The sequence below is a fragment of the Trifolium pratense genome, linkage group LG2, assembly GCF_020283565.1.
Source record: "Trifolium pratense cultivar HEN17-A07 linkage group LG2, ARS_RC_1.1, whole genome shotgun sequence".
Lineage (NCBI taxonomy): Eukaryota > Viridiplantae > Streptophyta > Magnoliopsida > Fabales > Fabaceae > Trifolium > Trifolium pratense.
This window is the reverse complement of record NC_060060.1, coordinates 41,226,039-41,291,417: the sequence shown is the minus strand read 5'-3', so window position 1 is coordinate 41,291,417 and position 65,379 is coordinate 41,226,039. Positions and strand designations below refer to the sequence as shown.

At 34.5% G+C, this 65,379-nt stretch overlaps 7 protein-coding genes across 8 annotated transcripts; 4 read left to right on the top strand and 3 right to left on the bottom strand.

Annotated features, from left to right (window-relative positions):
* Positions 1-13,076: 13,076 nt before the first annotated feature.
* On the bottom strand, positions 13,077-15,132 carry LOC123904712 (sugar carrier protein C-like). The gene is made up of 4 exons (XM_045954341.1): positions 14,774-15,132; positions 14,362-14,687; positions 13,602-14,231; positions 13,077-13,517 (listed from the first exon to the last, which is right to left on the bottom strand). The coding sequence occupies exons 1-4, from the start codon at positions 14,901-14,903 to the stop codon at positions 13,077-13,079; spliced, it is 1,527 nt and encodes a 508-aa protein (XP_045810297.1). The 5' UTR covers positions 14,904-15,132.
* Positions 15,133-25,239: 10,107 nt separating this feature from the next.
* Positions 25,240-27,118, bottom strand: LOC123909196 (sugar carrier protein C-like). The gene is made up of 4 exons (XM_045959981.1): positions 26,986-27,118; positions 26,574-26,899; positions 25,814-26,443; positions 25,240-25,729 (listed from the first exon to the last, which is right to left on the bottom strand). The coding sequence occupies exons 1-4, from the start codon at positions 27,113-27,115 to the stop codon at positions 25,289-25,291; spliced, it is 1,527 nt and encodes a 508-aa protein (XP_045815937.1). The 5' UTR covers positions 27,116-27,118; the 3' UTR covers positions 25,240-25,288.
* Positions 27,119-29,725: 2,607 nt separating this feature from the next.
* LOC123904711 (agamous-like MADS-box protein AGL80) lies at positions 29,726-30,181 on the bottom strand. Its single transcript, XM_045954340.1, has one exon. The coding sequence runs from the start codon at positions 30,179-30,181 to the stop codon at positions 29,726-29,728; it is 456 nt and encodes a 151-aa protein (XP_045810296.1).
* Positions 30,182-32,454: 2,273 nt separating this feature from the next.
* On the top strand, positions 32,455-33,396 carry LOC123908505 (dehydration-responsive element-binding protein 1E-like). The gene has a single exon (XM_045959161.1). It carries the CDS (start codon positions 32,517-32,519, stop codon positions 33,195-33,197), a length of 681 nt encoding a protein of 226 aa, XP_045815117.1. The 5' UTR covers positions 32,455-32,516; the 3' UTR covers positions 33,198-33,396.
* Positions 33,397-35,230: 1,834 nt separating this feature from the next.
* Positions 35,231-36,038, top strand: LOC123905878 (dehydration-responsive element-binding protein 1E-like). The gene has a single exon (XM_045955654.1). It carries the CDS (start codon positions 35,300-35,302, stop codon positions 35,948-35,950), a length of 651 nt encoding a protein of 216 aa, XP_045811610.1. The 5' UTR covers positions 35,231-35,299; the 3' UTR covers positions 35,951-36,038.
* A 1,238-nt stretch (positions 36,039-37,276) lies between these two features.
* LOC123905877 lies at positions 37,277-42,951 on the top strand. Its single transcript, XM_045955653.1, has 9 exons — positions 37,277-37,477; positions 38,452-38,603; positions 38,888-38,975; positions 39,386-39,878; positions 40,386-40,463; positions 41,086-41,183; positions 41,267-41,392; positions 41,529-41,618; positions 42,528-42,951. The coding sequence occupies exons 1-9, from the start codon at positions 37,412-37,414 to the stop codon at positions 42,654-42,656; spliced, it is 1,320 nt and encodes a 439-aa protein (XP_045811609.1). The 5' UTR covers positions 37,277-37,411; the 3' UTR covers positions 42,657-42,951.
* Positions 42,952-50,817: 7,866 nt separating this feature from the next.
* On the top strand, positions 50,818-65,098 carry LOC123905876 (DNA-directed RNA polymerase IV subunit 1-like). Of its 2 annotated transcripts, none has more exons than XM_045955651.1 (17): positions 50,818-51,104; positions 51,616-51,726; positions 52,397-52,529; positions 52,799-52,919; positions 53,016-53,140; positions 55,627-55,683; positions 55,789-56,004; positions 56,663-56,818; positions 56,930-57,025; positions 57,119-59,394; positions 59,509-59,681; positions 60,162-60,421; positions 60,520-60,693; positions 60,812-60,949; positions 61,399-61,646; positions 62,844-62,955; positions 64,110-65,098. In XM_045955651.1, exons 3-17 carry the CDS (start codon positions 52,413-52,415, stop codon positions 64,422-64,424), a joined length of 4,584 nt encoding a protein of 1,527 aa, XP_045811607.1. In that variant the 5' UTR covers positions 50,818-51,104; positions 51,616-51,726; positions 52,397-52,412; the 3' UTR covers positions 64,425-65,098. The 2 variants fall into 2 exon arrangements, with proteins under 2 accessions (XP_045811607.1, XP_045811608.1); XM_045955652.1 differs by having other exon boundaries at positions 50,819-51,104; positions 59,512-59,681.
* Positions 65,099-65,379: the final 281 nt, after the last annotated feature.

Genomic DNA, 65,379 nt, shown 5'->3' with positions numbered 1-65,379 from the left:
TGTAGATTTTTAGATTAGCTGGTGTGAGTAACTTTCTATTCTCCATGGACAACCTACCATGTTCATTCAAGTTTTCAAAAGTTACTCCCAACTCAACCAAATCCCACAACTCATGATCAATAGCAGTAATATTGCTATACAGTCTCTCTTTCCACCATTCAAATAATGAAGCATCACCATTGAATATAGGGGCTTTTCTATTGCCACTATGTTCATGTGATTCATTACTTAAGTAGTCATAACCAAAAGCATTTCTAGGACCACCACCAGCACCACTGGCCTCACCTTCACCAGTAGTTCTAGTACTACTATCATCTCCTCCAGACATAGTGTTCTCACAAGATCTTTACTGTCTCACTGTTAAGTGAAAGTAACAGACCAGGTGCTCTGATGCCAATTGAAGGTGTGAAAACACAAGAAGGGGGGGGTTGAATTGTGTTTTAGCTAAGTTAAAACTTTTTCAAGTTCTTAACTCAACTACGTTCGCAGCGGATAAATAACACAACTAATAACAAGAGAGAGAGAGAAAAACACACAAGCAGTTTATACTGGTTCCTCTCACAAAACGAGAGTAGTCCAGTCCCCTTTCACTTCCAAGGGAGTTCACTATAATCACACAAGATTACACCTGCTCAAGCACACAAGCAAGAGACTTCACAACTATGCTCAAGCACACAAGCTTAAGACTTCACACTTAAACACACAAGTTTAAGTTACACACTTAAGCACACAAGCTTAAGTTTCCTCAAGTAATGGTAAAGTATATAAAAATATACAAATGCTCTTAGATGAACCTAAAGAGAGCAAATACAAATATTACAGAGTATTTAGCTAAAGTGCAAAAACACTTGAGAAAGGTTCAGAGCTTGTATATCACAGAGTTCAGAGTTTGTTCAGCGCACGTTCAAATCTTGATAATTGTATGATATGTGTTGTAGCTGAATCTTCTAGTATATATACCACTAGAAAAGAGTCGTTGCAAAAAGATCCGTTGGAGTTGATAACCTTTTGTCTTCAAGCAGTCTGTCTTGATGCAGTTTGGTTGTATCCAAAACTAAGAAAGAGTTTCAGTTACTTTGACTACTGCAGAGAAGACTTTCCTTATTCAGCTAACAAAACTGAAGACCCACGTTCTCAAGATAGGACAGACAAAACAGAGGTAGCTGAGCTGATCAGACTTGAAAGGTCCTTTTCTCCATTGGTAGAAGAGTTGACTGGTGAAAGGAATCTTTCACAGCTTTCAAAGAGATCTTCAGAGGTTGATGAAGCTTGTAGACAGACAAGAAGTTCTGAAGTCTTCATCCTCTGAATGTTGAATCTTCTGAAGTCCAACATCTTCTGAGCGCTTGTGAACTTCTGAGTTCACATCCTCTGAACTTAACTCAGAGCTTATATGATGCTTATATCTGCGCACTTAAAAATAAATTTTTAGTCCTTCCAATTGTTTATTAATACTTTGTTATCATCAAAACCTTTATAGATTTAGGGGCAAACATTTTTAAATCAATTTTGTTCCAACACAATGGACCAAGGTGTCTTTTGTAAAATTAATTGTCCGAACAAATACTTAACCTATATTTTAAATGATGGGTTTGAAAGAAAAAAAATTGAGGCCCCAACTTTTTTGAGGCCCTGGGCTGGAGGCTTGGTTGCCTTGGCCCAAAACCGGGTCTGGGGAGGGTCATGCTAACCGGTGCCCTAAGACACTGGTTAAGGAAACCAAAAAAAGAAATATTTGAATCGAAAGTAATATTTTTTAAACTTTTGAGAAGTTGACTGCACAAGTTTCAATGTCATATGTGTCTTTAAATAGTGGATTTCATTATACTACAATATATAAGTTATGGATAATAGATTCACACATTAAACATCATTGATGGCTAGCCTAGTGGATACATTGCTTTTAGCTGTAATAAAATATGACAGGGAAATGAGAAAAATTCGATCCAAGTGCAATATAGGTGCAAAGTAAAAATGTGAGGGATTTAAAATAAAATAAAATAAATAAATAATAGAAATACAGGTGTAAAGTTATAAAATCTAGGGGGTGCATATATCAACACCACATCTCTAATAAGTGGCTTCGTGGCTAGCTACTTTTCAGCGTGCTAATTTTGTGATTACAAGCTCTAATCTTAACATCTATAGAAGCCATGAAGTTTCTGAGTTGATTCTCATCCATCTTATTAAAATGTGGATGCCATGTTGGATACTTGATGCTGATGATATCTTTATGCACTTTAGTAATCCCAGCTTTAACAATATTTTTCTTAATTCTAAAGTAGTCATTGACATCAAATACTTTAGGAGTTTTCTCAATCTTTTGATGCTCATATTCTTGAAGCATGGAGTTTACGGTTGCAAGATTTTCTGGCCATGTCATTGATCCTTCATTATTTTCATCATACATGACCAAACAAGCTTTTGCTCCGGACTTAGTTATTTGAGATATTTTTTATTTTAATCCTTTTTTTCTTTGACTAAAACATAATTTGCGAGGATTCTCATCTTGAATGTATTTCATAGCTGTTTTTGCACGACCCATTCTACAAATTAAAAAGGAAAAGGTTAAAAATATAGTCAAAATTTTGACATCATAATTATAATAATAATAATAAAAGATTTGATAAATGCATAAAATTAAAAACTATATTTAACCTAATATTATATTATTATTCTTTTATTATTATTTTTAATATAATATTAGGTTAAATATAGTTTTTAATTTTATGCATTTATCAAAATTTTAAAGGTTGTTTTAATTTTCAGATATGTTTAGAATATTATAATTTCTTTTACCAAACTTTAGAATTTTTTAAAAGGAGAGTAATTAAATCTGAAATTTTTAAACTAAAAAAAAATATAAAGCAACAGAAATCTCACTTATAAATCAAATTTTGAATTTTTTCTTATGAGCTTTTTATAGTATTCTAAACATGTATCTAAAGTAATTATTCCAAAATTCAAATTGATTTAACAGCAAGAGACTAAAACTATATGTGTAATAATTATAAAAAAATGATATATAATTAGTGTTGGGTTTTTGTATGATTGGCTACATTTTGCAAAAACATATTTTAGCCAAGTGTTGAGACAAGTGTGCTGACCCCAAGTGTTGTGACAAATGTTGTGACACTTTGGAATAACACCTGACTCTGTTCTGCGCGCGCCAGCTGGATGTTTTTATTTTCTACTCAATCTTTTGAAGATCTGTTTGAAGAATTTGTTCAAGGTTTCTTACAGAAGAAGGCGCACGTGTTTAATGTGTTTCATGAGGCAGCTAAACCCTAGTTTTATTTTCCAAAGGAATTATATTTTTGGAAAATATATTTTTGCGGTTTCAAAAATATAACTATTGTTTTCAAAAATATATCACTGCTGCCGCAATTCTAGAAGCCCTAATTTTGTCTTGAAGCCCAAGTCGTTCTACTACTATAAATACGAAGGCAAGCATATGGTTTCAAGCATCTAAAATCGAGTCTTACAAAGCGTGTGTTTTTAGGATTTTAGAGTGTTAATTGTGAGCCTATCTTGTGTCTCATTGATGCAAGCTTAGGACCTGAGTGTTATTTGCTCTGTTTATAGACAAGTGTTGGCGCACCGGTGACAACATCTGTCTACAACAGACAAGTGTTGCTACACCTTGAGCAACACCTGTCCACTGTGTGCCAGGAATTTCAATTGGCATCAGAGCAGGCACCCTGTTCTGAATTTTAGGGTGAGCTCCAGGGAAATCGTTTCTGGCAAGGATGGACAAAGAAGGAGGTTTTGTTACCAGACCACCTCTCTTGGTTGGCGCTTCAAACTATGACTATTGGAAGTCCCGCATGATGGCCTTCCTAAAACAAATTGATAGCAAGACATGGAAGGCAATTCTGAGAGGATGGACTCCACCTGTGAAGATGGACAAAGATGGTAAACCAACTCTTGAGTTGAAATCTGCTGAAGAATGGTCCAAAGAAGAAGATGAGCTTGCTCTTGCAAACTCAAAAGCATTGTATGCACTATATAATGGTGTTGACAAGCACATATTCAGACTCATCAAAAAGTGTGTCTGTGCTAAGGAAGCTTGGACAATTCTTGAGACTGTTCATGAAGGTACCTCTAAAGTGAAGCTGTCTAAACTACAACTCTTAACAACTAAGTTTGAGAATCTGAGAATGAATGATGATGAAACCATTCAGGATTTTCACATGACCATACTTGATTTTGACAATCAATTTGATGCCTTGGGTGAAAAGATACCTGAAGAAAAGCTGGTAAGAAAAATGCTCAGGTCTCTACCTAAGAAGTTTGACATGAAAGTCACAGCTATAGAAGAAGCAAAGGATATCACAGATATGAAGCTAGATGAACTGGTTGGTTCACTACAAACCTATGAGGTAGCCACAAATGAAAAGATGGATAAGAAAAACAAAAGTATTGCTTTTGTTTCAAATGCTGAGGAAGAAGATCAACTAAGTGACACAGAATCTGAACAAAGCATCTCTGATGCAATGGTTCTTTTGGGAAAACAATTTAATAAGGTACTAAAGAGAATGGACAAACGCTCTAAGACAGGTGCAGCTGACATTGGTCGCAACACTTACAGGAATTTCAGAAAACCTGTAACAGATGAGAAATCAGCTCCAAATAAAGGTGTTCAATGTCATGAATGTGAAGGGTTTGGACACATTAGAAGTGAATGTGGAACCTTTCTGAAGAAACAAAAGAAGGGGTTAACTGTAACTTGGTCAGATGAAGATTCTGAAGGAGAAGCCGATACTGCAAAAGCTATACATGTGTTGACAAGTGTTTGCACATCTGACACTGAATCATGTGAAGAAGAACTAACCTTTGATGAACTTGCTGAATCATATAAAAAGCTGTGTCTGAAGAGTGCAGAAGTCTGCAGAGTCTCTGAAGAGCAAAAAGAGACAATCACTAAGTTGCAAACTGAGAAAGCTGCTAATTTATCAAGAGTCTCTGAATTTAGTACTAAATGGGAAGATAGTTTAAAGATCATTGAGGAACAGAAGGCAACTATCATCAACTTAGAAGCTGACAAACAACTGACTGAGATAGCCCATCTGAATGAAGAGGTAACTGAATTAAACTCTCATCTTGAGAATTTAAAGAAGCATGTTCTTAGGCTATTCAAAGGAAGTGATCTAGATGAAATTCTGGAAACTTTGCCTGCTCCTAGTAGATCCAAAACAGGCATTGGGTATGAATACAAAAATGTCAATAGGATTATGGATTACAACAAGGAAGGGAAATTTTTGCCTGAGTTGAGTAAACAACCGTCTCCAAAAATGCATGACAGGATGTCGCCACACCTGTCTCTTAGACAGCAGAGACAAGTGTTGCCACATATGGCACCACATCAGCAAAGATGGCAGAGACCTAGGTTTATACCTAGACCAAGAAGCAGGTATCATTCATGGAGATGTCATCACTGTGGAAGAAAGGGGCACATAAGGCCTTATTGCTACAAACTGTATGGTTATCCAAGTGAAATTCCACAAGAACCTGATCAATCCATCACTAAAACAAAGATGGAATGGAAGCAAAAAGATGATGCAACCAATACCAAGGAGTATACAGCTGAAAGCAGTAAGAAAGGTTTGATTGCCCATACGTCTCTCAGAGCCTCATCAAAAGAAGATTGGTACTTTGATAGTGGTTGTTCTAGACACATGACTGGTGTTGAAAAATATTTAAAAGAAGTAAAATCCTATGCCACAAGTTTTGTGACATTTGGAGATGGAGCAAAGGGGGAAATCAGAGGTATTGGAAGACTGATTGATCATGGTCTACCAAAACTTGAAAATGTTCTCCTTGTAAAAGGACTAACTGCCAATCTAATCAGTATAAGCCAACTATGTGATCAAGGCATGAAAGTCAACTTTACAAAAAATGAATGTCTGGTCAGCAATGATGAAGGAGACATCCTTATGAGGGGTGTTAGATCAAAAGACAACTGCTACTTGTGGATCCCTCTTGAAGAAGGTAATGTATCTACATGTCTCTTAACTAAAAATGAAGAGGTTAAGCTATGGCATCAAAAATTAGGACACCTTAACCTGAAGAGCATGAAGAGAGTCATATCAGAGGAAGCTGTCAGAGGATTACCAATCTTACAGATACAGGAAGGCAATATCTGTGGTGAATGTCAGATTGGGAAGCAAACCAAAGTGTCGCACCAAAAGTTGCAACACTTGTCCACCTCTAGAGTTCTTGAGTTACTACATATGGATCTGATGGGGCCCATACAAGTTGAGAGTCTTGGAGGTAAGAAATATGTTCTTGTTATAGTTGATGACTTCTCTAGGTATACTTGGGTGAATTTCATTAGGGAAAAATCTGAGACTTTTGAAGAATTCAAAAATCTTTGTATACAACTTCAAAAAGAGAAAGACTGTGGTATTGTAAGAATCAGAAGTGACCATGGTAAGGAATTTGAAAACTCTAAATGTGCTGATTTTTGTGCTGCTGAAGGAATAATTCATGAATTCTCTTCACCAATTACACCTCAACAAAATGGTGTGGTTGAAAGAAAGAATAGAACCTTACAAGAATCTGCTAGAGTAATGTTGCATGCCAAAAATGTTCCTTACAAGTTCTGGGTTGAAGCCATGAATACAGCATGTTACATTCACAATAGAGTAACATTAAGGAAAGGTACTGCTACAACATTGTATGAACTATGGAAGAATAGGAAGCCAACTGTGAAGTACTTCCATGTGTTTGGGTCAAAATGTTATATTTTGGCAGATAGAGAACCTAGGAGAAAATTGGATCCCAAAAGTGATGAGGGGATATTTTTAGGTTACTCAACCAATAGCAGAGCGTATAGGGTTTTTAACTCCAGAACAAGAACTATGATGGAATCAATTAATGTTGTTGTTGATGACAGTGATACAACAAGTGCAGATCCAGCTGAAGAGACAGATGTCATAACACCTGTCCCAACACCTGATGATGATCAAACTGAACCTGAACCTGATCAACATTCTGAGTCTACTACAGAGGTTCCTAGACCAAACAAGGGACCATCCACTAGAACACAGAAGAATCATCCTCTGGAACTTGTCATTGGAAATCCAAATCAAGGAATTGCAACAAGAAGATCAAAAGAAGCAATCTCCAATTCATGTTTCATATCAAAGATTGAACCAAAGAATGTTAAAGAAGCTTTGACTGATGAATACTGGATCAATGCTATGCAGGAGGAACTAACTCAGTTCAAAAGAAGTGAGGTATGGGATCTAGTACCTAGACCAGATGGTATAAATGTTATTGGTACAAAATGGGTGTACAAGAACAAAACTGATGAAAATGGTGATATTACTAGAAATAAAGCCAGACTTGTAGCACAAGGATACACCCAGATAGAAGGAGTAGATTTTGATGAGACTTTTGCTCCAGTTGCTCGCTTGGAGTCCATAAGATTACTCTTGGCTGTGGCATGCATTTTGAAATTCAAGCTATATCAAATGGATGTAAAAAGTGCATTCCTAAATGGCTATCTAAATGAAGAGGCATATGTTGAGCAACCAAAAGGGTTTGTAGATCCAAGCTTTCCTAACCATGTTTACAAACTAAAGAAAGCACTTTATGGATTGAAACAAGCCCCTAGAGCATGGTATGAAAGGTTGACTGAATTTCTTGTCAGCCATGGATACAAGAAGGGTGGTAATGATAAAACCCTGTTTGTAAGAGAAGAAAAAGGGAAGCTAATGATAGCTCAGATCTATGTGGATGATATTGTATTTGGTGGAATGTCGCGACAAATGGTGGAACACTTTGTGCATCAAATGCAATCTGAATTTGAAATGAGTCTTGTAGGTGAGCTAACTTATTTTTTAGGTCTTCAGGTCAAACAAATGGAAGACACTATATTTATCTCTCAAGAAAAATATGCAAGAAACATTGTGAAGAAATTTGGTATGGAAGGTGGTAGTCACAAAAGGACACCTGCACCTACACACTTGAAGCTCACCAAAGATGAGAAAGGGGTTGATGTGGATCAAAGTCTCTATAGAAGTATGATTGGGAGCTTACTATATCTCACAGCTAGCAGGCCTGATATCATGTTTGCAGTTGGTGTTTGTGCTAGATACCAATCTGAACCCAAGATGAGTCATCTGACTCAAGTAAAGAGGATCTTCAAATATGTCAATGGCACATGTGGCTATGGAATTCTATACACTCATGGCAATGATTCTACCTTAATTGGATTTTGTGATGCAGATTGGGCTGGAAGTGCTGATGATAGAAAGAGCACCTCTGGTGCATGTTTCTTCTTGGGAAACAATCTAGTATCTTGGTTTAGTAAGAAGCAAAATAGTGTGTCTCTATCAACAGCTGAGGCAGAATATATAGCAGCTGGGAGTAGTTGCTCTCAATTGTTATGGATGAGACAAATGTTGAAGGAGTATAGTGTGGAGCAAGATGTCATGACACTTTACTGTGACAATCTGAGTGCTATAAACATCTCTAAAAATCCTATTCAACATAGTAGGACTAAGCACATTGATATACGTCATCATTTTATAAGGGAGCTTGTAGAAGAAAAAATTGTTACACTTGAGCACATTGCATCTGAAGAACAGTTAGCAGACATTTTTACTAAGGCGTTAGATGCAAGTCAATTTGAAAATTTAAGAGGCAAACTTGGAATTTGCCTTTTTGAAGACAAATAGCAGTTACAGCAGGCAATGCGTGTAACTACCTCTCATCACTTTAAGTTACACGCAAATCAAGGAAGTTCTCATTCAACTTCCCTCAACCTCCATCAACCACAATCATTATTTTTCATCTATTCTCTCTCTCACGAACTCTCTATCTTCCTCATCAACATCTCTCTGACTTCTCCTTTTCTCAGAAAACCTCAAATCCAAATCATGTCGAACTCTGTCAAATCTTCACCAACAAAGTCAGATGCTACTCCATCACTACAAAAGGTGGTAATCGATGCTGTTCCTCTCACCACCATACCTTCCACAAGTCCAACGATGAGGAGAAAATCAGTTGCGAAAAAGGAAAAATTATCACGAACGAGCATAAATCCTTCATCTCCCTCCTCTTCAATTAAGAAAGCGAAGAAGAAGAGCAAGAAATCGCGAACTGAATCGAGAAGAAGTTTTACAATGTCTGAACTGCATGTTGATCCACTTCCATCGAGTGGTGTTGCTACTCCTGTCGTAAAAGCTGCAGAGGTTAATGTTGACACATCTGGTAAGAACTCACTTAATCAAAACTCTGATACTCCAAACTCTGTTGAAAACCTAGGTTTAGAGAAACCTACTGTGTCTGAAAATTTGGGGAAAAGTGTTCCTAACTCCCCTGTTGCTGATGATGATAATGTTGGTGCTTCTACTGAGACCAATAATCCTGTTGCTGATGAGTCCATTAAGAAAACTGCTCCTGAGACTCATGTTGCGCCAAGTGTTGCAACACATGGCGCTGCGCCAAATGTGGTGCCAGATGTTACCACATCTTTGGCACAAGAGAACCTTGTGGACTATTCTGAGTCTGATGAGAGTCCCCCACCTAAGGATACTGATAAAGAAGCGGGTTCTGATAAAGTTGTGAATGAAACTCCTGAGGTAATCATTGTTAATGAAAATGAAACTACAGCTAGTGATAAGGCTATTCCTGCACATTCTGAAGCTAGTGTAGCTAGGAGGACTAGAAGTAGGGCTGGTAAAACTGTAGAGGCTACTAACACACCTGCCCAAACACCCAAACCCTCTAAGGCTGGAAAGGCTACTGGTAAAAAGTCTGTGTATGGACCTCCAAAACCTGTCAGTAAAGTGGTCCCTAGGTCAGAGACCAAGAAAAGAAAGGCTCCTCCAACTAGTGATTCTGATTTTGAACCTGAGACAGATGTTGCTGCATCTGGTAGCACATCTAGGAAGAGTATAGGAAGGAAAAAGATCCCTCAAACAGTTCCATCTGCTCCATTAGATAATGTTTCATTTCATCTGGAAAATGGGTCTGCAAGGTGGAAGTTTGTGTATCATAGAAGGTTAGCTCTGGAAAGAAATTTGAAAGCTGATATCCTTGAATGCCCTAGTGTTGTAGAAACTCTTGAGTATGCAGGTTTGATGAAAACTGTGGTTGGTTTGGACAAGTGCTATGACAGGCTTGTCAAGGAATTTTTGATTAATGTGGCTGCAGACTGTAATGATCCAAAAAGCCCTGAATATAGGCAAGTTTTTGTACGAGGAAAGTGTGTTCAATTCTCTCCAACTGTGATCAACCAATATTTGCAAAGGGATTCTGAAGAAGTGGCTCCTCTGAAAGCCACAGATAATGAAATCTGCAAGGTCCTCACTGGAGGAAGAGTTAAGGTATGGCCAAGCAAGGCTAAGTTGTCTGCAACTTCCCTCTCTCCATTTTATGCTGTTTTGAATAGGATAGCTGCACACAACTGGGTCCCTACAACCCATTCAGGTGATGTGGCCAGAGGGTTGGGAAAGTTCATATATGCTGTGGGTACAAAGGCAAAATTTGATTATGGGTCATATTTCTTTCAAGAAACCTTAAGTCATGCTTTAACATATGCTGTTGAGAAGCCAGTTGCTCTCCCCACTCTGCTATGCAACATTATGCTTGAACAACACCCAGATATACTAAGAAGTTCTGATGTTCCTTGCAAAAGGAAAGGGGTGTTGGTGATTGAGCAGGGACTGCTGGATGGGACAAATGTTGCAGCAGGTGTTGGCACATCTGTCCAGACTGGTGTACTTTCAAGGAAACAGATGATTGCTGATCTTACTGAAACTAGCAGAGCTCTTGAGGCCAGGAAGCTGAAAATAGACCGTGTAATTGAGGCTCTCAAGGCTGAGGAAGCTGCTGAGATGGCTGAGGGTGAGTCAAATGGACAAGAAGGAGAAGAGGCTAGTGAGTCTGAGGATGGTTCTGAGGATGTGATGGAGGACTCTGATGAAAGTTCTTCACTCTGATTTCTGATGTTTCCTTATATTTGTTTCTGATGTACTTTTGGTGTTTTTTTTTTCTTTTATGGGCTAGGCCCTGAATTTCTAGCACTTGTGTGTGCTCTATGGTCTGTAATAACTGCACACTGATATTCTCTATGCTCTGGTACACTATGATTTCCTATGCATGATGTTTGTCTAAATTGTGGCTAAAAAGGGGGAGTAGTGTGTGTGTGTGACAAGTGTGTGATGTTCTCACATCTGGATCTGGTGACTGTGTTTGCATGAAATTGTTCGCATGCTCGTATTGAGGGGGAGTGTGAGTAATATGCATGTACTGAGGGGGAGTAGTGAATATTCTTTCTCTATCTGGTGTGTGTATGCATGAATTCAGGGGGAGTGTGAGTGATATTATCTCTTGATCGCCTGAATACGTTTGAGGACAAATGTTGTGCCAAGTGTTATGGCACCTGACTATTGAGTCCACTATCTAGTATGACTGAGAATTTATTTTTCTCAGATGTTTTATGGGAATTTATTTTTCCTGTTGTTCTTATGATGAATGGATACGCGCTTACACTATTAGGAGTTTATTTCTCCTACTTAGCACCTACTATGGGAGTTTATTTCTCCCTTGTGTTGTTCCATGAGGCTAGTTGTTTTTATTCCGCTGTTGCATTGCCTCTGATGCTACTTGACTATCTTGGAAGTAGTTTTACTATGTGTTACTTTCTTTCCTAGTTGTGTGATCATGTTGACTCGAAGGAAAGGTAATACTGTATCTCTCTATATACTGGTCCAATATTGTTTTAGCCAAAATTTGCCAAAGGGGGAGATTGTTGGGTTTTTGTATGATTGGCTACATTTTGCAAAAACATATTTTAGCCAAGTGTTGAGACAAGTGTGCTGACCCCAAGTGTTGTGACAAATGTTGTGACACTTTGGAATAACACCTGACTCTGTTCTGCGCGCGCCAGCTGGATGTTTTTATTTTCTACTCAATCTTTTGAAGATCTGTTTGAAGAATTTGTTCAAGGTTTCTTACAGAAGAAGGCGCACGTGTTTAATGTGTTTCATGAGGCAGCTAAACCCTAGTTTTATTTTCCAAAGGAATTATATTTTTGGAAAATATATTTTTGCGGTTTCAAAAATATAACTATTGTTTTCAAAAATATATCACTGCTGCCGCAATTCTAGAAGCCCTAATTTTGTCTTGAAGCCCAAGTCGTTCTACTACTATAAATACGAAGGCAAGCATATGGTTTCAAGCATCTAAAATCGAGTCTTACAAAGCGTGTGTTTTTAGGATTTTAGAGTGTTAATTGTGAGCCTATCTTGTGTCTCATTGATGCAAGCTTAGGACCTGAGTGTTATTTGCTCTGTTTATAGACAAGTGTTGGCGCACCGGTGACAACATCTGTCTACAACAGACAAGTGTTGCTACACCTTGAGCAACACCTGTCCACTGTGTGCCAGGAATTTCAATTAGTTTGAGAGTTGAATGGTTCTTTACACAAAAGAGAAGAGAAAAACATATTAAGGAGAAATGGTTCAGAGTTTAAGTCAATAAAAGTGCAAAATACTCTTGACCAAAAAAAAAAATGCAAAATACTAATTAACATTAACAATTATATCTTTCATTGTTTAAAAAAAAAACAGAGAAAAACAAACATCACCAGAGAAAAAACAAACACAAAAACATATATACTAAAATAAAATCAAACAAAGAAAAAACAATTGCATAAAAACCATATGTACAAAACAAAATCAAACACGAGAACAAGAACAAAGAAAAATCAATTGTACATGTAAATATAAAATACAGAAATTATAAGAGCTATAGCTAGCAATGTGTTTTACCTTAACCGTGATGATGTTAGAAAAACAAGAGATGTATAAATAGAAAAGGGTTATAGCCAAAGATGGATGTTTTAAAAAATAATTAAACCTTTTTATTTGTGAATAAAATCTTTAAATTATATTTTTCTATAAAACCTGTCTATCAAGTTGTAAATAGAATTAGTCAAAAAAGTTGTAAATAAAATTAGACAATATTGTATTAATTGACTGTGAAAATCTGTAACTAGTTCAAAGTATAATGACTCCTAATAAAAAAAAAAACCTAAACTAGATAACATGCACCTAACACTAGACTTCTTCCTTGGCATCATCATCTTTCACAAATTTACCCCAATAAGGATGTTTCTCCCACACAGTTGACATTTCTTCAATTGGAACTCCCTTGGTCTCTGGTAGAAACTTGTAAATAAATGTGCTCATCACAATAACAAAAAATGCAAAGAAGATAAACAATCCAAACTTCATGTGACAAAGCATTGTTGTAAAGATTTGAGCAATCACAAAGGTGCATATCATGTTAACGGAGACATTAATACTCTGAGCAGCCGAACGAACTTCGAGCGGAAATATCTCACTAGGCACCAACCATCCGAGAGGACCCCAAGACCACGCAAATCCCATTACGTACACACAAATGCACAACACAACAATAATGGCATACCATTTTGGCAATATACCTGGGTCACCGTCAACTCCAAACTTAAGAGCAATAGCTATAGCTACAACAATCTGCAAACAAAATTTAAATTAGAAACAAATTTAAAATTGAATTGATATTGTATAATTTATTTAAATAAAGTTTATCTAACAAACCTGACAAATAAACATCTGAATACCGCCTTCTAAAAATAGAGTTCTTCGTCCAAATTTATCAACGGTAGCAATTGAAACGAAAGTGGCCAGCATGTTACATCCTCCGGTAATCAATGCTGACATGAGAGAAGCAGTGCCACTAAAACCAATAGTTTTGAACAAAACCGGAGCATAAAATGTAATCACATTCATGCCGGTGAGTTGTTGGAAGAACGGAATAGCTATTGCCATTGTAAGTTGAGGTCTATATTTTCTATTCAACAAAGACATCCAAGGATGTTTAACTGTTTTTGAAATATCACTAGCCAAAACCAAATCTTGAAACTCCTCATCAACATCCGTGGTACCGCGAATTTTAATCAATTCTTCTTTGGCTTTGTCGTTTTGACCGCGTTCAATCAAGGAATTTGGCGAGTCCGGGAGGAAGATAGCACCTATGATGATCATTATCGCGGGGACGGAAGCAAAACCCAAACTATAGCGCCATCCTTCTCCGTTTTTCAGTTTGTCGAAAAAGTAATTGAGGATATTAGCCACAAATATGCCTATGGTTATTGCTAATTGGAACATATTATTAAGAGCTCCTCTGTACTTGTAGGGAGCAACCTCGGATACATAGATTGGCACACTCTATAAAACAAACAAAAAAGTGTAACATTAATTTTAACCTAAGTATAATTAAATTGAAACATCAAACTAATACATACATAATTAAAATTTATAAATATGAGATCTAATTACATTACATAAATTAATTTACCTGATTAGCACATCCAATTCCGAATCCAAGTAACATACGACCAACAATGAGCATCCAAACTTCTTGAGCAAAGCCATTCAAAGCAGCACCGGCAAGAAAAAGTACACCTCCGGTAATCATAGTCAGACGCCTTCCAAACAATCGAGTAATAATAGACGCCGCAAGAGACGCTACAAGAGCGGCCAAATACAACGAGGAGGTGAATAATGTTAATGTTTGGCTATCGAATTTGCAGTACTGGTTGTCGGATGGTTTTATATTAGCCTCCTTTTCGTAGACATTTGGAAAGAATTTCTTTAGAAACGGATCCATAGATGTAACTCCACCTACACAAAGTACATATATAACATTACACAACATCAACATAGACATAACTAACGAGCAGAAACATGCGAATGCACGAGTATTTTACCTGAAATACCAAGATCATAACCAAAAATTAAACCACCAAAAGCAGCGGTAAGACAAGTGATGAAGACTCTAAAAGTGAGCTTTCCGGGATAATTTTTCCCAGAGCCATTGTTGATGATAGCACCTGGCATTGTGTCTCCTAAGAAAATATGTGAAATTTAACTAGGAAAATATGTGAAATTTAATCTAGTAGAAGATGGCTATATATATTAATTGGTTTGATTATGATATACACGAATATTGGATTGTGTTATTTGTTTTTTTTTTTGACAAAGATTGTGTTATTTTTTAAAAGTATTTTGTACAATAGGATCGATCATACGGAATGGATGAGTTTGATTTTGGATATATTCAATTAAAAAATTTTACATAACAAAGAGATTTACATATGCTCACCTTTTTTACGGAAAACAAGGATTTGAAATTTTTTTAAAAAAAAGTCAATGAAAACAAAATAATAATGAATCAATATTTTTTTTTTTGACGAAATAATGAATCAATATATATATAACCAAATATAATCAACAAATCTTATCAACAAAAAAAAAAAAATCAACAAAAGAAATATATAACCAACCAAGCATTCCGTAAAAAAAAAAACCAACCAAGCATTGTCACGGGTTCAAACTTGATTAATTAATAATTTTTTTTAGGGAAAGATTAATTAATAATTAATAACTATAATTTAATATATATATATATATATATATATATATATATATATATATATATATATATATATATATATATATATATATACAAATATATTTTAAAAAGTTATATATTGTTGTCCTATAAGTCCTAACTCAACCGGAAAAAAATGCCGAAATTGTTAGGTCGGATGTCGTGACCCGGGTTCGAATCCGAGATCCCACAATTATATGAGTTTATTTTAGTGGATTTACCACTTCATCTAAGACAACAAAAAAAAGGATATATATTACTTTCTAAAAAAACCAATTGTATTGTACTTATGGCTCGTTTGAAATAGCTTATTTTGAGCTTATGAAAAATAACTTATGCAAATAAATATGTTTTTATGTATTATTATTAGTTTGTCAAAGTAATTTATGAAAAAATAGCTTATAAAAATACAGTTTTCGTTAGTAAGAACTTATAAATTAATATAAAAACTTATTTATTTGCATAAGCTCAAAAACAAGCTATTTTAAACGGACCCTTAGTAAATGCGTCTAAATTCAAAAATGAATGTTTGAAATTTTTGGACGACACAACTTGTTGCAATGTAACTATATTGGCATTGGATTAGGTGCAGTCGACTTTTTCGTGCAGTCATTTTATAGCCGTCCGATCACGATCGGACGGTTTAAACAAATACAATAAAAAAATACATTTTTTAAGTTACGACCGTCCGATCTTTATCGGACGGCTATAAATGGCCCAATTGCACAAAACATGTGACTGCATGGAATCCGGGTTCAACTATATCACATGATGTCTTTTTTAGTATTGGAATTTGAGTTTAACTCAACCCTACAAAACCGATTTGTAAGGTGAATATAACTATCATACACGGGACAAACAAATCTTGCATTGACGAGTAATTCTGTAACGAGACTAATTTTACCATATCATAAAAATAAAATCATGGCAACGTCGTGACCCATACATACGCACAGGTATTATACTATAGTTTCACTCAGAGTGGTACAAACTATTAAATATATATAGGGAGGTTCAGGGCCGGTTTCGAGATTTTGGAGGCCCCGGGACAAATAATAAAAATGGACGACTAATAAAAATACAATTTTTTTAAAAAGAAATATTGGTAGTGTTTTTAATAAAAATTACTACTTAAATTTAGAAATTAATTTTTTTTAATATAATTTTCTTAAAAAAATAAGTAAAGTAGTCAAATTATTTATAAGTTATAGAGTTTTTTTTGTCAGAGTTATAGAGTGTTTTTATTTATAAAATAAACAATAATAGTCGTGTAAATTCATTATAGAAGTCTTAAATAAAAAAAATTGTCCCAAGGGAAAATCGAACTCACCACCCTAAAGTCTTAAATACCAGTGAGGTACGTGCGCCAACAGACCAGGGTGTCTTTTGTGAAATTAATTGTCCGAACAAATACTTAACCTATATTTTAAATGATGGGTTTGGAAGAAAAAAATTGAGGCCCCAACTTTTTTGAGGCCCTGGGCTAGAGGCCTGGTTGCATTGGCCCAAAACCGGGCCTGAGGAGGGTCATGCTAACCGGTGTCTCAGAGCACTAGTTAAGGAAACCAAAAAAAAAATTTGAATCGAAAGTAATACTTTTTAAACTTTTGAGAAGTTAACTGCACAAATTTCAATATCATATTACTATATTTATATTTTTAAATAGTGGATTTCATTATACTACAATATATAAGTTATGGATAATAGATTCGCGCATTAAACATCATTGATGGCTAGCCTAGTGGATACATTGCTTTTAGCTATAATAAAATATGACAGGGAAATGAGAAAAATTCGATCCAAGTGCAATATAGGTGCAAAGTAAAAATGTGAGGGATTTAAAATAATAGAAATACAGGTGTAAAATTATAAAATCTAGAGGGTGCATATATCAATACCACATCTCTAATAAGTGGCTTCGTGGCTAGCTACGTTTCAGCGTGCTAATTTTGTGATTACAAGCTCTAATCTTAACATCTATAGAAGCCATGAAGTTTCTGAGTTGATTCTCATTCATCTTATTAAAATGTGGATGCCATGTTGGATACTTGATGCTGATGATATCTTTATGCACTTTAGTAATCCCAGCTTTAACAATATTTTTCTTAATTCTAAAGTAGTCATTCTCATTGACATCAAATACTTTAGGAGTTTTCTCAATCTTTTGATGCTCATATTCTTGAAGCATGGAGTTTACGGTTGCAAGATTTTCTGGCCATGTCATTGGTCCTTCATTATTTTCATCATACATGACCAAACAAGCTTTTGCTCCGGACTTAGTTATTTGAGATATTTTTTATTTTAATCCTTTTTTTCTTTGACTAAAACATAATTTGCGAGGATTCTCATCTTGAATGTATTTCATAGCTGTTTTTGCGCGACCCATTCTACAAATTAAAAAGGAAAAGGTTAAAAATATAGTCAAAACTTTGACATAATAATAATAATAATAATAATAATAATAATAATAATAATAATAATAATAAAAATAATAATAATATAATATTAGGTTAAATATAATTTTTAATTTTATGCATTTATCAAAATTTTAAAGATTGTTTTAATTTTCAGACATGTTTAGAATATTATAATTTCTTTTACCAAACTTTAGAATTTTTTAAATGGAGAGTAATTAAATCTGAAATTTTTAAACTAAAAAAAAAATATAAAGTAACAGAAATCTCACTTATAAATCAAATTTTGAGTTTTTTTTTATGAGCTTTTTATAGTGTTCTAAGCATTATGTATCCAAAGTAATTATTCCAAAATTCAAATTGATTTAACAGCAAGAGACAAAAACTATATGTGTAACTAGTCCATGTACCCGTGCGATGCACGAGACCATGTTAAAATTTGGTACATAGTTAACATTTATACAATTTCTTATTACAAAATTATTGTTCAATAATTTTAAATACAGAATAATTTATTAATGCTTGTATCAAAATTATCATGAATATATAAATAGTTGAAATGTAAGTAAAGTATGATAAAAATATTATTGTAGCCACAATTTAAATTTAAATTCTCATGAACAATTCGTTGTACGCTGAATCATTTTAGCGCAACCCTAATTACATAACCAATTTTTGAACATATTTTAGAAAGTCACGTGAGAGTTAAATATAAAAAGGAAAAAGCTAAAATGTGCCCTAAGGGCACATGATAATAATCTAAATAAAATAAGGGTCCCAATATAGAAACTCAACATTTAATGATAAAAAAAATTTAATGCTTCAAAAGTTAAAATGTACAAATTAACATTTAATAATTTCTATTTTTGCTTCCTTAACATGTGCCTTTAGCAATAAAACAAGGGTTAAATGAGTTGTACCTATGTATGCAAACTTCTATCGGACTAACAATATAATGGAAATATTTGTAGCGATACATATAAATGAATATCAGTAGTTGACATGTAAATGAAAGAAGTTGGCATAGCTAGTGTTGAATATTGCCTTGAAATAATGTAAAAATCAGAAAAATCATGTTTTGGTAGTCTCTGTCTGCTCACGCCCAGGCGTGGGAGTTGGCGCCCAGGCGTGAAAACTGGGCTGAACTCAGGTTGCTCACGCCCAGGCGTGGGAGGCTACGCCCAGGCGTAGTGTCTGCGGGCCTATATATATGTTATGCGTTTTCTGACTTTTTGAAGGGGTTTTTAGGGTTTCAAAGGCTAACAAAAAGGCTAGGGTTGAGAGATTTCATCTTGGGAAGACTCTAGGGTTAGGGAAACATTCTATCACCTTGGGAAACACTTTCATATTGAATTTCTTGGTCACGGGAAGAAATTCGGGCTTAGGGTTGATTTAGGAAAAACTCTAAATCTTGTAACTCTTGTGGTGAATTTCATTGTAATCAAGGAACAAGTTTGATAGTGGATCGGAGAGCTGCTCTCTCCCCCAGAGTAGGTCACATTGATTGAACTGGGTAAACATTTCTCTTGTGTTCTTTTCTTTTATCGCTTTATCTTTTGATTTGTGATTTTTATTGCCGATCTCATTATTTGATTGCTTAATCGTTATTTGCTCCACACATCAATTATTTTATTGGTGTGATTCAATCCGAATTCACAACAATTGGCGCCCACCGTGGGGCAAAGGATCAAACGATTTAAGTATCATGGGTTCTAAGTGGGACATTGAGAAGTTCACCGGGAGTAACAACTTTGGGTTGTGGAAGGTGAAGGTGAGGGCAATATTAACACAACAGAAGTGTTCAGAAGCATTGTTAGGAATTGCGAACATGCCTAATACTTTCTCAGCAGCAGAGAAGAACGAGATGAATGATAAGGCATTGAGTGCCATTATCTTGTGCCTCGCGGATAATGTGTTGAGAGAAGTAGCAATGGAGAGGACTGCTGCAGGGATGTGGTCGAAGCTTGATGCATTGTATATGACCAAGTCCTTGGCACATAAGCAGTGTCTGAAAGAACGGTTGTTCTTCTATCGTATGTCGGAGAACAAGTCCCGTGGTTGAGCAGCTTTCGGAGTTCAATAAGATTATTGACGATTTGGCGAACATTGATGTGAACTTGGAGGACGAGGACAAAGCTTTCCACCTATTGTGTGCTTTACCTAAGTCATTTGAAAACCTCAAGGATGCATTGCTCTATGGAAAAGAAGGTACTATCACCTTGGATGAAGTCCAATCGGCTTTGAGAACCAAGGAGATGACTAAGATGAGAGACTTGAGGATTGATGACAGCGGAGAAGGGCTGAATGTGGCGAGAGGAAGAAGCGAGAACAAAAGTAAGGGGAAGGGAAAGAAGCATAGGTCCAAGTCTAGGTCAAAGGGTGATGGTGGTGGCAAGTTAAAGTGCTATCATTGTCATGAACCAGGTCACTTCAAGAAGGACTGCCCTGAGAGAAGGGGTGGTGGTAGTTCGTCAGCTCAAATTGGTGTTAGTGAAGAGGAAGGTTATGAGAGTGCAGGAGCATTGACAGTTACAAGTTGGGAACCTGAGAAGAGCTGGGTCATGGACTCGGGGTGCTCATATCACATTTGTCCAAGAAAGGAGTACTTTGAAACTTTGGAGCTTAAAGAAGGTGGAGTCGTCCGTCTAGGTAACAATAAAGCGTGCAAGGTTCAAGGTATGGGTACTATTCGTCTTAAAATGTATGACGATCGTGATTTCCTTTTGAAGAATATGAGGTATATTCCTGAACTTAAAAGAAATTTAATTTCCATAAGCATGTTTGATAATCTAGGGTATTGTACTAGGATTGAACGTGGGGTAATGAGAATTTCTAATGGTGCATTAGTAATTGCTAAGGGGTCTAAAATGAATGGTCTTTACATTTTAGAAGGTTCAACTGTTATTTCTAATGCATTAGTAACTAGTGTTGAAAATGCAGACATAACTAAACTATGGCATTTGAGGTTAGGTCATGTTAGTGAAAGGGGTTTAGTTGAACTAGCTAAACAAGGTTTACTAGGGAAAGAAAAATTGAACAAACTAGACTTTTGTGATAATTGTACTCTAGGAAAACAACATAAGGTTAAGTTTGGGGTGGGAGTGCATAAGTCTACTAGGCCATTCGAGTATGTTCACTCGGATCTTTGGGGTCCAGCATCTGTGTCTACTCATGGGGGAGGTTCATATTTTCTTTCAATAATTGATGATTACTCTAGGAGGGTATGGGTTTACATAATAAAGAATAAAAGTGACACTTTTGAAAAATTCAAAGAATGGCATACCTTAATAGAAAATCAAACAGGAAGTAAACTAAAACTTTTAAGGACTGACAATGGCCTGGAGTTTGTTTCAGAGCAGTTTAATGAGTTTTGCAGGAAACTAGGTATAAAGAGGCATGAGACCGTTGCATACACACCGCAGCAGAATGGACTGGCTGAAAGGATGAACAGGACCTTGCTGGAGCGCGTGAGATGTATGCTGTTGGGAGCTGGATTACCCAAAAGTTTCTGGGGAGAGGCAGTTAACACTGCTGCATATTTGATCAACAGATGTCCATCAACAGGAATTGATCTAAAGACACCTATGGAGGTTTGGAGTGGCAAGCCGGCAGACTACTCTAACTTGAAAATCTTTGGAGCTTTAGCATTTGCACATGTTAAGCAAGATAAGCTTGATGCTAGAGCTGTGAAGTGTGTTTTCATTGGTTACCCTGAAGGTGTGAAAGGTTACAAGCTGTGGAAGATGGAGCCTGGAGGATCAAAGTTTATCATAAGCAGGGATGTCACTTTTGATGAGACCCGAATGGGGATGAAGTGCAAAGACCTTGAGAAAAGACCAGAAACGGGGGTGGAGAGAATTCAGTTTGAGGTGGAGCCTTCCACAGATGAGAGGGAAAAGGAGGATGAGACTCAAGTACCTGATGAAAGTGGAAGTGATGAAACAACTGTTCCTGACTATCAGCTAGCAAGAGATAGGGAGAGGAGAGTTATTCGTCCACCTAATAGACTCGGTTATGCTGACCTTATTTGTTATGCTTTGAATGCAGCTGAAGAAGTGCAAGACTCGGAACCAAAGAACTTCAGGGAAGCATCAGAAAGCATAGATAGTCAAGACTGGTTGAAGGCAATGAATGAGGAAATGCTTTCATTGGAGAAGAACCAGACTTGGAAGCTTGTGCCATTACCTAAAAATAAAAGGGTAGTTGGTAGCAAGTGGGTGTTCAAAAGAAAAGAAGGTATACCAGGGGTCGAAGCACCAAGGTATAAGGCAAGACTTGTAGCAAAGGGTTTTACTCAGGTTGAGGGGATTGATTACAACGAAATCTTCTCACCTGTGGTGAAACATTGTTCTATAAGGGTACTTATGGCGATTGTTAACATGTATGATCTTGAGTTAGAACAAATGGATGTGAAGACCGCATTCTTACATGGAGAGTTAGAAGAAACTATCTACATGCAACAACCTGAAGGTTTTGTGAAAGACAATTCAAAAGTGTGTTTGTTAAAGAAATCTTTGTATGGGTTGAAGCAGAGTCCAAGGCAGTGGTATCGTCGGTTTGATGATTTCTTATTGAAGGCTGGATTTGTGAGAAGCAACTATGATAGTTGTGTATACATGATGAAGAGGAATGAGAAAGTCATTCTCTACCTTCTTCTTTATGTAGATGATATTCTTATGGCAAGTTCTGACAAGCAAGAGATTCAACAGCTCAAGGAGAAACTAAATGGTGAATTTGAGATGAAGGATCTTGGCAATGCGAAGAGGATACTTGGTATGGATATCTTGAGAGACCGGAGTAAAGGTGAGTTGTTCTTATCTCAGCATGATTATTTGAAGAAAGTGGTGGAGCGGTTTAGAATGACAGATTCTAAGGTAGTGAACACGCCACTTGGTCACCATTCAAAGTTGTCGATAAAACAGTGTCCTCAATCCGAGGATGAGAGAAAGAAGATGGAGAGTACTCCCTATGCAAGTGGGGTTGGAAGCATCATGTATGGCATGGTTTGTAGTAGGCCTGATTTATCATATGCAATTAGCGTGGTAAGTCGGTTTATGGCAAATCCAGGCCAAGTTCATTGGAAAGCTTTGAAGTGGGTTCTGAGATATTTGAATGGTTCTTTGAAGGGTGGTCTGAAGTACACAAGAACTGATCCAGGAAGAGATGCTTTGGAGGGATATGTGGATGCGGACTATGCAGGTAACATAGACACTAGAAAATCCTTATCGGGTTTTGTGTTTACATTGTTCGGTACAGCGGTAACGTGGAAGGCCAATCAACAATCTGTTGTAGCTTTGTCAACAACTCAAGCAGAATACATAGCCCTTGTTGAAGGGGTCAAGGAAGCCATATGGTTGAAGGGTATGATTGGAGAAATGGGGATTAGTCAAGGATGTGTGAAGATACATTGTGACAATCAGAGTGCCATTCATTTGGCAAATCACCAGGTGTATCATGAAAGGACAAAGCACATTGACATTCGGTTGCATTTTGTAAGAGACATGATTGAGACAAAAGAGATCATGGTGGAGAAAATTGCATCGGAGGAGAATCCAGCTGACATGTTCACCAAATCGTTACCTAGAGCTAAGTTCAAGCATTGCTTGTACTTGATTAACTTCGTTGAAGAGTAGACGGAGGTTGGAGAGAGCAGCACGATGGTTGATGAGAAGTCGGCATCACCATTGATTTAAAGGCAAGGTGGAGAATTGTTGAATATTGCCTTGAAATAATGTAAAAATCAGAAAAATCATGTTTTTGTAGTCTCTGCCTGCTCACGCCCAGGCGTGGGAGTTGGCGCCCAGGCGTGAAAACTGGGCTGAACTCAGGTTGCTCACGCCCAGGCGTGGGAGGCTGCGCCCAGGCGTAGTGTCTGCGGGCCTATATATATGTTATGCGTTTTCTGACTTTTTGAAGGGGTTTTTAGGGTTTCAAAGGCTAACAAAAAGGCTAGGGTTGAGAGATTTCATCTTGGGAAGACTCTAGGGTTAGGGAAACATTCTATCACCTTGGGAAACACTTTCATATTGAATTTCTTGGTCACGGGAAGAAATTCGGGCTTAGGGTTGATTTAGGAAAAACTCTAAATCTTGTAACTCTTGTGGTGAATTTCATTGTAATCAAGGAACAAGTTTGATAGTGGATCGGAGAGCTGCTCTCTCCCCCAGAGTAGGTCACATTGACTGAACTGGGTAAACAATTCTCTTGTGTTCTTTTCTTTTATCGCTTTATCTTTTGATTTGTGATTTTTATTGCCGATCTCATTATTTGATTGCTTAATCGTTATTTGCTCCACACATCAATTATTTTATTGGTGTGATTCAATCCGAATTCACAACAGCTAGCATAATATGAAAAGAGAAACGTGAAGTTTTTCAAATGATAACCGGAAAAAACTTAAAACACTTAAATAAGAGGTTTAACATTCCTCAGGAAAAAAATTCTAGAGGTTTAAAAGGAAGGATAACGAAGAGACATAATGAACAATTGAATCGGCACCGAATATTGAACCAATGTTGATTTCTTTATTTTATTTTTACTAAACCAATGACGAATTGACGATGGCTTTGAAATTTGCAAAAGTGGATATATCAAAGAGGGTAGAATTAAATTGTTTTGTCTTTGTGAGCATAAATAAGTACTGTAATTAATTAGGCTGGAGAATATTTATAAAGACAAAAATTGGCGGACTAAATAGGCGGCAAAGTGTGGTTAACATGTTTTGTGTTTTAATATATAAATAAAAGATAATTATAAAAAATGATATATAATTAGTTTGAGAGTTGAATGGTTCTTTACACAAAAGAGAAGAGAAAAACAAATTAAGGAGAAATGGTTCAGAGTTTAAAAAAAAAGTGCAAAATACTAATTAACATTAACAATTATATCTTTCATTGTTTAAAAAAACAGAGAAAAACAAACATCATCAGAGAAAAAACAAACACAAAAACATATATACTAAAATAAAATCAAACAAAGAACAGAAACAATTGCATAAAAACCATATGTACAAAACAAAATCAAACACGAGAACAAGAACAAAGAAAAATCAACTGTACATGTAAATATAAAATACAGAAATTATAAGAGCTATAGCTAGCAATGTGTTTTACCTTAACCGTGGTTGCTCTCTCAATGTCATATGTTAGAAAAACAAGAGATGTATAAATAGAAAAGGGTTATAGCCAAAGATGGGATGTTTTAAAAAATAATTAAACCTTTTTATTTGTGAATAAAATCTTTAAATTATATTTTTCTATAAAACCTGTCTATCAAATTGTAAATAGAATTAGTCAAAAAAGTTGTAAATAAAATTAGACAATATTGTATTAATTGACTGTGAAAATCTGTAACTAGTTCAAAGTATAATGACTCCTAATAAAAAAAAAAAACCTAAACTAGATAACATGCACCTAACACTAGACTTCTTCCTTGGCATCATCATCTTTCACAAATTTACCCCAATAAGGATGTTTCTCCCACACAGTTGACATTTCTTCAATTGGAACTCCCTTGGTCTCTGGTAGAAACTTGTAAATAAATGTGCTCATCACAATAACAAAAAATGCAAAGAAGATAAACAATCCAAACTTCATGTGACAAAGCATTGTTGTAAAAATTTGAGCAATCACAAAGGTGCATATCATGTTAACCGAGACATTAATACTTTGAGCAGCCGAACGAACTTCGAGCGGAAATATCTCACTAGGCACCAACCATCCGAGAGGACCCCAAGACCACGCAAATCCCATTACGTACACACAAATGCACAACACAACAACAATGGCATACCATTTTGGCAATATACCCGGGTCACCGTCAACTCCAAACTTAAGGGCAATAGCTATAGCTACAACAATCTGCAAACAAAATTTAAATTAGAAACAAATTTAAAATTGAATTGATATTGTATAATTTATTTAAATAAAGTTTATCTAACAAACCTGGCAAATAAACATCTGAACACCGCCTTCTAAAAATAGAGTTCTTCGTCCAAATTTATCAACGGTGGCAATTGAAACGAAAGTGGCCAGCATGTTACATCCTCCGGTAATCAATGCTGACATGAGAGAAGCAGTGCCACTAAAACCAATAGTTTTGAACAAAACCGGAGCATAAAATGTAATCACATTCATGCCGGTGAGTTGTTGGAAGAACGGAATAGCTATTGCCATTGTAAGTTGAGGTCTATATTTTCTATTCAACAAAGACATCCAAGGATGTTTAACTGTTTTTGAAATATCACTAGCCAAAACCAAATCTTGAAACTCCTCATCAACATCCGTGGTACCGCGAATTTTAATCAATTCTTCTTTGGCTTTGTCGTTTTGACCGCGTTCAATCAAGGAATTTGGCGAGTCGGGGAGGAAGATAGCACCTATGATGATCATTATCGCGGGGACGGAAGCAAAACCCAAACTATAGCGCCATCCTTCTCCGTTTTTCAGTTTGTCGAAAAAGTAATTGAGGATATTAGCCACAAATATGCCTATGGTTATTGCTAATTGGAACATATTATTAAGAGCTCCTCTGTACTTGTAGGGAGCAACCTCGGATACATAGATTGGCACACTCTATAAAACAAACAAAAAAATGTAACATTAGTTTTAACCTAAGTATAATTAAATTGAAGCATCAAACTAATAAATACATAATTAAATTTTATAAATATGAGATCTAATTAAATTAGATAAATTAATTTACCTGATTGGCACATCCGATTCCGAATCCAAGTAACATACGACCAACAATGAGCATCCAAACTTCTTGAGCAAAGCCATTCAAAGCAGCACCGGCAAGAAAAAGTACACCTCCGGTAATCATAGTCAGACGCCTTCCAAACAATCGAGTAATACTAGACGCCACAAGAGAAGATACAAGAGCGGCCAAATACAACGAGGAGGTGAATAATGTTAATGTTTGGCTATCGAATTTGCAGTACTGGTTGTCGGATGGTTTTATATTAGCCTCTTTTTCGTAGACATTTGGAAAGAATTTCTTTAGAAACGGATCCATAGATGTAACTCCACCTACACAAAGTACATATATAACATTACACAACATCAACATAGACATAACTATCGAGCAGAAACATGCCAATGCACAAGTATTTTACCTGAAATACCAAGATCATAACCAAAAATTAAACCACCAAAAGCAGCAGTAAGACAAGTGATGAAGACTCTAAAAGTGAGCTTTCCGGGATAATTTTTCCCAGAGCCATTGTTGATGATAGCACCTGGCATTGTGTCTCCTAAGAAAATATGTGAAATTTAACTAAGAAAATATGTGGAATATGTGAAATTTAACTAAGAAAATATGTGAAATTTAACCCAGTAGCCGATGGCTATATATATTAATTGGTTTGATTATGATATACACGAATATTGGATTCTGTTATTTTTTATTTTTTTTTGACAAAGATTGTGTTATTTTTTAAAAGTATTGGATTTGTACAATAGGATCGATCATACGGAATGGATGAGTTTGATTTTGGATATATTCAATTAAAAAAATTAACATAACAAAGAATTTTATAAAAAAAATCAATGAAAACAAAATAATAATGAATCAATATATTTTTTTTTTTTGACGAAATAATGAATCAATATATATATAACCAAATATAATCAACAAATCTTATCAAAAAAAAAAAATCAACAAAAGAAATATATAACAAACCAAGTATTCCGTAAAAAAAAAAACCAACCAAGCATTGTCTGTCAGGGGTTCAAACTTGATTAATTAATAATTAATAACTATAATTTAATATATATAAATATATACACACAAATATATTAAAAAGTTATATATTGTTGTCCCATAAGTCTTATCTCAACCGGAAAAAAATGCCGAAATTGTTAGGTCGAATGTCGTGACCCGGGTTCGAATCCGGGATCCCACAATTATATGAGTTTATTTTAGTGGATTTACCACTTCATCTAAGACAAAAAAAAAAAGATATATATTACTTTCTAAAAAAAACAATTATATTGTACTTATGGCTCGTTTGAAATAGTTTATTTTGAGCTTATGAAAAATAACTTATGCAAATAAATATGTTTTTATGTATTATTATTAGTTTGTCAAAGTAATTTATGAAAAAATACCTTATAAAAATATAGTTTTCGTCAGTAAGAACTTATAAATTAACATAAAAACTTATTTATTTGCATAAGCTATTTTGCATAAGCTCAAAAACAAGCTATTTCAAACGGACCCTTAGTAAATGCGTCTAAATTCAAAATGAATGTTTGAAATTTTGGGACGACACAACTTGTTGCAATGTAACTATATCGGAATTAGATTAGGTGTGCAGTCATTTTATAGTCGTCCGATCACGATCGGACGGTTTAAACAAATACAATAAAAAAATACAGTTTTTAAGTTACGACCTTCCGATCTTGATCGGACGGCTATAAATGGCCCGAGTGCGCAAAACATGTGACTGCATGGAATCCGGATTCAACTATATCACATGATGTCTTTTTTAGAATTGGAATTTGAGTTTAACTCAACTTTACAAAATCGACTTGTAAGGTGGATATAACTATCATACACGGGACAACAAATCTTGCATTGACGAGTAATTCTGTAACGAGACTAATTTTACCATATCATAAAAATAAAATCATGGCAACGCCGTGACCCATACATACGCACGGGTATTATACTATAGTTTCATTCAAAGTGGTACAAACTATTAAATATATATAGGGAGGGTCAGGGCCGGTTCCGAGATTTTGGAGGCTCCGGGACAAATAATAAAAATGGACGACTAATAAAAATATAATTTTTTAAAAAAGAAATATTGGTAGTGTTTTTAATAAAAATTACAACTTAAATTTATAAATTAATTCTTTATTAATATAATTTTCTTAAAAAAATAAATAAAGTAGTCAAATTATTTATAAGTTATAGAGTTTTTTTTTTGTCAGATTTATAGAGTGTTTTTATTTATAAAATAAACAATAATAGTTGTGTAAATTCATCATAGAAGTCTTAAATAAAATAAAAAAACAAATCTGTCTCAAGGGGAATTCAAACTCACGACCCTAAAGTTTTAAATACCATTGAGGTGCATGCACTAATGGACCAAGGTGTCTTTTGTGAAATTAATTGTCAAAACAAATACTTAACCTATATTTTAAATGATGGGTTTGAAGAAGGAAAATTGAGGCCCCAACTTTTTTGAGGCCCTGGGCTGGAGGCTTGGTTGCCTTGGCCCAAAACCGGGCCTGGGGAGGGTCATGCTAACCGGTGTCCCAGGACACTGGTTAAGGAAACCAAAAAAAGAAATATTTGAATCGAAAGTAATACTTTTTAGGGTCTTGTTAACATGTGCATATAGGGCACATGATAAGATATCTTAATATAGAAATTTAACATTTAATGATACAAGATATTTAATGCTTGAAAAATTAAAATGCAAAAATTTTAAGGCATAATTTCTATTTTTACTACCTTAACATGTGTCATGTATGCACATGTTAACATTCTCCTACTTTTTAAACTTTTGAGAAGTTGACTGCACAAATTTCAATGTCATATTACTATATTTTTATCTTTAAATAGTGGATTTCATTGTACTACAATATACTAGTATAAGTTATGGATAATAGATTCACACATTAAACATCATTGATGGCTAGCCTAGTGGATACATTGCTTTTAGCTATAATAAAATATGACAGGGAAATAAGAAAAATTCGATCCAAGTGCAATATAGGTGCAAAGTAAAAATGTGAGGGATTTAAAATAAAATAAATAAATAAATAATAGAAATACAGGTGTAAAATTATAAAATCTAGGGGGTGCATATATCAACACCATATCTCTAATAAGTGGCTTCGTGGCTAGCTACTTTTCAGCGTGCTAATTTTGTGATTACAAGCTCTAATCTTAACATCTATAGAAGCCATGAAGTTTCTGAGTTGATTCTCATCCATCTTATTAAAATGTGGATGCCATGTTGGATACTTGATGCTGATGATATCTTTATGCACTTTAGTAATCCCAGCTTTAACCATATTTTTCTTAATTCTAAAGTAATCATTGACATCAAATACTTTAGGAGTTTTATCAATCTTTTGATGCTCATATTCTTGAAGCATGGAGTTTACCGTTGCAAGATCTTCTGGCCATGTCATTGGTCCTTCATTATTTTCATCATACATGACCAAACAAGCTTTTGCTCCCGACTTAGTAATTTGAGATATTTTTGATTTTAATCCTTTTTTTCTTTGCCTGAAACATACTTTGCGAGGATTCTCATCTTGAATGTATTTCATAGCTGTTTTTGCCCGACCCATTCTACAAATTAAAAAGGAAAAGGTTAAAAATATAGTCAAAATTTTGACATAATAATAATAATAATAATAATAATAATAATAATAATACTAATATAATATTAGGTTAAATATAGTTTTTAATTTTATGCATTTATCAAAATTTTAAAGATTGTTTTAATTTTCAGACATGTTTAGAATATTATAATTTCTTTTACAAAACTTTAGAATTTTTTTAAAGGAGAGTAATTAAATCTGAAATTTTCAAACTAACAAAAATATAAAGTAACAGAAATCTCACTTATAAATCAAATTTTGAGTTTTTTTTTATGAGCTTTTTATAGTGTTCTAAGCATGTATTCAAAGTAATTATTCCAAAATTCAAATTGATTTAACAGCAAGAGAGTAAAACTATACGTGTAATATAATTATAAAAAATGATATATAATTAGTTTGAGAGTTGAATGGTTCTTTACACAAAAGAGAAGAGAAAAACAAATTAAGGAGAAATGGTTCAGAGTTTAAGTCAATAAAAGTGCAAAATACTCTTGACAAAAAAAAAAGTGCAAAATACTAATTAACATTAACAATTATATCTTTCATTGTTTAAAAAAAACAGAGAAAAACAAACACAAAAACATATATACTAAAATAAAATCAAACAAAGAACAGAAACAATTGCATAAAAACCATATGTACAAAACAAAATCAAACACGAGAACAAGAACAAAAGAAAAATCAATTTTACATGTAAATATAAAATACAGAAATTATAAGAGCTATAGCTAGCAATGTATTTTACCTTAACCGTGGTTGCTCTCTCAATGTCATACGTTAGAAAAACAAGAGATGTATAAATAGAAAAGGGTTATAGCCAGAGATGGGATGTTTTAAAAAATAATTAAACCTTTTTATTTGTGAATAAAATCTTTAAATTATATTTTTCTATAAAACCTGTCTATCAAATTGTAAATAGAATTAGTCAAAAAAGTTGTAAATAAAATTAGACAATATTTTATTAATTGACTGTGAAAATCTGTAACAAAAAACAATTGACTGTGAAAATCTTTGACACAAATTTAATATATGTTTTTTTTTTTTTGTCAAGATTCTATTCAATATTTCTACCAAAGTGAAATTACTATATTTTTTTAGAAGATTTACGGTCTAAAAAAAAATAAGATTTTGTTTTATTTTTGATAAAAATAAATAAAATTTTGGTACATATCTTATTTGAATATATACTGGTGGATCGTTGAGGTGGATAATTCTGATAAGTACAAAAATAAATAAATAGTAGTACTCTATGAGCAGATCATAATTATCCACTCAACAGTATGCATGTACATATTCATATAAGATATATACGAAAAAAATTTACCTAAAAAATATATACTCTATGAAACAATTACAAAAATTGAGTATATCTCATAAAGACATGATTTTTTTAAAAAAATAAAATAATTTAGTGACCAAAAATTCAATCGATAAGTTTTGTCTTTTTTTATTTAAGATAAATTGAACTAACATGTGGCAACTATTTGACAAACGAAATTATTGATCATGACTGTAAAAAAAAAAAAAGGATAAAACACACGTTTTAAACATTTCCATTCCTTTGTTCCCATATTGCCATTAATATATGGTGCATGAATGGATGAGTATAGTATAGTAGTGGGAAACACCCAGGTCGACTCGATCAAGGTGTAAACAACAACTATTAGTATACGGAAGGAGTGATCTATATAAACCCGATTCGTTTCACGCTGTATTGAATCTCAACCATCGATTTTAAATCAAATGATTCAGATTATAAGTTTAATTTATACTAAAAAAAACTCAACTACGATCGGAAGAAGATTAAAATCACATGTTAGAACCGACTCCGAACCAGATTAGACGGTCCAATAAGTTAGATATTAATAATGAAAAACAAAAAAAAACAAATCTCAACTGATAATTTAAAATCGGACGACTCAGATCAAATACAAACATTTTATATTTCTTGAAATCCACTTCAATATAAATCGAAATCAACCTTAATAATTTAATTTGTCCCTATGAATGTCATTGTCGTCTATATAAGCTGTCCCATAAAAAAGTTCAACAATTTGCTTACTTAGTACAAGTAGTGGTGAAACCCGTGGGATTCCATCACAGTGGCCCACATAGAAATAGTACTATATTATCTTAACTTAACTGTCTCCGTGTTCGCGTCACATACGTAGTCGTGTGTCCTATGCAACCTCATCAATAAGCTATATAAACTCCACACACTCACTTTCCTCACTAGCAAAAAACACTTCTCAGCAAATTCAATTCAATAACATACATAATAAAAGCAACTTAATTTTTTCTTATGAATTTTTTCTTGTCATCATTTGGTGAATACTACTCAGATACTTCTTCTTCATCGGAAACAACTTCTTCAAACCGTATAAGCTCTTCTTCAGAAGTCATTTTGGCATCTACTAAACCAAAGAAGAAAGCAGGGAGAAGAGTGTTTAAGGAAACAAGACATCCTGTGTACCGAGGAGTACGAAGAAGAAACAATAACAAGTGGGTTTGTGAGATGAGAATTCCAAACAAAAACAACAAAAGCAATAAGTCAAGAATTTGGCTTGGAACATATACAACACCTGAAATGGCTGCACGTGCACATGATGTTGCTGCACTTACTCTTAAGGGAAATTCAGCTTGTCTTAATTTTGCTGATTCGGCGTGGAAGTTGAGGTTGCCGGAGTCGAATGACGCCGTGGAGATACGGAGGGCGGCAATGGAGGCTGCTAAGTTGTTTGCTGTTGAAGATGGAGTTGTTGTGGATGATGATGATATGGTAGATTCCAAAAAGAATGTACTGGAGGTACAAATTCCGGCGGTGTCGTCGGAATTTGAAGACTTTAATAATTTGCTTTTGAGTATTGCCAATGAGCCTTTACGTTCACTTCCTACTTCACCAATAAATTATGGTGGTACTAGTAACTGGGGTGACATGGAGATGTTTGATACTCAAATTTCACTATGGAATTTCTCAATTTGATTAGTAAAACTTTTTTTAAGTCGAGAGTGAAGTCACATTAATATTTTTTGATAGATTCAAAATAAATTTCGAAACACACAAGGTATATAGATGTAATTGTAGTTTGCTGATTATTAGTTAGTTACTCACTTGCTAAGTGATGTGCAAATTCTTTGATGTAAACTTTCTCATATGTATTCAATACAATTCTATTTTATAATCCGTGTATCTTTTTTATTTTTTATGGCCTCTATCTATTATTTATTATTAAGTTTCAATCAAAAAATTTGGTTCAAGTGGATAACGAGCTTTCCACAGGAGAACCTAAATATGATACTTAGCAAAAATAATTTTTAATCAAATTTTACTTAACTCACGATCGAACTCTGAATTACTAGATATTTTTCCCAATACCAAAATTAAAAGTTTCGTGAAACAAAAAAAAATGAGCCACTCGGTTGGAAATGAGTGGCTATGAAGCAAACCTGTGAAGCTACAAACCATGTGAGGCAATTTTTTGGTACTTCAACAAAGAATTAGCACTTGCACCTTAAGCAATTCTGTGATACTTTGAGAACCATGATAACAAGTATATTGATTGAGGTGTGTTATTCAAACACAAATTTTGAGACACAAAATTACCACAACTCTCTTTCTACTCACAAGCACGTAAAATGATATATGCAAAAAATATTAAAAAAATATATATATATATTTGTTGTATTTTTTGTCAAATAAATGTGTTTACATAACATTTTTCATATTGATTTATGTCTTAATTCAACAAATGATGTAATATGTGTTTCTATGTCTTGTTTTATTTCGTAATTCTTTTAATTTTCTATAAAATAAATTATTCTTTCATGGATCTAGATGAATTAGAAGTTAAGCATGTTTAAATTTTTATTTAAGGTTTGTTTGGCGAAACATATTTTTTTAGCTTATATAGCTATATACTTATAACACATATGATGAAAAATGACCTATTTAGGGTATGTTTAAATTGACTTATTTTTTAGTTTATGCGAAATAACTTATGCAAATAAATAAGTTTTTATGTATTATTATAATTTTTTCAAGGTAGTTTATAAGAAAACAACATATAAAGATATAATTTTTTGTTAGTAAAAACTTATGAATTAACATAAAAATTTATTTATTTTAATAAGCTAAAAAATAAGCCAATTCTAAACGGGGCCTTAGTAATTAACATTTTCTCTCACGCTTATATAGTTTACCATTTTTCTTTCAATTTTACATTTGACATCTTACTTGAAATAAAAATTAAAAATAAATTAAACATAATTTTTTATGTAATTTTATATTTATAAATTTGTTCACCCAAATTTTATCAAACACTATAAATTAAATCAATTATATTGCTATTAACTAACTTATGTCCCCATGAGCTTAATTACCTCAGTTAATAAGGAACATTGCATGCGCATTTTATATGTAGGGGTTACTATTTGAACTCCGAACACCTCAGTTATCCACCTGTGAAATTTCTAACTACCACGTGCTGATAAAAAAATTTATTTACTATAAATTAGTATTGTTTATCAGCTATTCAATATATTTTGCAAACAAATACCCTTGATATGAAATATTGGGCATTTGACAAACGTGATTATTCATTGTAACCAAAGTAAGGATAAAACACGTTTTAAATATTTCAGTTCCTTGTTGCAATATTGCGGCCATAACTATCTGCAGCATGGATGGGTATTGGGAAACACCCAAGTCGATCAAGCTGTCAACTATATAAGAATCAATGATTGATATAAAATCCAAATCAAACCTTAATTTGTAGTTATCATCATCATGTATAGTATATTATTAGTATATGCTGTCCCAAAAAAGTTTAACAATTTGCTTACTTATTACTTAGTAGTAGTGAAAGCCGTGGGCCGTGGGCCTCCATCACACTGGCCCACTTATATAATACACTATCTTAAACTAACGTGTTGGTGTCACTTACGTGGTCCTGTACTATGCCACCTCACCAATAAGCTATATAAACTCCACACACACACATTCACTTCTTCACAACCAAAAAGATTAAAAACTTCTAAGCAAATTCAATTCAATTACATACATAATAAGCAACTTAATTTTTTCTGATGGATTTTTTCATGTCATTATCTGGTGAGTACTCAGATACTTCTTCATCAGAAACAAGTTCTTCAAACCTTATAAGTTCTTCAGAAGTGATTTTGGCATCTACTAAGCCAAAGAAACAAGCAGGGAGAAGAGTGTTTAAGGAAACAAGACATCCTGTGTACCGAGGAGTACGAAGAAGAAACAATAACAAATGGGTTTGTGAGATGAGAATTCCAAACAAAAACAACAAAAGCAATAAGTCAAGAATTTGGCTTGGAACATATCCAACACCTGAAATGGCTGCACGTGCACATGATGTTGCTGCACTTACTCTTAAGGGAAAATCAGCTTGTCTTAATTTTGCTGATTCGGCGTGGAAGTTGAGGTTACCGGAGTCGAATGACGCGGTGGAGATAAGACGAGCGGCAATGGAAGCTGCTAAGTTGTTTGCTGGTGAAGATGGTGTGGTTGTAGATGATATGGAAGATTCCAAAAAGAATGTATTGAATGTACAAGTTCCGGTAGTGACGTCTGAATTTGAAGAGTTGCATGATTTGCTTTTGAGTATTGCAAATGAGCCCTTACGTTCACCTCCTCCTTCAATGAATGATTATTGGGGTGATATGGAGATATTTGACACTCCAATTTCATTGTGGAACTTCTCAATTTAACAAAAGTTGTATTATTCTTGGATGGTGTGGAATTGATTTTGTAAAACTTTCTTTTTAGTTGAGTTTGAAATGCAGTCACATTAATTTATTTTTTGTTAGATTTAATTAAGATGAATTTTGAAAACACAAAGTGTATTGGTTTGTGATTAGATAATACTCCATCAGTCTCAATATATCAACAAAAGTTGAGTTTAATTATAAATATATTTTTATATCAACAAATGTGAGACTCTTAGCACACTACTAACATTCAACACTATTGGATTAATTAGTGTGTGCATATATTGATGAGTGGTATATATAAAGAAAGCTTATTAGCCTATTAGTAGATAGTCCAATAGACATTGAAAGAGGCTTATGCTTCATGCTTCATAAAATTTGGGTATATGTATAATTAACTTTAACATGATAAGTTATTGAAAAACGATTATGAAACATATATTTTGAAGAAAGTCGAATGAGTGATTTAAGGTCCATAAGATCCAAAGTGCAATTTAAGTATTTATGACTTAATTATTTTGACATACAATAATAATAATAATAATAATAATAATAATTTGGGTATATGTTTTCCATCAAGCGAAAACTTTTTCCTTACGTACACTTGCATTGTCGTTGATACTCTATCAATAAAATGAGAGAACGTATGATCGAGAACTTCCAACAATTTGCGAGAACTTCCAACAATCAGGTTAGGTTAGGTTACGTTACGAACGATGAGAACGATTTGAGAGAGAGAGAGAGCGAGAGAGAGAGAGAGAGAGAGAGAGAGAGAGAGATAAGATTTGTTTGTGTGTGTGTGAGAGAGAGGAGTTGTGAGGTGCGGCGCTTGAAAGAGAAGGAAAATATAATGTATTAATTAGGGTTATGAGTTATGAAAGTATGACCCGTGATAATATCCAAATAAAGGTTCCGGGTTAACCTGCTAACTTACAAGGTCCAGGTTCATTCTTTTACAAAATGATATATATACCTTGTTTGACCACTATTATATCCATATGCTAGATACCTATATTACAAAATAGGAGAGCTAGGATGGGAAAAAATTTGGGGGAGGGGGTGTAGAATGAAGATATCACTCTTCTGAACATAACTTAGCTATTGGGCCTAGACAAGACATGTGGCCCTTATTTCATAAGCGTGGACAATATTCAGTACAGCACGTGCTCCATGTGAAACATACAGAACCCGGGTAACCCTAATCGTGTCTCCATCCAACGGTTCAAATTGAAATTACATTCCCCACCCGATCCAACGGATCTAATTATACCGTTTCACATTATGGTAAAATACTAATAATATATTCAATATTTTAATTATTTTTATGAAGTACCCTTTTTTATTTTATTTTATTTTTTAGAAAAAAGAGGCTTTTCTTTTCCCATTCAATTTTTATTTTTGTCCTTCATAATTTCATCGAGTGCTAGCTTCTGCATCTGCGAATAATTCTCAGAAAAATCGATGATGAGAGGTTCGAAGCGTTTGGCTGTATCGGAACCAAACCAGGCTAATAACAACGAAACGACAGTAAGTGTCACTTTTAACTCTATTTCCTTCGTCGTTTTGTAGCTTCACCTTAATTCCAATTTCATTCAATTTTATTACTTATGTTTGTAATTAGCTTTTTTATAAGTTCTTCTTTTTTTGCAATTGAGTTCTTATTGGTAGTATATTCAACAACAATAGTTATTAGTAGTGACTAACTGTGCGTTTGGTTCTGCAGTGACAAAAATTGATTTTTAACTTATTGATTTTGGCTGAAAGTGAGTTTGAATGTAATTGTGTTTGGTTGCTCTCGAGTATAATTGATTTTGTCTCCCGAATTAATTCTAACTCGAAGTTAGAATTTTTAGCTTTTGGTACCCGTGAGCTTCCCTCGGTTGGCAGGGACATTGCACTATATGTGTAGGAGTCTGGGTTCGAACCCCGGACACTCCACTGTGCATTTTCTAGCCACTAGACTACTTACCAAATAAAAAAATAATTTTTAGCTTTTGAGTCTAAACGTGATTTTTGCATTCAAATTTATTGTTCAACGGACTTTTATGTAAATATATTCAAACATAAGCTACTTTGCATTCACCATTAAAAAAAAAAGCTACTTTGCATTCAATTCACAGTAAAATCAATTCAATTAAAATCAATTTTTATCACCGCAAAACCAAACATGCACTATAATTATGCATGTTTGATTATTACATTTAAAAGTTGATTTTATTTTGGATGGTATTTGACATTCCTGCACATTCCTGCACCGGAGGATGGTATTTGACATTCCTTCTGTATTCAAGTTTTGATTTTATTTTGGATGAGAAAGAATAGTGGTTCTTATTCAGCAATTAATGTGGGCATCTAACGCTTCTTTTTCTTTGGAAGTATTATCTTTATTTGGAAGCTTAATATATCTCTGTATTCGCGGTTAATGCTAAATTGTCTAAGAGCTTTGCAAGTATTATCTTTATTTGGAAGCTTAATATACATCCATTTTTAACATGATGCAGTTTCAGAATAAAAGAATAATGGAAGGATCTCTCTTTGATGTCCATAGGGCTGAACCATCCCAACAACTGATGGGGGAAACACCCCAATTGGATATGAAACAAGCAGAGTCATCCCAGCAGCATGTGAGAGCTTTAAATACCCAGTTTGCAAGGTTCATCTTTAATTTAATGTCAACAAATTTGCTTTTTATTGATTTCCGCATTTCAGTTTTTCGAGTCAATAAGAAAAAGGTTTGGCCTGGATAATTGGATTTGATTCATTGTTCTAGTCCTTAGTTTAGCCTATTCGTTAGTGCTTCTCACTTTCCATACATCATGATGCCTTGATATATTAAAATCCAGGCTAAAGGAGTTTTGATTTCCATGGTTATGAATGTTGTGTTGGTTATTGTTATTCCACAACCTCTCTAATTAGTATATTGTGTCTTTCTCACAGCTGGGTTCAAACACAATTGAAGAATCATCCTGATGAGCTTTGGGAAGATGGTGTCAGGGATTACTTAGATCATGCTACAAGCATTATGGTAATTGTTCACATGGACTAATGCGCGAAAGCCGTGTATACTTGTTCTTCTAATTTACTTGGTGTTACTATATATACCCAAGTAATATGTTATTGAAGGTGCCATTTGCAGGAAGCTGATTCCATATCTAGTAGAATTGTTGTTTATGTGGCTGTGTATGCTGCAACGAAATAAGCAGATGCATCCACATCAGATACATAGACACCTACATATGTGAAAACACTAGCATCCTACTTGAAATTAGATATGCATGGTTATAATAATACCATTTCTATATGTTTGCCGTAGAATTGGAGTCTGTTTATTTCTACAAGGACAAATATTAATGCTTTCTGTTAATAAATAAGAATGTTGTAAGTCATGCATCTGCAGAGTTAAAAACATTGACCATGTAATGTGTATTGTTTCAGGAAAAATTTAGCGATGTTGTCAACTGGCTCAAAGCAAATGCCACAAAGGCAGAAAATTCTACTCCTGGTGCTTTTGCTGGGAAAAAGTTTGTGTCTGAAGTAACAAACAAAGAAAATAAAATTTTTGGAGAAAAAACTGGATCTCCTCCTGTTAGTACTGCTACGAATTTTGCTACCAAGACAGAAAATTCTACTTCCGGTGCCGGTGCTTTTTTTGCTGGGAATAAGTTTATGCCTGTAGTAACAAACAATGAAAATAAAATTTTTGGAGAAAAAACTGGATCTCCTCCTGTTAGTACTGCTACGAATTTTGCTACCAAGACAGAAAATTCTACTGCCGGTGCCGGTGCTTTTTTTGCTGGGAATAAGTTTTCGCCTGAAGTAACAAACAAAGAAAATAAAACTGGATCTCCTCTTGCTAGTAGTGCTGCAAATTTTGCTAGTCCGTGGACCCCTGGGATATTTTCAAACAATCAAAACCCTTTTACATTTGGTAGGTCCTATATGTTATCTTCTTACATGTTAAACTAACTCTAGAATGAGTCACATTTATGGTACCCTAGACTGGCTACTTTTTCTGTTTCAAGGCACACCATTCAATAGGTAAAATATGTCTGAATATTTACCTTATGAAATGAAAGACCGAAAAATTTGATCGTATTGTGGAAATTTTCTGGTATAGATGATAGTTGAGATTTCTGTTGAAGTTACGTTAATCTGGCTTTGGAATCTGATAATAAATTGGAGCTTTGTGCGAATATGCTAATATTATGACGTGTCAGGCGTCCTTTACGGATGACCTCATGTCATGTCTAGAACTTCATATTCCATTTAGATCCAAATTTGTAAATAAAATAAAATAATAGACATATGACAATTAGCAAATTTAAAATTCATACTTAATATATTCTGCCATTTATTTTATCCAATTTAGTGCTATACCTTGAACTTATGCATGAAGTAATGTATCTTTTATGATTATTATTTTTTTGGTGAAAAGGAGGGAACAACACTTCAGGAAATCAAAGTTCAGCCCCCTCCAACTCCAATCACAACGCTTCAGATGATGTGGATGCTGGTGAGGATTCAATGCTTTTACATCTTGCTCTTCCCATTGACCTGTCATTATCAGCATTCAGCAATTACTTCATTGCATATACAGATTAACCCATCCGTCTCTGTATAGTTTATTTAATTTAATATTTCTTTGTTCCTTTTCTGATGCGCAGGGTTTGTTAGAAATACTTCATTTATTAATATTACTATTATTCAGTGATGAATTTTTTCTTTTTAAAATGATTGTTAGTGAAAGTTTCTTCTTCTTGCTGGTAGGCGGTGATGGTAAATGTTTGACTGGCTATAGATACCATGCTGTTGTAGGGATGTATATTTTTTTGAAGAAGTTGTAGGATTGTATATTAACTGTTGTTCCTTCATATATTATATGCTTTTGATGAAAGATACCATTTGTTGGAAGTAGCATAATTTTTAATCTGCAGCTTTTGTGAGATAAACATGGAATCTGCCCCTGCCCCCCTAATTAGTGGTAGAAATCATTACTGAATGATTAGATTCATCACGGCCTTGTACTGTAGCTTAACATCTTGCAATCCATCAATAAACTTGCTTGCCTTGTTTATGACATTGCCAAATTTGTATATTATGATACCAGTGAAAAAATGTTGTTTGTTTGGTCTCAGAAAACGAGGAAGAGCAGCCCAGCAGCCCATCAGTGAAGAAGTCAGAAGAGAAAGGTGTAGTAGTTGTGCATGAAGTGAAGTGCAAGCTTTATGTGAAGGTTTGTTTCTTTTGTAGGGCAGCATATTTATTTTTCCGCTCTTGTTTCAATTCAACTTGATTTTGTTCCCTTGGTATGTTCAGTCAACTGACCCAACAGATAAGGACGTATGGAAAGATAAAGGAATGGGACATCTGTCCATTAAATGCAAAGAGGGGGTCGCCAAGGCTTCCAAAGAGTCCAAACCTACAATTATTGTTCGAAATGAGGTTTGTTTGTTTTATACGTTCTTAGTTCTTATCTACTGGTATCTCTTCAGGGAATCGACTTAACTGTAATTTCTAGGCTTCTAGCTTGTTCATTGAGAATTTCACTTATTGTTTCTGTTACCTCTAACAATGGCAGGTAGGAAAAATTCTTCTCAATGCCTTGTTGTATCATGGAATCAAGACAAATCCACAGAAGAATTCTCTTGTTGCGATATTTCATACTTCGGTAAGGAAGTGAAAACTTGCACATATAACTCGATACCTTCATGCAGATACTGAAAAAAAAAGTTCCTTTTAGCAAAACATAGGAAAACCACTGTAGAGAAAATTAATGCTTGAATTGTTTAGAGAGTTGAAAGGAAACTTGACATGTTTAGAATAGGTTACAGTGCTTGCAGACTGCAAGTTGCAGTCCTACAACAGATGTTTTGGATTTGCTGTAGTTGCAAAATCCTGAAATTTTCAATTCACGCATCTGGACCGTCTAATCAAAGATCATCTGACAACTCACGTTTCAACTACGTATTTTGAATCCGATTTAACAAGTTGAAATGTGAGCTGTTCAATCATTGATCAAACGGACCAAAGATGCATGATTGTTGCTTATTCAAGATTTCTCAACCCTAGGGAATGTGGATCCTCTTATGTCAATGTATCAGTCCTATCACATCGAGTTTCTATTTGGATTTCCTGCAGTTGCAAAATCAGATGATCAAATCAGGATCTTTTTTGTTTCAATTTTCTGTTTTCACTTTTAATTACAAAAATATACTATATTGTTTTTATTTTATTTCAATATTAAGCATAGGAAACAATGAAAAAGTTTGCAATAATTATCATGAAGTGTTAGAAAAGTTCAGTCTCTCTTAAAAACGTTAAAAACAACCCATGAGCTGATACTTGTAGCTTTTTTATTCCTTTCCCTCTTTAAGAGAAAGATAACAGAATATAGTACTTAATAATGGTCGAATATTAGTATCCTTTTTTTGCTTTTAGTAGATTTACCGCATTAACTGACTTTACTTAGTGAGATAAGACTTTGTTGTTGTTGTTGTTGTCGTCGTGTAGTTTTACCGCATGTTATGTGATTGAATAGTCCATAGAAACTGTATGTGAAACTTGAGATTTTTTGTAGGGTAATGCTGATGGTAATGGTGGAGATAATGATAGTGTTGTTGCACGTACATTTTTGATTCGGATGAAAACAGAAGATGATCGAAATAAACTGGCTTCAACTATTCAAGAATATGCTCCGGCATCTTGAGAGTACAAGCACGTGAACGAGAGTTATGATTATTGTGCCATCCCTGGGCCATCAAAAGTTACAGAGTACTATATCCACCTTCAATTTTTTCCCTTTCACAAAATTTGAAATTTTCTTTATAAAGTGTCAATTTTTGAGATTCAGTTTAGAGGGTGCCGCTTATGTACCATCTAAAATCCCTTAGATCAATGCAATTGTTGTTTAGGTGTGAATGTGATACACGAGAACAGATCCTTTCTGGTGGGTTTTACACCGGAGAGTGTTGAGTTGATATCTTCACCTTTCGTTTCTCCTTTATGTGGTAGTCACAAATTAGTGGGAAGGGGTCCTCTCCCTCGTGGTTTTCACGGTACGGAGTGAAGTTTGAATCTTAGCCATTCAATAGTTTTTAATAGCTGTGTCAAAAAGAAAATAGCACAGCCATTAGCCACCTTGCAGCAAAAAAAACGTGGCTGGGATTTAACTGGAGACAATTTACACTATAGAGGATTTTTGCACCCCAAATTAGTGGTCAAGATTTCACTGGAAAAAAATTTACAAGGGAAAGAATCTGCTCCGGTGATACATGCATTGCCTTGCAGAGTTCTACCTTTTTCATGCTATAAGCAAGGCAATCTTGAGTGAATTCAATAATTTATGTTCAGTTTGAAACTGCGGCAGGAAAAGCCAGACACCCAGTGGATTTGAAGCTGATAGTTCTAGCTTCAAAGTAGTGTGTTTGAAAAACATTAAAATCACAGTAAAATATTACAGTAAATATACATTTGAACTGTTAAAAATCATGTTGCTAGAGGGCTCTAAATTCACATCGGTGGTTTCAATCGAACACACTTGGTGCCTCAAATTTACAAGATATTGATTTATCTGTAGGGGGGGACTTAGAATCTAATTCCTAGGCATTTCGTTTTGCATTTCTCATCGGACAAATCAAGGAATAAAAATTACAATAACTAGTACCGAATTGTAGATGTTGATTTAGTTGCTTAAATTAGAAAATGTTAGTTAATTTACTCTTAAACACTTCAACAATTTTTTATGAAACATTCATCAAAGTAAATGAAAGACCTGTGTGTGTTTGTGTTAGCCTTGAATTATCTTTTACATGAATTCAGACAAATTTAGATCTGTAATGCTAAATAAATAAAAGACCAAGTTATCTGATGTTCTCTTAAAAACTAAGTTATTATTTTTCAAATTTGAGGGATTAATTTTTTTTTTCCCGTCCATCTTGGTCTTCATTTTTCTTAATTATATTAGTAAAAGAAGTTCATTTTAATAAGTATTCTATGACCAAGAGCATTATATATGAGCGTTTTTTTTTTTCTTTCTTTCAAACAAACTTAAGCTAATATAATAAGCTATAAGCTAATTTATTTGTGTTATCAAATGATTGAACTAAAGTGTTTAATGAGTTCCTTCTAAAATTAAATAGTTCGAGAGAACTCAAATTCAATTCTTAAGAGAAATAAATTTTGTCAAATTTTATCTATCTATTGATTGAACTCGTGATAACTAAGAGCCTTTTTTTTTTGATAGCTATTTTTAAGAATTGAAGGGATAGTAATATATAAAAAACAAATCCACTTAATTAACCAATTTTAGGTTGATTAACGCTCTCGCCTCAATAGAAACATGTGTAAAATACACCTCCATATTTATAAATGATTGAATAAGTTATTATATCAACATTTTCTAAACAATAATAAGTTATAATATCAACCAATGGTAGTTGGGTCAAAAATGTACTATAATATCAAAAATGTACTCACGTTTTAATGTTTAATAAATTTTGAGTATGCGTAAAAAAAAATTGAGTAGAATTATTTCTGACTGAGAAAATGCATGTAAGATCCCAAAAAATAAGTTATACTAATATGGAGTGAGACCATTTTTCATTTGTATTGCTCTTTCAAATGTTTATTTCTACTTTTGGTGAGTAAGCCTATGAATCTATGATATGAGATATGATTCAATGATTTCAATCTCTGTGAAAAGCAAAAGTGTATGTGTTATTCCAACTGAAAATTATTGCTATGGAGAAAGAGAGCTTGCATAGCAGCAGCATGCCATGCCAGCAAATGGCTTATCTCATCAGATCAGTGGTGTATACAGAAAAAGAGCTTCAGGACAAAATTTTCAGCGCCTATAGTTTCAGAGTGTACCCGTCATTTTCCTCTTGCATCAATGATATCAACCCAGGGACCATTATTTTCTTTTAGAAGAGTAGTACTTGGTACATCGAGTAAATGAGCAATTCTTTTGTCCCCGTAAATATAAATCAAGTGGTAAAGGACATTGTATCTTATTGGAATGATCGGAGTTCGAATCCGTTATCTCTACTTATTCATTTTAAAAAGTAGAAATATTAGCTATTAGGCTACTTAATATAAAAAAATTAGGCTAAATTGCACTTTTGGCCCCCTAAGTTTCAGAAACTTGCGATTTTGGCCTCCTATGTTTCAAAATAGCACTTCTGGCCCCTTATCTTTACCCCTTTTGCAAAAGGTCAATTTTAACCAAGTCAATGCTGACGTGACAAGTCACTTAAGTGACTCAGCTGCCACGTCAGCTTTTTTCCATCTAATAATTAAAATAAAAAATAATAAAAATAAAAAAAGGAGAGGAAAAAGCCATGTGATTCCACTCATTCAACCTAATCAACTTCATCTTGATCAACCTCAACCTTCGTCACCTCTCCCATTTTCATCTACATCTGCTCTAATTCCACTCATGTCCTGCTCTCCAATTGTTTCCTTCTCTTCCATTGCAGCCGTGTTTTCATTAGCTTGTTTTAGTGTTGGTTGTAGGTTTATGCCATGTTTGTTTTGTTGCTAAAATTTTGCCAGCAATTGATTCAGGATATAGTTTGACTAGCATCAAAATTTGACAACTTATACTCTGTTTCATTTTTTTATTAACGAAATTTTTTGCCGTTAAAGAAAAAATGTAATTGTTTGTTAGTCACTACACCGACGGAACAGGTTCTTTGATCCCTCACCAAAGTTATTTGTCTCAGTCACTATACCTTTCACATTCCTCCTATAGTATAAACATATTTTTATGATTTTGTTTCCTATTCATTCACCTTTCACTTTCCATTCTTTATATCCTGCATTCATTCATAACATTTATTTATCCTCCTTTTGTTTTTTCTTCTCTTTTCCCCCACAAAATTGGAGAGAAGGAAATCAGACGAGATGAAATATCCTGCATTCATTCATTCCTTTTGTTTTTTTCCTATTCCTTCACCTTCCTCTCCTTTTTATTTTTTTTATTTTAATTATTAGATAGAAAGAAAAAAAAGCTGATGTGGCAGCCAAGTCACTTAAGTGACTTGCCACATCAGCGTTGACTTAATCAAAATGAACTTTTTGCAAAAGGGAGTAAACATAGGGGGCCAAAAGTGCTATTTTGAAACATAGGGGACCAAAACCGCAACTTTCTGAAATTTAGGGGGCCAAAAGTGCAATTTAGCCAAAAAATTATAGATTACCAAACTTTCTTCTTTGAAAATTAGAGGGTTAATACAAAAAAAAAAAATCTTAGATTTATATGTACAATAGTAGTATATTTTTAAAATGAGTTTGAGGCGTAAAAGATAAGATTTTTTTTAAACAGCAAATATATTACTATTATTAATAATCAAATCTATGTACAAGACAAACAAAAACTCATAAAAGAGGGGCTACAAGGTGTTGTATATAAACGGAACAACATGAAATACCAAAACAGACATCATAGAGATGTCACTAGACGCTAACTCCCGATCTCGAATCAAAAGTGATCGGCCATCAGAATTCAAAAATCAGCCCTTTGAGTCAAAAGTTGACGGGACATCGTTAGAAAGAAAACCTAGGCAAATAAGTATCAGCTCGCAGACCGCCTCCAAACATTCAACACATACGCAGTAGAGGTCACCCAGACACAAAGAAACCTACAAATCTCAACAAATTTGTATACCATCAAAGACTAAAAAAAAATCCTGCAAATACGAATTTATAAAATAGTCAGACGTAGAAAACCAATCACAAATGATATCCTTTTGATCAAGGGATTGCGTTGAGAAAGTAACTTTTGTTTCTCAATTGAGGGTTCTCTTCTCATGATACTCTAAAGAATCTCTAGTGTTAAAGTATGAACTACTACATGATAATTCATAAAAAATAAAGGAAAAGATAAAAATATGTAAAAAAAATAAATTGATTCATGTTTGCGTGGAATATATTTATACTTTGTAGGTAAGAAAACCTACTGTTCTGGGCCGAGCATCGAGCTCGAGCATCAGAAGGTGTCGAACATACACGACCCGAGCAAGACTCCAACGGTCTGATACTCTTACGTATTGTAACGGCCGAAAACCGGAATGATGAGCATTTACTGCACATCAAGGCCTCCAAGCCGTTTTCCGGCAGCCACTTGATGGCCATTAATGTCATCAAGGGCCTTAGCCCAGCGCTGGGGGCTATATATATGCATCTCCACTTCATTTGCAAGGTACGCATTATTTAGCTAAGAAAACCTCTACAAACACAAACTGACTTGAGCGTCGGAGTGCCTGCAGGTACACAACCCCCCTCCGCTTCAACAGGGGTCTCAACGCTCTCAACCACCGCAAACGCCGGCGAAGTCGCATCATTCTGGTCAACACGATCAGTGGCGCCGTCTGTGGGGACCATTAGTTTCCCTGTTTAACCAAACCAAAAACTAAACTTCCTTCAAAACACCTTCTTCACGACCAATGGCTGGCGTTAACAACCATCAAATCCCGGAGCACGTGGCGGAGAACAACGCTCAACCAATGGACTACGCGCCGTACCACCCGCTGGACGGCCAGTTCGCCTCCGTAACGGAAGATGGCCAAGAGGGGCAAGACGCATACTACAGCCCTACACCGCGTAACTAACTACACAATCCAAGTAAAATCCAAGCAAAATCTGCAAAGATCAAAAGGGATAAAACACTTACTTGCTGTTGATTAAATGAAGATAGGAGTAAGGAGTTTGTAGTAGAAGAACGGAAGAGGAGCAAAACCACCAGAAGAAGCTTGAAACGGAAAGGCCAAACGATGTAGAAAGTGAGTAAGAAACTGTAAAGTTTCAAACGAAAAAACCTCCCTCCTATATATAGGCCAACGCGTTCGTACAGGAAAACCCGCGCCGCTTCCATCTGAACCACAGGATCGATCCAACGGTCCGGATCAATCACGATCAAGTGGCTCAGATTTAATCTCAGGAGAAACGAAAAGGCGCGAAAATCCAACGGTTCAGGACAACCTCGAGATTCAAATCTCAGTTAATAGCCACTCGAGTACTATCTAATAGTCTTTACACGTGGCGAGAGGAAACAAAGCGACTCGTCCTTTCAAGTCACATCCGTCTGCTCGCGCAAATCTCGCGGAATCCAAGACACCACATCCCAAGAAAATCGCAACCAAAAAAGGTAATGCAAGATCCTCGGAATCCATTCCCCTTATTTCTTTGCTAAAAATACGGGGAAGGCCGCAGCAACCGAATAAGAGCACCGCGCTCCTCGACAAATTCGTAAAGTCGAAAACATGCTCGAAAAAGGAGTACGGTTTTCGATCGAAAAGTCCGCTCGGAATCGTTCGGAAAATCCACGACATTATTAAATTAAGAGCATACATAAAGCATGAGTGCAAATAAATTATGCTCGGAAAATTCGAAGAAGAATTATTTTATTGATGATAGTCCATTACAAAGGGAAGAGGATTACAAGGGGAACCGAGCACCTAATCCTCGTGCTCGGAACCTGAGCTAATTGCGGAATCCGAATCAGTCCACAGCACCTCCTCTGGCCATATCTTAGCCTCCTTCCCGACCTGGGACCCTCCTTCACCAGAGGCAGGGCCAGGAGGATAGAGGTGGGGAGATTGACGAGCCCTCAGGAACTCCTCGATTGCCCCAATAAAATCCGCCGATTCGTCGGAACTTGAGGTATCAGAAGTATCCGAGGAAGGGAACATCACCTTAGCTTCTTTCCCCTTTTGAGAACGAGCCGGCGCAGGCTTAGGAACCTCCGCTCGCTTTTTTCCTCTTCGAGACTCAGAGCCATCAGCAACAACCTTCTTGGAATCCCTATTATCCATCGCTAGCCTTCAAACTCAGGATATGAGAAGCCAAAGGATAAGCAAGTATTTATAGCAAAACTTGCCGCCCAAAGGACCAGTCACCACACCTGACATCCCATAAACGCGAGAGGCGGCTGCAGAAACCTAGGATTGACCACTTGGAAAAAACGCTACTCCTTTTTCCAAAGCTTGACTTTGACCAAAGGAAACCGCGAAAATTCGTCCATCCAACTCGAAGCAGTTATGTTCGACAAATCGAAATAAATCGAAAGAACTTCAAAGTTATTATCCTCGCCTACGAGCATAACAACTTGGGGGGCTCCTGTTCTGGGCCGAGCATCGAGCTCGAGCATCAGAAGGTGTCGAACATACACGACCCGAGCAAGACTCCAACGGTCTGATACTCTTACGTATTGTAACGGCCGAAAACCGGAATGATGAGCATTTACTGCACATCAAGGCCTCCAAGCCGTTTTCCGGCAGCCACTTGATGGCCATTAATGCCATCAAGGGCCTTAGCCCAGCGCTGGGGGCTATATATATGCATCTCCACTTCATTTGCAAGGTACGCATTATTTAGCTAAGAAAACCTCTACAAACACAAACTGACTTGAGCGTCGGAGTGCCTGCAGGTACACAACCCCCCTCCGCTTCAACAGGGGTCTCAACGCTCTCAACCACCGCAAACGCCGGCGAAGTCGCATCATTCTGGTCAACACGATCACCTACGCTTAGTGACGGATTTAGAGAGATTTTACTATGGATACCTAAAAGTCATAAAATATATGAAAAGCAGGTTCAATTAAAAAGAAACAAATTGTTATAATTGGTGAAATGGTTCCTTTTGTTTGAATATTTTTTTTGTATACTTTTATGTTTCAATAGCATTATTGATTGTGTAAGAGAAAAAAAAACATTATTGGTTTTTCTATACAAAGTATTGGTAGGTATGTGCCTCTTTCTTTGTCTCAATTAATTTTATACCTATTAATTAAAAGTAAAATAGATAAATTAAGATGAAAATATGATTCTAAAAAGAGAAAATGAATGTGGAAATGGAAAGTGGAAACTAATGACTAATGAGTGATTTGTCTCTATTAATTTTAGTGTTTTGCCAACTAGTGCTTTAATGTACTAATTAAGGAAATAAAATAAAAAAAAGAAGTAAATTTTGTCTTGAAAAGAATATTTTATATATACTGGAGTATATTTTAAAAGGATCAATTATACAAGTTTTAAAATCATTTTATCATATTGATAAAAAAAAAATCATTTTATCATATTAGACTTTTTAATTATTGCCCCATAGACATTAGTTATTATTTTCCTTAATTTTATACCTATTAGAATCATTAACTTCGTCATTTCTTTCCCATTTTAGCGTGCTTAATTAGTATTCAGAGACATTGTTTAGCATGACCATATATATATATATATATATATATATATATATATATATTATTTTTTAGGGTGTGTTTGATTTTGTGAAAATAAAGTGAAAGGAAAGAAAATTACAGAATAACTGATAATTTAGTATATAATGGATGAGTTTATAGCGAATAAGCTAGTCGATTGAATTACCTTATACAGTAAGTTTGAAATGACATAAAAAAGATATATTTAATTAATATTTAATTTTTTTTCAAAAAAAATTTTAAAGATAAAATTAAAAAAATAAATAATACTCCGTAAACTATAAACTACTTGAAATAACATCTAAAAAATAAATTATAAACCCATAAAATACCTATAAGCTCATAACAAAAAAGCATTTACCGAACAAATTTTTTAATTTATATGGTAAACTATAAACTATAAGTCATAAAAAAAAAAAAATAACTAGGTTATTTGTGTTCCTAAATAGAGTCTAATCTAAATCTCTAATCTATCAGGTATACGAATCCATCAAATCAATCACGAAAAATAAGAGATGCACGTGACCTGTGGTCTCATCTCATTAAATTAAAAAGATATGAACACACTAGTAGTACATCATGCAAGTAGTTGAATAATTTATGAGCACAAGTTTTGGGGAATAGTAAGGTCAGTTCCGTAAAAATAAATCAAATTTAAGGGCATGACCTAAAAACACTAACCAAAAACAAAAAGTAGTACGAACGAACGAATCACCTTTTTCCACTCTCATCCTCCTCGGTCTTCACACTTTCACTTTTCTAAAATCACTTTTCTCTCTCTCAACTTATTTTCACTTCACCGCCGAACTTTTTCTCTTCATTTGATCATTTCTCTCTTTTCCCATAACAAACAAACAAACGCTAACTCGAACACTTAACTCGTTCTTTTCTCTCCGATTTTCCGATAACTCACTTTCACCGAGTTTCCGTTTCCGCATTAACTGTGTGAGTAAATAGCTTTCTCTATAATCTCTTTCATTTATAATCGATTTTCTACTACGATCAATGCTTTGTTTTCTTCCTTTTTCAATTTTTGCTTCAAATTTCTTCAATCATTTTGATTTGAGTTGCTGTCACTTCGATTATTACTTTGTGAGAATCATTTTTGCAATGTGCTTGATTTTTTTGCTTTGCATGTTGTATGATCGTGCTTTTCTTCATAATGTGCTTTTGATTCTTACTTATAGCTTATTGTTGATTAATTTCTTAGATTAATTTAATTGTTAGGTATACGTGACATCATTAATAAATACTAGGACAATTAATTGATTGTGATTATGGAATCAGTACTGTATGATAGATATATGTCAGTCCTTAACTTGATATGTATTTTTTTTTTATGACATTGTTGCCCCTTGCTGATGTTGGTTACTATATATGGTTTAATTTTAATGCTGAATGATGCATTGTATGATCTCATGGCTTTAATTTGTATATACTTTTTTTTTTTGTGCAGATTTTCCTGAAATTTTTTGGGAGTGAAATTAGTTCTTTCAGGCAGAGTTCTACATTTAGGCCCTTCCTACAAAGAACCTTTTCTGTAACGCAGCTTATCACTTCGCCGAAGGTATTATGAATTTCTGTTTCAGGAAGTTTTTCTACCTGTGATTTGGTTCATCTTTGGCATAATATTTGATTTCTTGATACATGTCCTGTTTTACTGTTGATATGTTCAGTTTTCTACTAACCGAAACAATTGCTACTTCATAGTACTTATCAAGTTGTCATATTTTTGTATTTTTGTTTCTTGATGTAATTTATGGAATTTTATTTATGACATTGAGTTAGAATGTTAATAAGAAAAGGGAGAATGCTAACTTGTGCCGTAAGGGCACATGTCAAGAAACTCAATTTAGAAATATCTGACTTCAAAATTGTGCATTCGACTTTTTAAAAGTTTAAAATTTATTTATTTTTCAATGCATAATTTGTACGTTTGGATTCCTTTACATGTGTCCTTACGGCAGAAGTTAGAAATACCCATAAAAAAGTGTTTTTTTTCCTCCCTGTTTTAAATATTTTATTTTTTAATGGTTATATATATAATATATCCTCCTGCATCCATTCCAAAAACTGTATAGCTGCGTATGTTTCATACTTGTATCCATGCAACCTAGAGTAAGCTTGCAAACATACAAGTTCAGCCTTAGACAGACAATATGTATTGCATCATTTTACTCGCTTGTTCTTTAAGCTCATTCTGTAAACACTCTTATTAATACTTTTCAAATGAACAGGCCTGCTTGACATTTTATGTGGAGTGCAAAGTTACCAAATTCCATGAATGATCAAGACCTAACTACAGAGCACAATGTGCCACCCGGTCGTATTAAGGCTATAAAATTTGATGTTTTAACTGGAGAAGATATAGTAAGTATATTCTTAATCTTATATCTATATCAGCTTCGTTGTTATTCTGTGTGTTTCAGTTTACTGTTAGTTTAGAGTGCAATCAGGTCAAAATGCATGTACTTACATGTAAGGTGGGTTGAAAGCACATTACTGTTTGGGTGTATTGGTTACCTTTACTTTCAAAGAGAGAAAAACCTATTTTGTGGAATGGAGTATCAATCATAAATTTTCTTATTGACCTATAACTTATTAATCACATATTTATGTTATTTCGTTTACGCCTGCAGGAGAAGATCTCCACCTTGGAGATAAATGCACCTGGACAGGTCACTTGTTCTGATCTGGGACTTCCAAATTCGTCCTATGTGTGCACAACATGTGGTTCACATGATAGAAAGTCCTGTGATGGTGTGTATGCGCATATTATATCAAAAATAGGTTTAGAGATTTGTGGCCTGATATTTGAAATCTACTATAAGCTGATCAATTAATCTATTATTTCAGGTCACTTTGGATCAATCAAGTTTCCCTTTACCATATTACATCCATACTTCATGGCAGAGATTGCAGAAATCTTGCAAAAGATTTGCCCTGCGTGTAAATCTATTCGACATGAATTACGGATCAAGGTTCGGTATCTTTTACTTCTACCAACATCAGCACAATTTATCTGGTTTTGTTATAACATGGACTTGGTTTTGGACCACGGCATTTTGTATTAGAATTTCATATAATCTATTAGCCCTATGATGTATTAGAATTTCATATAATCTATTAGCCCTATGATACAGCCTCTTTAAAAACTTCCAGCTTTGAGTGAAACTTTGATTACTTGAATGACATGCATCTTCATTGCTGTTGTATAAATGAATTCTTTTGACATAGGTTCAAACATTAACTTGTTATTATGTGTATGGCATTTAAAATTAATTCTCGGCAGGTGTTAATTATTAGCAGAGTTGTAATTTTATTTATTATCCATGTTGAACTCTCCCAGTTTCAGCATCCAAAATGATGCTCATTTCATTAGATTGCAGTAACTATTTTCATTATTTGTTAATGCTGCAAAAAATTTCTTTCATTTGCCAGTAACACATTACCCACTGATACTGTAAAACCATTCACTGAATGTCAGTAAGAAATAAATATGATCTATAGAAACCAAATATACACAAAAATTATTCTTTCTAATTTTACTGTATGCCTGAGCTTGAACATTCCCCTTTTTCTGTCATAATAAATCTCTTTAGTCTGGAATAGTGGGTGTGTTCATTGAAGAAAATGTGCATACAGAGTCCTCTCACAAACTGTTTTCTTTCCTATTTTGGGTTGGAGTTACATGGAACATCTTAATCACACTCTTTTCTTATCCCATGCAATAATGGAATTTATTTAATGCAACATTCACATTTTTCTTTTTACTCGTACCACTTACATTCTTAATTTCTTATATTGTTAAAACATGGTGTTATGATATTGTCTTGGGTCAGGCATCAGTGCTTTGCTTTAAAGTGCAAAATGCTTTAATTTAAGGTTCAAAATACTTTATTTAAATACCTTTAGCTTCAACATTTATAGCAAGAACTAGGTGGCTGATTTCAGCCTCTGCCTGACAATTCAACTATGTATGATAGGAATGTGTGTTATATTTGTTTCATTTACAGGCTCCTGTGTTAAATCTATTAGGGGATCAAACATCTGCTATTCTAATCCGTTTTTCCTCTTTCTTTGTTGGAAAGGACAAAATATGGATGTTTTGTTTAATACTTTTACCAATTTAAGTGGGCTAAGGGTTAAACCTCTTTGTTTTATTCGCTTAAATCAAACCAAATTTAGTATTTTCCTTTCATTTGTATTGGCTCCACAAAGTAGTTTTTCTCTATTTTCTCTGATTTTAACTTTATTTTTATATTATATATGTGTAGGTTTATACACATGATATTATTATGTACTAACTCATTTGTCATCTTTCAACATTATTCCCCAATTGGGTTGTTAATTAAATAAAACAAAAATATTTTTACCACGAATGTTTTTGAAAACTTCATTATTCAGTGTTTGGATCGTAGGGAGGGTGAATTAAAAGGGAGTTAGAGGGTGAGAAGCTCCCCTTTTAGGGAGTTTGAATTATATAGTTTTGAAGCTATATATTATGATTTAGGTACAGAGGGAGGAAGATATGTTCCAAATAATAGTGATATTGATGTGAATGGTATCTTGAATGCATTTACAAAAGACAAAACAGTAATCCGCATTGATATTAATATTACACTCTTAATCTGAAGCATCATGAAAGAAAGGAAATTTGGAGACTAACTAATTCTAAGATTAGTAAGATATAATAATGTGATAGACATTGTCATGTTTGACAATGAACTAACAAAATACTTTTTAATGGATGGATGATGCAATCAAATAACATCAAAAAAGAGAAAACAAAGTTTTTTCTTTTAACGAACACAATGTACTGGTTCTCCTCGGTATGAGCTACAAAAAGCAAGAATACAAGTTTGGGAATTTGAGAGCCTTAGACTCTCCCAATCACATTACTTTCTATTCTCTCTTATATACATTTTGTTGGCTTTCTACCCCATTTACTTCTATTCCCCTTTATTTCCCTCCCTTCCTGTCCTATCTCACTTGGTCTGTTGTATTCCATTCCATTATAAAAAAGTTCAAGTACAGTATTAAAATTAATTCAAATACCATTTGTTTGTGTAAACTAGACTGTTAGATGTGATAAAAAAAATTGAGTTTAGACCTTCCATCTTGGGATGAGATTCTTAAATTACATGGCAACTTATCAGGGTTTTATATATCCTTCCAAAATATTTCCGAAGTTTTAAGTTATATGAGATTCTCATGTACAATAAGTTATATGAGATTCTCATGTACAATAAAATATTTCCGAAGTTTTAAGCTTTAAGGAATTATGCCTGCTTAAGTAGAATGGTACCTGTAGTCTTTGCTTCCACATGTCCAAGAAAATAATCCTGTGATTTTTAATTTTCTACGGGTGTTTGTTTGCTAGTTACTTTTATGTAGGATTTCTTTGGATTTGCATTTTTTCTTGTTAACTGGTTCATATTGTTAAGGTTCAAATTTCTTTTTACAGCGTGCTAAATCACTCCTTGGATTCAATAATCAGCCGAGAGGTTGCAAATATTGTTCTGTAAGTTATTTTTCTACCTTCCTTGATTCACTCTGAAATAAATTTATTTATTTTTCCCTTTATTTTTATTTCCTGCCATTCTAAGACAGCTTATGCATCAAATAGGGTAATGGTATGGGTCGTTATCCTGCCATGAAATTCAGAGTTTCATCCAATGATTTCTTCAGGAGAACTGCAATTATTGTTGAAGTAAATGATATATCTTTAAATAAGAAAAGAAATTTGGGGCGAGGATTGCCAGCTGATTATTGGGATTTCATCCTTGGAGATGCTCAGCAAGATGAAAACCATGTAAATAGAAGGGTTTTATCACCTGTTCAGGTAGCGCTGCCCACTTTTACATACATGTTGTAGTTTTGTATCGTTATCCATTGGTACTATGAATTTGCATTGTATTAAAATTCATTCTTTGCTACAAGGGTATTGGTATGCTCCATGCTCCATAATAATATAATTGATCACGAGTGGGGATGTGTGCTTTGTTCATCTTAACTGTTTGTTAGCGTCTATAATGAAGGCGCTGCTTGCCTGCTTCAAAAGCTTAAATTGTTGTCACATTAATGTATACAAATTGTTAATAGTTTATCACATATGCAAATTTGAGAAGTCCAAAAACCTTCATGTGATTATTTGTACACCTGCTAAAAAGCATACAGGGAAGGTACTATTATATGTCTGATCTTGAATTGGTTCGATTGCAAACAAATACATTCATTATTGACTTAAAAAGAGGGATTTAAACTTGTTAGACTTTAGTGACTTAGTTTGCATTTATTACTTTTTTGTGAGCCGCCATTCCTTGAAGAGTACCCATTGTTGTTATATGGATTGACTGGGACCTGCTGAAATAAGTAGTCCATTTCTTCCAATAGTAAAATTTTCCCTTTCAAGGTCCTGAAGGCTCATGTTATTGTGTGGTCTTTTTTCTTTCTTTCTTTCTAGATTAATGTAAATTCTATATTTCCTTTTTGATATTCAGGTTGAGAATTTGTTGAGTGGTGTTGATCCGAACTTCATTGAAAAATTTATTCCAAGCATGGATTTGGTTGGTCTCAGTTGCTTCCTGGTGGCACCGAATTGTCATCGTGTGACAGAAGTTGCTCACCGAATGTGCGGGGGATATCCATTGAGTTTTGTAAGTGTATTTTTCCTTTTTCTGGTAGTCTTCAATATTTATAAGCTGTTACGTATCGTCACATGAATTCCAATTTTTAATATGGTGCTTTGTATGGTTAAATACTTATAGGATAACAGGACCAGGGCTTGCAAGAAATTGGTTGATTTCAGGGGTACAGCAAATGAGTTAAGTGCTCGTGTTTTGGATTGCCTGAGGTTTTCCAAGGCAAGTTTCTCTGCTGTTTCATACTTTATTTTTCCTACATCCCACTTGGTCAAAATTATTCTTGTTGCTTATGTTTTTACTTTTAAAATGCAGATAAATCCTGATAGAACACCAATTAATATTTTTACTGAGTTGCAACAAAGAAGGGTTGGAGAAAATGCCTGCAATTCTTCTGGTTTAAGATGGATGAAAGATGTCGTTCTTGGAAAACGCAATGACTGTTCATTCCGTACCGTGGTTGTTGGCGATCCAGACCTCGAGCTTTGTGAAATTGGTATACCTTGTCAAATTGCAGAAGGTTTGCAGGTTTCTGAGTGCGTGAATAGGCAGAATAAACAAAATTTACTTTATTGTTGTGAGCTGCGTTTGTTAGAGAAGGGACAGATAAATGTTCGTAGAAAGGGTAATCCAGTTGTTCTGTATAAAAAAGAAGATTTACAGATAGGAGACATATTTTATCGGCCTCTTGTTGATGGAGACACAGTGTTGATAAATAGGCCTCCTTCCATACATCAACATTCTATGATTGCTTTCACGGTTAGGGTTCTTCCAATTACTTCTGTAGTTTCTATTAACCCACTCTGTTGTTCACCTCTTTGTGGGGATTTTGATGGTGATTGCCTTCATGGGTATATTCCACAATCTGTTGGTGCAAGAGTGGAGCTTAATGAGCTGGTTGCTTTGGATAGGCAACTGATTAATGGGCAAAGTGGGACAAATCTGCTTTCACTTTGTCAGGATAGTTTAACTGCTGCATATTTGCTGTTGGAAGACGGGGTCCGTTTGAATGTTTACCAAATGCAGCAGCTTCAAATGCTTTGCGATAGAAAATTAACGCCTCCTGCAATCGTAAAAGCTTCTTCAAGCAATACCTCGTTTTGGAGTGGCAAGCAATTGTTCAGCATGCTGTTGCCTTCTAGTTTTAAATATGATTTCCCTTCAAATGATGTTGTTGTTAGGGACGGGGAGCTGATATCTTGTTCCGAGGCTTCTGGGTGGTTACGTGATTCAGAGAACAATATTTTCCAAAGTCTTGTGGAACATTTTCAAGGGAAGACTTTGGATATATTGCATGGTGCACAGAAAACTCTTTGTGAGTGGTTGTCCATGACAGGGTTCAGTGTTTCCCTCTCAGATTTGTACCTTTCTTCCGATTCCTATGCGCGGAAAAACATGATGGAGGAAATCTCCTATGGCTTACGAGAATCAGAGAAGGCTTGTAATTTCAATCAGTTATTGGTAGATTATTATTGTGATTTTCTTTCTAGAAGTCTAGAAGAGAATGGAAAATGTATGACTGTGGACGTAGATCGTCTTAATTATGAAAGACAGTTATCTGCTGCTATAAGTCAAGCTTCAGTTGATGCTTTTAGACAAGTATTTCGCCATATTCAGAGTTTAGCAGATAAATATGCGTGCAAGGACAATACTTTCCTTGCTATGTTTAAGGCCGGAAGCAAGGGTAATTTACTGAAATTAGTGCAACATTCCATGTGTCTTGGGCTGCAACATTCTCTGGTCCGATTGTCATACAGAATTCCCCGCGAACTCTCATGTGCTGGTTGGAACAGTGAAAAGGGGAATCATTCGATGAAGATGTTTTCTGATACTCATGAACCAGGCCAGTCTTTCATTGCTCATGCTGTGGTTGAAAGCTCTTTTCTTACAGGGTTGAATCCACTTGAATGTTTTGTTCATTCGGTGACAAATCGTGATAGCTCTTTCAGTGACAATGCAGACCTTCCTGGGACATTGACCAGAAGACTTATGTTTTTCATGCGTGATTTGTATGATGCATATGATGGATCAGTGAGAAACTTATATGGTAATCAACTTATTCAGTTTTCTTATGATGCTGAAGAGGATTCAGCTTGTGATAGCTATTGTCGAGAGGATGTTATAGGCGGTGAACCAGTCGGAGCGCTTTCTGCTTGTGCAGTTTCTGAGGCTGCATACAGTGCTTTGAGTCAACCTATTAGTCTACTTGAAGCATCACCTTTGCTGAATTTAAAAAATGTTTTGGAGTGTGGTTCAAGGAAAAGAGGGGGTGACCAGACCTTGTCCTTATATTTGTCTGACAAAATTGGTAAAACGAAAAATGGGTTTGAGTATGCATCTCTAGAAATTAAGAACTATTTGGAAAGATTGATGTTCTCAGACATTGTTTCTACTGTCATGATAATATTCAGTCCACAGTCTTGTGATCTCGGAAAATACAGTCCTTGGGTGTGCCATTTTCATTTAGACAAGGAAAATGTAACAAGAGGAAATTTCAGAGTGCATTCTATCATCGAGTCTATTTACCAGGGATATGACTCCTTAAGAAAAGACTCAAAATTCACTCTTCCCAGTTTGAAAATATCAAGCAAGTAAGTTTCTTCTATTCTGGTGCTTAATAGTTTATATTATCTAAGTCGTTCTGCTTAAATTCCCATTCATGCATGGAGCTTTTGCTATGGCTATTAACCAAGACAATGAAATAGCAGGAAATGTTGTGTAGATGGCATGGCCAAGGAAGGTGGACAAACCTCTGATAAGGAAAAAGACAGCCAAGATTGCATCACCGTAACAATTGTTGAAGATTCTAAGAATTCTCTACAACTGGATGCTGTTCGGAATATAATGATACCTATGCTTCTGCGAACAGCTATAAAAGGTTGGTGGTAAATAGTAATATAATCAGAATATCCATGTGTAGTTTAAAATGATGATTTTAAAAAGAGCCTTTTATAGAATATATTCCCATGACATTTATTTAACTGGTGTTCCATTTCATATTTTGTTTTTGCTACATAATGACAGTTGAGGTTTTCTGAATAATCATATTAATTTGATTATTCCAACTTTACTTCAATAAATTCTCGCTTGATTGCCTAATGAAAGCTTAATGAAGCTAAAATGTGTTTTTTCCTATTTTCTTTTTGGGTTATGGAGTTAAAAGCATAGCTGTATAAGTTAGGTTTGTCCTAGTCAGAAGACTAGGTCACTAAAAATTGATCAGATTATAATATTCAGTTTTTATCACAACTCCTACCTACATCTGGTTTGATCTTTACATTAATATATATTTTTTGTTGTAGTAAAGTAAAATATGTTAATATTTACTACTATCATGAAATTCCAAAATGCCATTTAGGATTTTCGGAGATCAAGAAGATTGACATTCTCTGGAAGGATCGGTCAAAAGTATCAAATTCTTTTCATGGTTCTTCTGGTGAACTATACTTGAGGGTTACAATGGCCAGCGACAATGACAGCGGTACATTCTGGGGTTCACTGATAAATCATTGTCACAGAATAATGCCGTTGATTGACTGGACACGAAGTCATCCTGATAACATTCACCATTTCTGCTCAGCCTTTGGAATCGATGCAGGGTGGCAGCATTATTTGCATGTATAATTATATAAATTTCCGTCCTTTTTACTATGTTACAATTTTAAAGTTATGGAGATGTGTATTTAATGTACTTGCATTTGATTTTTTAATGTTAGAATTTATCATCTGCAACATCTGATACTGGCAAGTCGATCCTTCCTAAGCATCTGCGCCTTGTTGCCAATAGTCTTTCAGCTAGTGGAGAGTTTGTGGGATTAAATGCTAAAGGCATGGCACGGCAAAGAAAACATGCATCTGTTTCATCGCCCTTCGTGCAAGCATGCTTTTCTGTGAGTTTTTGCATCTATGTTTCCAACCAAATGCTTCATTTTTTTTCTTCTTGTAATGAGATTATAATTTATGATAACCCGTATAATTCATGCTGAAATTATGGAATCTTAATTGCAGAATCCTGGCAGTTCCTTTTTAAAAGCTGCGAAGTCTGGAGTCATGGATAATCTGCAGGGCAATCTAGATGCATTGGCTTGGGGAAACTGTCTGCCCATGGGTACAAGTGGACAGTTTGATATCATATACTCAGAGAAGGTGAAGTTATTTTCTTTCTTATGTATCAAGCAAGCTTATAGCTTCCATTGAGGTTTTGATTGATAATCCATGTCTCTTTTTTCAAAAGCCCCTAGAATGTACTGAGCAGCTGTGCGAAGGGTTTAATGCATAAGTAAATTTCATTGTCCTTAACAATTTCAGTTGTTTTCTTGTTCTTTTTAAAAGTTTTAATTAAAAATTGATATGAATGACGTACAATGTTTTTATAAAATTTTGGCAACCGTTCTCACTAAAATGCAGCATCCTGGCACATACTATAGGCTTTCTTGTCGTTCTTTTCCCTGTTCAAATGTAGCATATATAATGAATTCTATGAAATTCAATTAAATTTCTTATTGTAATACTTCCTTCTCCAATTGTCATTATCAATTAATACACGCTAATTAACTGTTTCTAGTAAATTTTACTATGGTTGTTGCTTTTAACAGGTACAAGAGCTTGATAAGTCTGTAGATGTGTATGGCTTGCTAGAAACCAGTTTTGACCAAATGGAACAAGAGATTAATACCCTTCAATCTCAGAAATATTCATCCAGCAACTGCAACTCAGACTTTAGGTATAAACAAGGTGGTTACACCCGGAAACAGCCTAAGCAGTGGAAAAGCGCTGTAAGAAGTTTCATAACTGTCAATGATATTCTGAAGCTTACTACTGCATCAAGCTTCATACTTAAAAAGTAAGATAATCCACATTTTCGTGTGTTAATATGGTTGTATGTGCATTTGATGGCATAGAGCACAGTATCTATGTGATGATATTGACATTACGATATATGATGCTTTGAACTTAAACATAGCACACACAGCTGGAAGCTTGTATGCCTGCTATGGTGGCTTTGTGCGGTTAGATGCTTCCACATAAGTATTATCTACCTCGTAATCATGTTTTCTTCTGTCTTTTTTCTTGAAAATGAAGATTAGTTTATTGCCAAGTGTATTGAGTTTCTGGTTTGCATTCTAGGGTAATTTTTCAAAGCTGTATGGTTCTTGTTTGGATTGAAATATTTTGATAATTCTTTTTATAATTATGAAACCATATTAACAGTTTTACTTGTTACTCAATAGGCACAAACTCATATCACTGTGTTATGCATTAAGTATAATGAAGTACTAAGGAATGATAGTAGTAATGTTAGGAATTAAAACATCGGGTTTGGGCTTAATAGGAAAGTTGGAGAATAATTACTCATGTGGTGATTAGTGAACATAGGCAACATGATTAATAGGGAGAGCGAGAAAAAAAGAGAACATCAATAAATAACATTAATAATTTTGAGCGCATACTAATAGATTTTAGGTTCGAAGAGGAGGGAAAGAACATAAAATACTTGGAGAAGGTTTCAGCTGTTTCTCTAACAAACATTCGTTGATAATTTGATAGATTATTATTATTAAGTAATAATATTATTTTTTGCCTGCCTCTGGGGAGACCACCAAGGCAATTCTATTTATTTAGTATGTCCCTGAAAGTCCATATAGATCCTTCTCAACTCTATCTATATTCAACACAGATAAATTAAGGAGCAGGGTCAAGAATATTATTTGGCAGTTCACTATTTTATAGAAATATTGATTTTATTTTACCCATTTCTTCATCTTTTGGGGTGATTTTGACCCTTTAAATAAAGATTAAATTACTCATCTAGGTCCCTATTATTTCAAATTTATGAACAAGTCCCTCCAGTTTAAAAGCTTCTTTGTGGGATTTCCTCTTAGTTTTTGATAGCTGTCTGTTTTCTGTTCATTGATACGAAATTTGATGTATATGTTTATTGGACATAGTTGTATTTGGTTACCTGTGTTGATTCCCTTACCTTGATATATGATCTATGCTTTGCATAATAATTTTTCAACTTCGGATTTTGTCTATGTAGGTATGCAATTGATGAGATACTTAGTGAGAAGGACAAGTTAACCATAATGAAGGTTTTGCATTTTCATCCATGTAAAAATGAGAAGTTTGGCTCTGGACCACAAGACATAAAGGTACATGTGCTTGCATGAAAGTGATTTATACATGGGGTTAAAATTTGTTTTGTTTAATTTCCTCATGCTAGTGTTCTAAGTATTGGCAATATGTATTAAATTATAACAATTAAAATTTCAAAGTTGGGAAATGTTTCTATCTCCTGTTTCCTTTTTTCTGTAAGGTAATGTGCCAATCAGATATAGTTTTATTATAAGCTAAACTATGTAACACGGGCGCATGCACTGTTGATATCATATGTGGGTAACTGGTTATGTTACCTAATGCATCAAGAGATTTTTCAAGTTGCCAAATGTCCTCTAATGAAGAAAAAAAATTGTAGGTTACAGTCTTTGTTTGAAAATAAGAATGAAGAGGAATGCTGGAGTGTTTGTAACCTTAAATTGATGGATCCGAACCTTTTTTCACACACTTATATAATATTTGTAAACTAAAAATCTGAAGATTGCTATTAACTTTTCTGTAAGGAAAATTTCATTCTATAGAATCATTTGTGGTGGAAACCCTTTCAATGGTATGGAAGCTATAGGAAAGAATATTTTTAACATTAAAATGCAATGGAACTCATTATTAGGATTATGGCCCATTTCAGATTAGCTTCGAAGTTATAAGAGTTTCTCAATCAAAATGAGAATGAGTGTATGGTTCTTGACTTATGAAAACGATCCTTATAAAGCTTATAGATATTTACGGAGAAGTGAAATGAGAACTTCTGATAAAATTGAGATGTAGAAGTTCAAAATTGTTTAAAAAACTCGGTTATTCCGAGATTCTTTGAGGGTTTTTTGGGATGGGAGGGGAAGAAGAGTCTTGTGGTCAGACTTCCCCTTGTTTGAGACTTTTTAAAAATGAGGGAAAGTGTTTGTGGATTTCTAAAACCCCTTTAAATTTCTCCTCTAATTGAGGGTTTATCCCTTCCAAACAAGGTTATGAATCATCCTCCCTTCCTCTTCTAACTCAAACATAGTCTTAATATTTTGTTGCAAGTACTTCTTGAGTAATGTATTTTAGTTTTATCTAAACTGGCTCTAGGGAAGAGATGTTTGTGTGCTTTTTGGTTGTTTCACCAATGTCTTACCAGTTAAGTGCACCGTGTTATAAAGTTCCCTTCTTGATTGTGGTTGCCTATGCATTTTTTCATGTCAATTCACAGGTTGGATTGCATCCCATACATCCAGATAGCCGTTGTTTTTTTATAATTCGAAAGGATGGGACTGTTGAAGACTTTTCCTACCGGAAATGCATTATTGGTGCTCTTGATATTGTTGATCCGGAACAGTCAAAGATCCAAAAGAGTAAATGGTCTAATATTGACATGGAAGCTAAGAAATGGTCTGGAAGTGATGACATGGAAGATAAAAAATGGTCGGAAAATTCTGACAAAGAATATAAAAAATGGTCAAGAAATTATGACCAGGAAGCTAAGAAATGGTCAGCCAATGATGACATGGAAGTGACTGGCATTTGATATGATGACAGTCACAAACTATCAATTATGAAGTTATCTTTGAATAAATCATGGTAAAATACAGTTGGAAGGGTAATAGTATAGCCACAACTCTAGATGCACAAAAAATGACGTTGTTTTTCTACCTTTTGATTTTAAAGGTTGTCCCAAATCAATGTTAGAGAGGCACTGTTGTCTTTTGTGTGTTTAGAGTTATGTAATTGGCATTCCTCCTGCTATAAGGTGGATAATCTGGACTCTTATTTTGTTGTGTATTGTCTCTATTAGTTAGAATTAGTAGTAGCCAGTTGAAATGTAGTTTGTTGAATTTAGCGCGTCTGATAGTACCAGTGCAGTGAATCAAGATGAGAATTGTGCAGCAGCACATTCTGAAACAGAGGAGATGAGGCATAGAAGGGACTCTACAAGTTGAAGGAAATGGCTGTACTTTTTTTTTTATTTGAACAATTAACTTTCCTTTATTTTTATTTTTTATGATAAAGATGGATCGGGTGCTAAATCTATATAGCTTCTTTTTGCTACTTTCACTAATATTTTTTTGCCTCCGATTACGTGAAGGCAAAAAAAGAGCTAGTGGAAGTAGCAACGAGAAGCTTGCAAACTGCAAAGATTTACCCTCATACCAAATGTATTTCTGAATATATGGCAGTTAAATGTAACAATTGTTTGTCCTACCTCGTTGTCTTCTATATCTCAGCATACACAAATTGAATGCTCATGGAATTTACATTCTGCGCATTCTACTTGGTTTATTTATTTTCATGTGAATGTGAGTTGCACAAACGTCTCTTAGATATACAATTGTATTGAAAGATTATATCGTGAATATTATCGTTTTACTCGGAAATTTTTATTGTTATATTTATTGAAACTAAATGTATAGGTTATCCTTAATCACTGATGAAATTATTGACACCAACTCAAAGTTGTATAATGAACCTTTTTTAATTTTATG

What these genes read in the sequence shown, in the direction of transcription:
- LOC123908505 (XM_045959161.1), top strand. Translation starts at nt 32,517, where the DNA reads ATGAATTTTTTCTTGTCATCATTTGGTGAATACTACTCAGATACTTCT.
- LOC123904711 (XM_045954340.1), bottom strand. Translation starts at nt 30,181, where the DNA reads ATGGGTCGGGCAAAAACAGCTATGAAATACATTCAAGATGAGAATCCT.
- LOC123905877 (XM_045955653.1), top strand. Translation starts at nt 37,412, where the DNA reads ATGATGAGAGGTTCGAAGCGTTTGGCTGTATCGGAACCAAACCAGGCT. An exon ending in TCAAAACCCTTTTACATTTG is followed by an intron (nt 39,879 to 40,385) that starts GTAGGTCCTATA and finishes TTTGGTGAAAAG; the next exon opens with GAGGGAACAACACTTCAGGA. An exon ending in TTGCGATATTTCATACTTCG is followed by an intron (nt 41,619 to 42,527) that starts GTAAGGAAGTGA and finishes GATTTTTTGTAG; the next exon opens with GGTAATGCTGATGGTAATGG.
- LOC123904712 (XM_045954341.1), bottom strand. Translation starts at nt 14,903, where the DNA reads ATGCCAGGTGCTATCATCAACAATGGCTCTGGGAAAAATTATCCCGGA. An exon ending in TTATGATCTTGGTATTTCAG is followed by an intron (nt 14,688 to 14,773) that starts GTAAAATACTCG and finishes TACTTTGTGTAG; the next exon opens with GTGGAGTTACATCTATGGAT. An exon ending in TTCAGATGTTTATTTGTCAG is followed by an intron (nt 13,518 to 13,601) that starts GTTTGTTAGATA and finishes TTTTGTTTGCAG; the next exon opens with ATTGTTGTAGCTATAGCTAT.
- LOC123905876 (XM_045955651.1), top strand. Translation starts at nt 52,413, where the DNA reads ATGTGGAGTGCAAAGTTACCAAATTCCATGAATGATCAAGACCTAACT. An exon ending in GGGGATATCCATTGAGTTTT is followed by an intron (nt 56,819 to 56,929) that starts GTAAGTGTATTT and finishes AAATACTTATAG; the next exon opens with GATAACAGGACCAGGGCTTG. An exon ending in GGTGGCAGCATTATTTGCAT is followed by an intron (nt 60,422 to 60,519) that starts GTATAATTATAT and finishes TTTTAATGTTAG; the next exon opens with AATTTATCATCTGCAACATC.
- LOC123909196 (XM_045959981.1), bottom strand. Translation starts at nt 27,115, where the DNA reads ATGCCAGGTGCTATCATCAACAATGGCTCTGGGAAAAATTATCCCGGA. An exon ending in GAATCGGATGTGCCAATCAG is followed by an intron (nt 26,444 to 26,573) that starts GTAAATTAATTT and finishes TTTGTTTTATAG; the next exon opens with AGTGTGCCAATCTATGTATC. An exon ending in TTCAGATGTTTATTTGCCAG is followed by an intron (nt 25,730 to 25,813) that starts GTTTGTTAGATA and finishes TTTTGTTTGCAG; the next exon opens with ATTGTTGTAGCTATAGCTAT.
- LOC123905878 (XM_045955654.1), top strand. Translation starts at nt 35,300, where the DNA reads ATGGATTTTTTCATGTCATTATCTGGTGAGTACTCAGATACTTCTTCA.